The sequence below is a fragment of the Camelina sativa genome, chromosome 13 (genome assembly GCF_030686135.1).
Source record: "Camelina sativa cultivar CO46 ecotype springtype chromosome 13, ASM3068613v1".
NCBI classification, from domain to species: Eukaryota; Viridiplantae; Streptophyta; class Magnoliopsida; order Brassicales; family Brassicaceae; genus Camelina; species Camelina sativa.
Window position 1 is genome coordinate 15,993,705 of NC_141892.1, and position 72,089 is coordinate 16,065,793.

Sequence of the window (72,089 nt, forward strand, 5' to 3'; positions counted from 1 at the left end):
AATATTCGACTAATATCTTTATACATAAAATTTCAAGTAATACCAAACACTATCAATCCAGCTGCTGATTTGTACTTATCTATAACTATATTTTTCTTTTTATCCCAACTTCGTACAAATCTCTAAAAAACTTATAATTTCAATCATATAATTCATTATGATACAAATAAAATATTTTGTTTCCAACAAAGTTATGTACATTGTACTGTATCTTCTACGTTTTAATGTTACTAATATGTACAATGTATATGTCAATCCAATAAATATATTATTTGTAACCGATTTAGTAAAATCATCTATTTGAATGATCCAAATCTTGATACCTTGATTCACTTTTCATTTGCTTACACTAACGACGATATATACAATGTATATAGCTGTAGATCCTTTAAATATATTCACTATAATGTTACTTATTTACTTGACATAGAAACCATGCAGATTTGACAACTCAATGAATTTATAAATAAATTCAAAAAAATAAATAAATTAAGTTCTATCTATAAAAGCATAGCATATCGTATCAATTCTTCATTAACCAAAACCATTTCTTATTTTCTATCTTAACTGTTTTCTAAAAAATCTTCTCTTCCCAAATATGGCTAATTTTAGCATATATCCGTGCAATGATTTCAATTGGACCGTTTGTGTGAAGGTCCTAAGGATGTGGCGTAAAGTAGATGATGGAGATGACTCTCTCGAGTTGGTTGTATGTGATGTCTTTGTAAGTTTTTTTTTCCATTGATCACTCCTTTACACTTTATTAACTATATATATGAATTTCTTTTTCTTTTCTCTTTTTTTTCAGGGGACCAAAATGGTAGCAAATATACCAAATCATCTTCTTGAATCATTCAATTTTGACAACCAAGAAGATGCATGGAAAGTTTTTTCTACTTTCGACGTCATAAACTGCAACAGACCTATCCACATAACTGAAGGTTACTATCGAATCATTTTTAGGGAAGATACCAATGTTGAAGACACTGAACCACGGTCTAACAACCATTTTATTGAGTATGTGCCTTTTGATACACTATATGATAGTTATCATACTATAACTAATCGCAGCTTAGGTATGTCTTTCATTTCAATATATATATATATATATATATATTTATATTTTTAGTTAATATATATTTGTTCTATAATATATAATCTAAAGCACCATATATATTTTTTAGATATTATGGGATGGTAATGAACGTCTAACCAATGATCTATGTCGATGATCCAACAGCTGTTCAATATGAAGAGAGGGCCCGACTTTTGCGTTTCTCCCTTAAAAATCAAAAGTAATACGGGAGAAGAGTAATTATGTTATGTTTATAAAATAGCAACTATCATGACTAGCAGAAGACTCATGTACATTAATAATTGTATATAGTAGATACAACTTTTTCTAACCAGTTTTTTTGTAGTGGTGAAATGATCCACTGTACTGCTTATGATGAACGTGCCGACTATTTTCAGTGTTATTGGATTCCTTCTTATACTACTCCTATCATAGGCGTTCTACGTTTCTGGAGGGATAAGTTTACTGCTGCAGGTACCAGTTTGTTTTTTTTTTTAAATAACTAATTAGTTATAAATCATTCTTTATCAAACTAAACTTTGTTTTAACCAATAATTATTCTTAATACTTTGAGTGTTCCTGGAGTGTCTACTATATACTTTGATCCTCCATAAACTAAATTAATAGATTTCAGAAATAGGTAACTTTCGATAAACAATAATTTATGTTTATTTCGATAGATTTGTGTATAGGACGATTTTACTAATATATCAATATAATATATGATTACGAAAAAATTTCAGGATCTCTTTCAACAGAGATAGTGATGATGACTACTTTTAAGAACCATAACCGTCAATGGAGTAAATGATGAAGTCGTCGACTTCAAGTAGCTGCAGTTTGGCAGGCGTCTATCAAATAAGAGACATTTGTCTCATTGTCATTTTCCTTTTTTTGCATATTTCTTCTTCTATCTATGTCATGTTAAAATAAACTGATTTTTTTTTTTTAAAGTTTTTCTAATAATTATGGTTTGTTATTATATTCTTTGGATGACAACTATAATATTCTACACAACATCCATCATTAACTAGATTTTATTACGAGAGAGAAAGAGAGAGTCTTTGCTTCAGTTCTGGTCTTTCTCTACTTTTGCATTGATTGGAATGGTACTATTTTTGATTCTGCAATTGAGTCCTCTTAGCTTGATTTACGAGAATTTTACAGGAGAAAAACAAGAGCATTTGCTATAGGTAGAATTAACTACGTGCCTCCAACGATAGACGATACATATCATTTGAAGATCCTTCTCAACCCCGAAAGAGGTCCTACTAGTTTTGATCACATTAAAACTGTGAATGGTGTCATACGCAAAACGTACCGTGAAGCTATGTTACACTCTTGGGTTGTTAGATGATGACAAAGAATATATTGAAGGTATCAAAGAAGCACACTTCATGTGTTCTCCAAAGTTTGTTCGTAAAATGTTTGTCTTGATGCTTCTTCAGCCGTTTTAAGTACTTCTCATATTGTATGGGAGGAAACTTGGGATATGTTATCTGAGGACATATTAAGGCAGAAAAGAGAAGAATTAAAGCGACCAGGTTCATTATATTTACTTTCTTATCAAGATCCATTTCTTTTTTTTATGAGGTTAGATGTAGTATATAGCTTACCAAATTCTATTTTATAGAGCTTACATTGACTAATGAAGAAAGGAAATATTTTGTCTTCAAGAGATAAACAAACAGTTGAAAATAAATGGTTTTTCACTAAAGGCTTTTAAAACTCTGCCCCAGCTACAAAACGAGAATGTTCCTGTTTTAAAACAGTTAATAGCTGACGAACGGAGATTCATCAATCAAACTGATTTTAAAAAGAATCATGTCGAGTGGGTAAATATGCTTACGGAAGAGCAGAAGAAGATATATGATGAGATCATAGACGATGTTTTCAAAGATAAAGGTGGAGTATTTTTCTTATATGGTTTTGGTGGAACTAGTAAAACATCTCTCTGAAAAGTTTTATCTGCAGATGTAAGGTACAGGGGAGAAATAGTGTTAAATGTAGCATCTAGCACCATAGCCTCTCTTTTGTTAGAAGGTGGCAGAACAACTCATTCAAGGTTTGGCATTCCTCTTGATGTTCATGAAACATATATGTGCCATATGTCAAGGTCTTCTGATCTAGGTGAATTAGTCCAAGAAGCAAAGTTGATAATTTAGGACGAAGCACCAATGATTAGTAAATACTGCTTTGAGACTTTGGATAGAAGTTTAAAAGATATAATGCGTGATCTAGAAGATAAACCTTTTGGGGGTAAGGTCATTCTTTTTGGCGGTGATTTCCGTCAGATACTTCCTGTTATTGTTGGTGCTGGTCGAGAACAAATAGTTAACTCATCGTTAAACTCAAAATGACGTTTGGAATCATTGTAAAGTTTTAAGGCTAACAAGAAATATGAGGTTGCTGCAAAAAACATAAGTCCAAATGAAGCCAGGCAGATTGAAGAGTTCTCAAAATGGATTCTTGATGTTGAAGAAGGAAGACTTAACGAGTCAAATGATGGATTTTTTGATATTGGCATCCCAGAAGAATTGCTTATCACAGAAGTAAACTCTCCAATTGAATTGATCATTAATGCAGTCTATGCTAATTCGTTAGATACAGCAAGGATGCCAACTATTTTCAAAGTAGAGTTATTTTGTGTCCTACAAATGATGATGTCAACACTATAAACGACCACATGCTATACTATATGACGTTTCTCGATTTTTTGATTCCAAATATTCATATTTTTGTTTCAATCGTTTATTGTATAACAGGTGAGGAAAGGGTTTACTTTAGTTCATATAGTATTGATCCTGCAGATAAAAGGTCAAAAGACAATCCTGCATATAGCCCGGATTTTTTAAACTCAATTAGGATTTAAGGAGTACCAAACCATGCTCTTCATTTGAAAATTGGTTGTCCAGTAATGATGTTATGCAATATGATGCTCATGGAGGTCTAATGAATGGAACAAGACTATAGATCACACAAATGGCTGATCATGTTATGCAAGAAAGAATCATCACGGGTACGAGAGTTGGTAAAATTGTTCTTTTACCGAGGATGGTATTAATACCATCAGATACACGGATGCCTTTCAAAATGAGACGTAGACAATTTCCGATAATCGTTGCTTTTGCAATGACTATCAACAAAAGTCAAGGTCAGTCTCTCTCAAATGTTGGTTTATCTTTGCCTAGATCTGTTTTCTTTAATGGCCAGCTATATCTAGTGATGTCCCCTGTAAGCAGTAAATCAGGATTGAAAATTCTCATAACTGAACCAAAAGGAAAACCTCAAAAGAAAACAAGGAATGTCGTGTTCAAAGAGGTTTTCCAAAACATTTGATCCATCTTCATGCATACATTTGTAAGACTCTGTTTTTACTTTGATTCCATTCTTACAAAATTTATAGCTTTGTTCTTCGTTTAACATTATTTGATCTATGATTTTGTTTGTTTTTGCAGGTTTTTTTTTTATATTTTCACCCATCAAATAAATTTCTAAAATCTTATTATTCATGTACTTCACCAAATAAGTTTGATCACATATAGACATATTGAGTTTTGTTTCTTTAATTTATTTCTTATATTTCTTATATTTAATATTTTATTACTATATTATGTCCAATTATTTAACCATGTTTATATATATAATATTAAAGAAGTTTAATAACTTAATACATTCATTATATTCGTGATAAATCTTTAAAAATCTAATTGCATAATATTTATAGTTTGAGGAAATTAAAATAAAATATACACAATTATAGAAACAAAAGCATAACACAACAACTAATACAGGAGAATACAATACACAGATTATTAGATATGATGTGGAATACAAAATAGAGGCCAGAAGTAATTAGATATGAATGGAAGGAGTTCTTTGTCAAAGTTAATATCGTGCTCACTGAAATTAGAGGTCAAAAATAAATACATAATACAAATAATATGTTGAAAATATGTAATAATATAAATATAAAAAATACAGTATTATTAATTTAAAGTTATAATAAATATTTTGGCCTATATGTAGTACCGGTTACTACCTAATATTTGATATTTGATCCCAATGAAATAATATATTTGGATTCCGCCAATGAGAAGTAACATTGTAGTTTTCTCACGATTAAAGCGTATGTCTATATGCAAATCTCTCCCATAAAATTCAGGGGGTAGACACGTACACATGCGAACACATGTCTCTCACGCCACTTATAAACAACTCGAAGCCTCTCCCACAGAGTAAACATCTCAAAACTCCCTCTTAGAGTAAAACAAATCTCTTATATCCCTCTTTATTCTCTATACCCCTTTCTTATTTAATGAAATATGTTCTGACTAAAATACCCTTCCTTCTATTCTTTCATTTTTTAATTAAAAACAAAAAACAAGAAAAAAATATAGATCTCGATCCTCTCTTCCTCTCTCGCCGCCGTTCTTCGCCGGAACTCTCCACCGCTGCTGTTTCATCGCCAGATCTCTCCATCGCCGCTGTTTCTTCGCGACTATGGAGCTGCATCGAGCTCTTCTTCAAAATCCAGATACCTTCTTCAACAAAATAATCTAACAATAGTTGATTGAATTGGTTTTTCTCTTGGGTGTTTTATAGATTTGATTATGCAATTATGCAATTATGCAATTCACATTGGCTGTTTACCATAGCTTATGGGTCGATTGAGCCTTTAAATTGATAACAAATGAATTTCAGTGGTTGAGTTGTAGTAGATTGTAGAATAGAACCCGAAATCATCCAATTTGAGCTTTTGTAGTATTAATGGTAAATGTAGTAAAACTGGTACTAATGATAAATGTAGTATAACTAGTATTACAGACTGAGTTTTTTTTTTTTGGTATTGTATTTGTAGGATACAATGAGCAACAATGTCAAAATACATTTAGATTGTTAAGGTCACATGGATAGTTTAATGTTGAAGACATATGTGGGATATGATGAACAATTTAATATTTATGATAATAAGGAGCTATGTGTTTATCTAATCTAATATCCATTGATAATGAGAACCGTAGGTGTATTTTGTTTGTGGAGGTCATCACTATTTCGGAGCTGTTTAAGCAAGTGCGGAGAGCAGACACAAGAATTATGACAAGTTCCACTCAAAGGATGATAAAATCGGGCCTAATGCCATTTTTTGTTCAATAAAAAATCTGTAAATGTGGTTTACAAGTTCGAAGGATTGCAAAGACACATATTTCTCAATTACAAACTGATTTCAATAATGTAATATTTATATACTAGTTTTTTTTGGCAACATGGTAATACTGGTATAACTAAGGAAAAACATGTATAACAATTATGTTTTTTTTAACAAAACCTAAACGAAAAGTACTTAATATACTTACTGTCTTCGTAAACTTTAGAAAAAATGTTACAATGTGTAATAAGAAAGAAGTTGCAAAATTATGTTGTTATGAAAGACTCAACACAATATATTCCTTATACTTTTAAGGTCAGTTTGTAAATAATAACCAACTAAAGATGAAAAAGTTGCATAAATATTTGTTTTAAACATTTGAATGCATAAAACATTCATAATTATATGTTAATAGAATTTAATCAACTGTAAAACTAAAAAATGTAATTTTAAGAGTGTGTAAAACTAATTAAATGGAAAAAACCTAAAAGTAGAACTATTTACAAGTATGGTACAACTACTATACTGGGTAAAACTATGTGTGAACACTAGGTGTGAACACACATATTACACACGTGGAAATACATTTCGGATTTTTATTTTTATTTTTTTCCCCACAAATATCAAAAATGTTGAAAATCTCATATTTTCTAAAATCCCAAAATTCCAGATTAGTTTTACCTAATATTTCCAGTTGTACAGGACAAAATCCAAAACAAAAAAAAAACAGATTAGTTTTACATAGTAATTGCAGTTGCACACAACTAAATTCCAAAAAGTAATATGAATCCAACAAAGTTTTACAAGTAGTTCTACAAATAGAAATAAGAAGAACATCCAAACACCCACAAAATTAGTTCTACATGTCCATGACCTTGTAAAGACTCTTTTACTACGGTTATTGGTGTCTTCCTCCACGGCAGTCGGTTTAACACCCTTCTTTTTCTTCTTACCAATGTCTTGTACCAACATCATCTCATGGATATTACACCTCGTCGATACTTGATTTTCTTGTTGTACTCACTCGAGGGGAAGTAAATTCTAAGAGGCTATAGTGGTGTCGAGGAGGAGGATTCCTGCAACAAATAGTTATACCAAGTATTATCAAGTTATATTGTTTCAGAAATTCATATTAAGACTCTTCGTTCTACCTAGTTATTCTAGTTTTACACACTAGTTCTACCTAGTTATTCCAGTATAACAAAATACTAGTTCGTAGTTATACTTCTATATACCACAAAAATTTGATTCCGAGAGACATCAAGAGCAATTCCAACTAGTTTTATTTATTTTACATGTTCATACGAATCCAAACTTACCATTGAGTCGATGGTCTCGCTCTCACTTCGGCTTCTACTTCTTCTCGAGTTTGTTCCCAGCTCGAACTACTTGATTCCATAAAGAGGGATTCTTCGTTATCTCCTTAAACTTCATCTCGATTACTTGATTCTGGAAAGAGGGATTCTTCGTTAGCTCCTTCTTCTACGACCGCATTGGAATCCCTCTCTCCCTCTTCTTCAACCACCGGATTGAAAACCTCTTTCTACCACCGAATTATCTCCTCCTTGTACCAACGGTTCCGAACCCTTCTTTTACCACAGATTTTGAATCTTTCTCTCCTCCTTCTTTTACCACCGCTTGCGAATCTTCCTCTCCTTCTTCTACTTGTGTGATCTTAGTGTTTTTTTTCCCCACCTTGTTCTTATCATCCTCGTTATCAAGTATGAAGACAAACAATGAAGAAGAACGATGAAGAAAAAGAGCGGTTTGTATTTTCTCTTTTAATTTAGGGATTTAATCGAGTTATAAAGAGGAGAGAGAGAGGAGATTGGGTTAGATCCGATTTTGTTATGGGTGGGTGGATAAAACCCTAGTTTTCTTTGTAATTTTTCTTATTTTTGTAGGATAAAAGAGTAAAACACTAATTTTTCGGATTTTAAATAAATCAAAAATAAATTTTAATTAGATGGGAAAGTTTTGAGATTTTCGATTTAGTTTTAGGGACTTTAGAGACGATTACTCTCTCCCACACACGCACACCCACCCACCCAAGTTTCTCACAGGCTCCGACTAAATCTGACCCGACCCGGTAAAACCAATCCAAAATTTTACTCCGTCGTAAACGCATCAAAAAGCCAGAAATTGTCTTCCTCCAATCTCGCATTCTTTCGCTTTCCATAATCCCCAAATCTGTTTCGTTGATTTTGGGAAAACATCTCGAAAGATGAAGCTAATAGACGATAAGGAGATTGACGACGGAGAGGTTACGATGAACGAAGGTCGAGAAATGGAGACGGCGGAGCACGAGCGAGAGGAGATATCGTCGCCGCCGTGTTCGTTAGTGATCGAAGAGTTTCCGTTAAAGAGATCGATCGTTGTAGGTTATGCTCTTACATCAAAGAAGATTAAGAGCTTCTTGCAACCAAAACTCGAAGGTTTAGCTAGGTTTGTGATTTCTAACCCTAAGTTTTTGTTTTCATGCATAGGATTTTGAATTTGGTGGGTTTCGTGTTTCAGATTCTCAATTTTAAAATTAGTATTCATAAGAATATTCGTTTTTCTCACTATTAAATTGTTTTTTTTTTTTGTTTGGTTTGATTTTTCTGCAGTAGTTTGGGAATCTTTGACGTTATATTCTTTGATCAAATAGTTTCTGTGAAAATTATCTCGGAGATTTCGTCTTGGTTCACCGAAACTTACATGTTGTTCAGTGTCGATTTCACGATGTTCTTGTGGTACAATAGATTGAGATCCTCTCAGAAAAATTGCTTTTATTTCAATATGAGAGGCATATATTAGTGCTACTGGTGTCATTGTGTCACTAGCAAGTTGTAGTTACTATGTCACCTTAGCCCATTTGGATTCGAGGGATTCGTACAATTTTGATTGACAAGTTTTGTGGTTCTTTGTTTTTTTGCGTAGGAATAAGGGGATATTATTTGTGGCAATAGATCAGAAGAGGCCACTTTCAGAGCAGGGTCCGTTTGATATTGTGTTACATAAGGTTAGTTTTTTCGATCTTTGTTCACCCTCTTGGTTTTCTGATACCTCATCTTATCTTTGCCTATGCTTCCTATTTGGCCTTTTGTCAGAAGATATGTCTTGGGAACATCCCCTACTCAGGTTGTTAGAAACTAACCTTGTCCGCATCCTCTTGCTAAGCTTCTTTTCATCCACGCCTGATAATCCTCTTGTTTTACATGTACTGCAGCAAATTGGAAAAGAATGGCGCCTCATTCTTGAGGTTTGTCTTAATATTCCTTTCCTTATTTTATTTTCCGTGGCACTATCTAACCTGACTTGTAAGATGATTAGACCGTGTGTATTTTCTTTCTGTGGTGATGGATACCATATGTATTGTACTTATGTTGTAACCTTTTGCAAGATGAGATATGGTGGTAAATTGCATAACAACTAGTTCCTTACAATTTCCTAATCTTGTTTCTCAATGGATATTTTTCCAGAGCTCTTGCTCTTTCGCTGTCATGAATCATTTATTCATACTTGAGGTCAAGGCTTTAAAGATAGAATACTTAATACTTGAGGGCATTTAACTGTAACCTCTCAGGTTTTCTAGAAATATATACCAGTTATGACTTTTAAATGTCCTTGATGGGTTTATTTGTTCCTGATAATAGTTGAATGCAAAATCATACCATCTTTCATTAGAAAGTATGCTCTCTTGCTACACATATTAGAGCCATCATCTGACTTTTTGTTGTTATAATAAACAAGAAATTTCACCTCTCATAATTGGTAGAATAATTAATTGAAACTATGCTGTTTGATGCAAGAAATCATCAGCGTCTCTGTGTTTTTTGTATCTTACAGCTATACAGATCTCAGGAGATCTCAATATGATTCATTAGGAAAATGCCAACTTCTGATGATAGTGACTGCACCGATGATCTAGAATAGTGTAGTTGCAAGTTGCAACTATTATCAATAAATTAGCTTAATCCTTAATCTTAGTTGCAGGACAATGAAGAGTACATCTTGGGAGATACATTTTCCAGACTGACAGTGTCATTCTACTTTTAAAACTGTAATGAACCAATATTCCAAGAGATCTCGGTGATATAGGGGTAGAAGTTTCCATGTTTGTGACCGTAGGGATGCACTTTTGGGTGTTGAAAATTAGAGTAGGGGAGAGTCTTACGGTTTCTATCATTTCAGGAATATAGGCTAGGACATCCAGATGTCACAGTTCTTGATCCTCCAGATGCAATACTACATCTCCGTAATCGTCAGTCAATGCTTCAGTGTGTTGCGGACATGAATCTGTCTGATAGTTATGGTTAGTATTGCTGTATATTCACTTGCTCTTTGGATGAGGGATTTAGAGTTTCAATATATCTGACTAGTATAACTTGTTCCGGTTGTGCAGGACGAGTTGGTGTCCCCAAACAACTGGTAATTAAAAGGGATGCATCCTCGATCCCCGAGGCTGTCAATAAAGCTGGGCTGAGACTACCTCTTGGTATGATCCTTGTATCCTATTACTGACGTTTGTTTAGCTACATGCGGCATCGTGCTGTCATTCACAAAAGCATTCATGGGCTGTGTTTGCTCAGCTGAAGTTTAAGTTGTGTGCATTATCAATGGCTTTTTAGTTGAATTTATTTTATTTGGTGTTTACTAAAATCTCAGTTGCAAAGCCTTTGGTTGCTGATGGAAGTGCAAAGTCACATGAGCTTTCACTGGCTTATGATCAGCACTCCCTTCTGAAGCTCGAGCCTCCTCTTGTTCTTCAGGAGTTTGTTAACCATGGTATGGGCTTTTAAAAGTTAGTTAAATTGGCAGTCACCTGGTTCAGAACTCGAATATTTTGATTATCTAACAACTGCATGGCCTTTTGTAGGAGGTGTTCTTTTCAAGGTTTACATTGTTGGGGAAGCTATTAGAGTGGTCCGGCGTTTCTCCCTACCTGATGTCTCCAGACGAGAACTCTCCAAAGCAGCTGGTGTATTTCATTTCCCCCGGGTCTCTTGTGCTGCAGCTTCTGCTGATGATGCAGATTTGGACCCAAACATCGCTGGTACTATCCTCTTCGTCATCACAGATATTGTCTGCATCTATCTTTTCCTGAGGAACTAACAATGTCCTTACTCTCGTTGCAGAGCTTCCGCCACGTCCATTGTTGGAGAGACTGGCAAAGGAACTCCGTCGTGGATTAGTACGTTTCCGTCCTCTCTATTATATATCCAAGCAGGTGTTTTTTTCATCAAACTCTACTGATTTCTAATTTGTTGCAGGGTCTAAGGCTGTTCAATTTAGACATAATTAGAGAGCATGGGACAAGAGATCAGTTCTATGTTATCGATATTAACTATTTCCCAGGCAAGTTTCATTTCCACATCTGCTTTTGCAATAGTCTATCACAAACATGTGGTTTAAGAATCATAACAATTGTGCAGGATATGGTAAGATGCCAGAGTATGAGCATGTATTCACTGATTTCTTATTGAGTGTGGTGCAAAGCCAATTTAAGAAACGAGCCTTGGCAGATCAATACTAACTCGAGGGAGAGACCATTGTCCCTCCCCAAAGAAAACAAAAAAAAGCCAAAAAAAGAGAGAAGAAGATTGGTCTATGCAATTGTCTTGCAACCATTATTACTGTACAGGACAAAGCACTGATTTCCTCGATGCTTTTCTTTAGCTTCATTGTGCTGTACTAAGAACAATGGGAGATTGCACTGAAAGAAAAAAAAAATTGTCTGAATCTCAAGATAATGTCTCCCATGTGAGAAAGTGAAGAGATCCTCCTTATGTCACACAACTACTCTTTCACTTTGTGACTGCTCCTCTTATCATGATTTGCTTGGCTTTGTACTATGCTGACCTTTAATATCCTTTCTGTTGGTTTAATCGGTTACTTTGTTTGCAGCTCAGAACGCACAATCACAAATTGGTTTAATTTATTGGTCAGACTTAATAAAACTTGGATCAGTTTTGGATGCATTGTTTCTGAGAAATCCTAAAATTTTGACATTACGAAATGTTGATTATTGTAATGAGGATAAAAGTCCTTTTCGAAACCTTAAAAGATGGTTTACTTGCATTGTAAGGTTTAATAAACACACAAGTAGGAAAACGAAACCTGAGCCTCAGCGTTGAATTCTTTTCACATGCTTTTCTGTGACAACAATTGAAGCCTTCTATTTCAATTCAAGCAAACTATACTTTCCTGGGTTTAAGACAAAGCAATTGTACTGTAGAGTTTTATCTTTTTTCTTCAAATCACAAAAATCAATACTATTATTTTTCTCCTTTTTAATTATTGTCTCTATTTCTTGTCTTAGAGTTCACTTGAAACTCTCTATGTCCTGTCTTTGAAATTCGAAGCATATATAGCACAGCAGTTTCCACAAGGCTTACAACCCAACCAACTAACTTACCCCTGCAGTTCTGCAAAAGCTCTACAATTCTCTTCCCTGAAACCATTATCTCTATTTTTGTGTTCTTAATTTAATCACCTAGGAACTTGCTATGGAGAAGATTACAAAAATAAGCAATGCAAGTGACGATGATGTTGATGAGGTTCGTTTAAAATAGCTAGTCGGTTTTTAGCTACTTCTTTATCATAGCATGCTAATGTTTCTCCAAGCTGACTTGATTTTTTTTATTTTTAAATTACGTCTAGGGGCAGCATCACACTAACGAAGTGCAGGAGAAGATAATCCTAAACCCTAATTTTGAGGATGGCCTGAACAACTGGACTGGAAGAGCGTGCAAGATTGTCTTACACGAATATATGGACGGAGGGAGAATCTTGCCGCTCTCAGGAAAAGTTTTCGCATCAGCAACACAGCGTAAAGACACATGGAATGGTATTCAACAGGAGATTTCGGGAAGGTTCCAGAGGAAGCGTGTGTACGAAGTAACAGCAGTGGTTCGAATATTTGGCAACAATGTCACAAGTGCAACAGTACAGGCTACTCTCTGGGTCTTAAACGCAAACCAACGTGAACAATACATAGGCATTGCAAAGTCGGTTTCGCCACTTTTTCTTTTTCATCTTCTTCTTTGCTAAACATCAAAATTTTTGGTATAAATTAATTAAACTGATAAGATTTTTGGCATGCCAATGAATGATATTAGTGTGCAGGCAACTGATAAGAATTGGGTAGAGTTTAAGGGTAAATTCATAATCCATGGTTCACCATCGAGGGCAATACTATACCTTGAAGGTCCACCTCCAGGATCTGACATTCTTCTCAACAGTTTAGTTGTCAAACATGCTCGAAGGAATCGTCCATCGCCTCCACCATTCTACGAGGTTAGTCCCTTTACCATAAATTACATGATGCTTAGTCTGATGGTTTTCCTTTTATGGGTCATGTTCCAAATATTAGCCTGTGAAAACAGTACTCCTCTTCATATGTTGTTGCTTGGCAGAATCCTGGTTTCGGAGTCAATATAGTTGAAAACAGTGAAGTGGTAGATGGGACAACACAGCCATGGTTCACTTTAGGTAACTGCAAGTTGAGTGTGGGACAAGGCGCTCCTCGCACTCTGCCCCCAATGGCGAGAGACACGCTTGGTCCTCATAAACCTCTAGGAGGAAGCTACATCCTCGTAAGTAACAGAACGCAGACTTGGATGGGTCCGGCTCAGATGATAACCGATAAACTCAAACTCTTTTTGACATATCAAGTCTCCGCATGGGTCAAGATTGGTGTGGGAGTGAGTGGTAGTAGTATAAGTCCTCAAAATGTGAACATTGCACTTAGCGTTGATAACGAATGGGTCAACGGAGGACAACTCGAGGTCACTGTTGGTGATGCATGGCATGAAATTGGCGGATCCTTTAGGCTCGAGAAGCAGCCACAAAATGTCATGGTTTACGTTCAAGGTCCTGCAGCTGGCATTGATTTGATGATCGGGGCACTGCACATTTTCCCCGTGGATCGTCGAGAACGTATCAGATGTCTCAAGAGACAAGTTGACCAGGTACACATCCTCTTCAAATTTCCTTAGAATATTCAGTTTAATAATTTTATCAATTCAAGAATGATGTTTCTTGATAGGTACGCAAGCGCGACATCGTCTTGAAATTCTCAGGACTAGACGACGACTCCTTCGATTTGTTTCCTTACATAGTGAAGGTGAAACAAACATACAACAGTTTCCCACTAGGAACGTGCATTAACAGATCAAGCATAGACAATGAAGACTTCGTAGATTTCTTCACTAAGAACTTCAACTGGGCAGTGTTTGAAAACGAACTGAAGTGGAACTCGACAGAGGCCGAACGTGGGAAGCTCAATTACCAAGATGCAGACGACATGTTGGATCTGTGTATCGGCAACAACATCAACGTTAGAGGACACTGCATCTTCTGGGAAGTTGAGTTCAGAGTACAGCCGTGGCTTCGCCAGCTCAACAAAACCGAGCTTATGAACGCGGTCCAGAAGCGTGTCACGGACCTCCTGACACGATACAAAGGTAAGTTCAAGCACTATGATGTTAACAACGAGATGCTTCATGGCTCTTTCTATCAAGACAGACTCGGAAAAGGTGCACGAGCACTCATGTTCAACATTGCACACAAGCTTGATCCATCTGCTCTCCTCTTTGTGAACGATTACCATGTTGCGGACGGTGATGACACACGCTCGTCCCCGGAGAAGTATATAAAACAAGTTCTTGATTTGGAAGCTCAAGGTGCACCTATAGGAGGCATAGGGCTCCAAGGACATATGGTGAGTCCTGTTGGACCAATCGTGTGCTCTGCTCTTGATAAGCTCTCTGTTTTAGGTCATCCCATATGGTTCACGGAGATTGATATCTCCTCTAGCAATGAGCACGTTAGAGGAGAGGATCTTGAAGTCATGTTGTGGGAAGCTTTTGCCCACCCTGCTGTTGAAGGTATCATCATTTCACTTTCACAATTTATATATGTCTTTTCTTATATATTTTTTATATACTCTAACTAAAAGTACTTATATTAATTCATCTGTATTTATATTTGAAAGGATATGATTCATTAGTGGACAAATAAAATTTTATGTTTCAAGATATTTGCTTCTTTTTTTTTTAATAGTATCAACAGAAGTATATGGGAATCTTACTAATGTGTATACTAACACGTTGGGATGTATATTTGATGTTAACAGGAATAATGTTATGGGGTTTCTGGGAACTATCTATGAATAGGGAGAACGGACATCTGGTGGAGGCAGAAGGAGAAGTAAACGAAGCCGGAAAAAGATTTATGGATGTGAAACAAGAATGGTTATCTCATGCATATGGGATCATCAATGATGAATCAGAGTTCACATTCAGAGGCTACCATGGGACTTACGCTGTCGAAATTTGTACTCCGGCTGGGATTGTTCTCAAAACGTTCGTCGTCGAAAAAGGAGACAGTCCACTTCTTATCTCCATTGATCTCTCTTCTTTGTGATGTTTGTGTTTCTTCTTTTTTCTCTCTTTTTTTTTTCATTTGACCTGGTTTCTCTTATATATGTATGGGGACTTGTTTTGCGTGAAGCATGTAACATATGTTCACAAATTTATGTTATGTCTTGGTTTTTGATTGATTTATACAAGTGCAATAAAAGCATGTGAATATTTGATTGTTATGACAGATTTCTTGAATTTCATTTCACGAAGAATGGATTTGTATGACCAAAAAACTATTTTCTTCATTTTTTTCTTAAACCATGTGGTGTAGAGTTTAAAAAGAACACTCTCACACCATCTCCAATGTTAGGATCCAAATTATGGGATCCAACTATATTTGATTGAAAAAATGCAAATTTCAATGTTTATTAGTTTTGACAGTCCAATGCTAGAACACCTAATTAGGGTCTAAAAAGTATGTATAAGTAAAACTTTCATTTACTTGACACACACTCTAAATAAACTTATTTTGAACTGAGCTCGTTTTATGATTTACTGAACTAAACAAACAAACAAAACACACTCTGAACTGAGCTCGTCTTATAATCAGAGAGCTTGAAGCGATAGGAAACATGCAACATCGCATTGTAGAAGAACAAACCAGAGCAGTGTCAGTCTACAAATGCACCAATATACACAGTGATCAAAGTCATGTATGCACCAATATATGCAGCCTGAAATTGAAACAAGAACAACAATGATTTTCTATTTGATAACACACGGACCAATATACACAGTGATCACTGATCAAATAATAACATATCAAAGAGATCAAAGCATAACATAACCGATTGACAGAGCATAACATAACAAAGAGATCAAAGCATAACATAACCGGCTCACAGAGCATAAAATAACAAATATCAAAGCATAACATAACCGATTGACAAAGCATAACATACACAATGATATATCATGGTTTTTAGGTGTTTTTAGCCATGATATAAGTGTTATCTATAGAGTCTTTTTGGTGTTTTTAGAGTCTTTGAAAGTCTTTACAGGTTTTATAGGATTTAGCTGGATAGGACCGGGCAAAATAACCGGTAACCAAATAACCGACCAAACTGAACCGAAAAAAATCAAACCAAAACCAAACCGAAGTTCCTCTAATAACCGAATGGTCAGTAAAATCCTATGTTCAAATTAACCGAAACCGAACCGAACCGACAATTAAATGGTTAACCAAAATATCCAAAAATCTAGAATATACCCAAAATAATATACTAAATATTAGGCAAAACTATAAAATAAACTTAAAATATTAATTATTTCTACATTCAAAACAATTAAATACTTTAAATAATCAATATATTTAAAAGTTATTATTTTGAATTTAATAAGGTAAATACTATTTTGTAAAATCGGATCAATATTTTTCCCCCTTTTTATATTTTTATAATGTAGTTTTGGTTAATTTCTGTTATATTCAGTTATTTTTTGTTACTTTTAGTTATATTAGGTTTATTTGGTTAATTTCAATATAATTTATGTTAGTTATGGTTATCTCTTCAACTAACCGAACCGAAAGAAACCAAACCGAACCTAACCAAAATTTCTAAAATATCCAAATGGTTATTATATTCCTATATCCAAACTAACCGAAACCGAATACAATCGAACCGAAACCAAACAGTTAACCGAATGCCCAGGCCTATAGCTGGATAAGAGCATAATGGAGCTAAATAGGAGGATTTGGAGCACATTCAAGCATTGAAGCTGAGTTGTGAAGTTGGGAGACGAGTTCAGAGCTATGCATCGGTTGATGCAGATGATAGTGTCGATCGATGCAGTGTCCACAAGACGAATTGGAAGTTTTCCCACAAGTTTTGAAGATCAATGTTTTAGATATTTGCATCATTAGTCCCTAAAAGTGTTTTAGGAATATAAATAGGTTTTCTAGGTCATTTTTTAGACCTAGGCTTTATTGTTCCCTGCAACTTTTGAGAGAGAACCATGAAAGATTTTAGAGAGCTTTTGGAGAGAAGAATCAAGACTCCTTCAGAGAAAAATTAGAACTCTTTTACTTCTTCTATTAATCTATTAATGATATCTATTTTATTCATTATTTGTGTTTTTACAATTATGTCTGACTAGATTTGCTTGTTAAGTTTAGGGTTTCTCATTAGGGATTTCATGGATTGTTAGATTGATTAATTGTTTGGATTCATTATCTTTCTTGTTCTCCACCATAGGTTGTTCTTAATGCTAGATCTTTGATTAGTCATCTAGATTTAGATCTTAGGATTATGAGAATATAATTAATTTTTCTGATAAAAACATTTGGTGAGCGAAATTTCTTTTTGCAAAGAGATTTGAATTAGTGATTTTGTGAACTTATCTAAACTTGATTTTATTGCTGGTTTTTAACTTGAATTTTGCAAAGATATTTGGATTTTCGGGTTTTAAAACTTAGATAATATTTGTAGTAAAAACTGATTTATTTTACAATTGTGTTTAGAGTACAAGAACAATGCTTAATTGTTGAATCCTGCTTGCTTAATTAATTGATATTATTTACCATGATTTCCTAAGAATTTCCCTAGGCCTAACGTTTCATCCATCTGAATTTACAACTCTTTTATTTTCTGTTTTTTTTTGCAATTTAATTACAATATTTCTGTTTAACATAATTAAAAGATTATTAAATCTATTGTGTGAATCTAGAGTCCTTGTGGATTCGATCCCTAAATAGTACAGTGATCTCTTAATTTGAGAGAGTAGCTCTAGGGTAAATTTGAGCATATAAATTAACATAACCGATTGAAAAATTGATTCAAAATACACATAAAGCATAAACTTGATCAAACACAAACACAAACAAACTAGACACATTTATCAAAAACAAGACAATACAAGTCCAACATTAGACATGTAAACTAAATCTTTACCTAATCAAAAGCTAACAAACCATTGATGAGTATGGAAAAGCATATACCTGCCAGAATCATTAGTATCTCCAACATAGAAATGGAGAATTGCTCTCATGTACCAACTACACGTCCAGCATCATCATGCTCTCCTTCTAAACATAAAAAGAACAAAAATACAGAACATACAGAGAAACACAAGCAATATAAAAACCAACAAGACAATCTACAAGTTCCAACCACACCTGATTCAAGCACAGTATTTGGTAACAAGACAAAAAGCACCAACAGTTGTAACACTTCCATCACAAAGCAATATACATGTCAAGAAACTGAAGAAAATATAAGGAGAAGTGAGATAAGGACAACATGTAATCCAAGTATCATAGGTTGTTGATGAATATTAAGTACAAAAAAGAAGTAGCCATAAAAAAAGACATTGTGACAAAAGGGGAACTCAAAGCTTTGAGGAATCAGTTAATATAGGAACCTTGAGTCTGTGTTGTTATCATAAAACCCTAGTTTCTATAGCCTCAAATAAACAAGAATTGATAGAAATTGAATGATATTCATACCATGAGAAACGTCAATTTGCTAAAGAAAACTCTTCGATTTGTTGCTGATTTGGTGAAGCATATACTCTTCAATTGGTATCATTAAACGCCAATTTGCTTAATCAGAGTCACCGATTTGTTGAACCAGAATCACTAACTGTCACCCGCGTCGGTGGAGACGATGAACACGGCTGATCGAGGACTCAAAGGTTTCTTTTTCTTTCTTATCTTTGCCTCCGATCTCGCCGTTCATGAGAGACAATGAAACAAAAGAGAGATGATAGTTTGAATGTTTTTCATATACTTATTGTTGAGAATAGCAGACCCCAATTCACCTCTGTACTGAATCGCATACCGCGACTCCGCCCCTACTCCTCAACTACTTCACATATCAGTTTGCATAACAAAAACATAACACAGAGATTTAACGAGTTCCCCTCATGCAGAGAGTACATCTCTTGTGGGAACCTTCTCCCACAATCATCCACTATTAATCAACCAAGGTTTACATTGTGTTTCATATACAAAGCTTAGAGAACTACTAACTACAAAGAAACCTGAAGAAGAAAACACATAATAGGTCTGGCTTTTCTACTTCCCCTCTCTTTGTCTCTGGTTCAGCTCTCCCCTCCAGGTATAATCCTGAAACACATCTAGAACCCCAAAGAAGCAGCTCCACCTTCATCTCTCATCAGTGTGTCTTAAAGACACCTTAAACCTAGACTAAGTTACGTCCGGCTCTCAGCCTTTCGGCCCCAGCCAACCTTCTGCTCCTTTATCACGGTTCTGGGCACAGCTTCAAGCTCAATGTACGATGCCTGTGCATGCTCTCTGCACTGCGCTCTGCATCTCTGCATCTGCCCTGCACAGCGCACAGCGCTGTAACCTACAGCCGCCACCAAGGTACCACCAGCTTCTTCTGTGTCTGCGTTGGCACATGCAGCTTCTTACAGCTTGTATGTTTCTTCAACCCTAGCTTCATTTATATAGTGAAACCCTAGAGCTTATGTCGGTTTACCCTTGTAGACTACACAACCTGGATCCTGTATGGGCTACACACCAATATACGCCCAGTTCATGGTACATACCAAAAAAGCCCATATGAAGCAACCCAATGCATTACTTTTTCTCACTATCCATCAATACCACCTTGACATGTCTTCACCATTGATGAATCCTCACTTAACCTTCATGTAAGTGACTCTCCTGAGAAACTTAATGATGCTGCTAGACACACTAGTCTTTAGGTAGTCTTGTCTATCAAAACATGCATCTTTAACCACTAGAGATCTACTTGAATATTCCTCTTATACTCACATGCTTCCTTATTAAATGTCATTTTGTTACCAACAAAATATGTAAACTTCCTACAAGTGAAACCTTCAGAAGATTCATCCACCAGATCATCTCTGTAGATGCAAACAGGCAAACCAAAACTTTTCTAGTTTCTGATTCTCTTCTCAATGCAGAAATACAACCCCCAGTTGCCTTGCAAACTCTTGCACAGTCCTGCAACATCTACGAAAGTCTTCTAGAGATTTTAAGTCACCTTTTAGAGCAAACTCCACCTTGACAATGTAAATCTCACTGACTGCAACTTCTACTCTGGGTACTCTTCTGCATTCTCATTCACTGTAAACCTACTTAGATTGTAGTCTTTTTAAATCTCTGACAACCTGATCCATTCATGAGACTTAATCATTCACCCAACACCTCTCAATTCTAACCACTTCAATAGAAATTGCATGGTCCATCTATACTCATCTGAATCTTCGACACAACTTGTTGACCTAACAACCCTCTGACACAGAGATTCACCTCTAAAGACGTCCCTTAGTAAATCTGTGACTCCTTGTAGTTGTACCTTCACCCAATTCTTGAACACCACTACACAGACTTTCAACAACCAAAAATTGTCTTTTCAATAGTTGAAGATATCTACATCCTTGGGTTCTCTAAACTGAAACTGTTTTGAGTATTCAGAAGCTTCAAACCAGAACATCACATTTACCTTGTGATCGCAGCGGAAACTGAATTCCTGTTTTGAAAAGTTTGAGACTTTTGGATGATGCTTTGATTCCCACTTCACAGCCATGTGCAAATCACCTTCACACATCCATCCATGAAACTGAATCAAACACTACAGATAACTCCACCTTAAACCAACCCCATAATTGATTTAACCTTCGATTCTTCTACAACAGTCTCTGGATCCTACTTTTATGTTTACAACGCCATGCGTAAGTCTGTGAAATCTTGAGTCTGAGCTCCAATACCACTTGTTGCGAATCGGAGACCCCAATTCACCTCTGTAGTGGATCACATACCGCGACTCTGCCCCTACTCCTCGTCTACTTCACAGATCAGTATGCATAACATAAACATAACACAGAGATTTAACGAGTTCCCCTTATGCACTCGTGTGGGAACCTTCTCCCACAAGCATCCACTATCAATCAATCAAGGTTTACATTATACAAAGCTTAGAGAACTACTACCTACAAAGAAACCTGAAGAAGAAAACACATAATAGATATGGCTTTTCTTCTTCCCCTTTCTTTGTCTCTGGTTCAGCTCTCCCCTCCAGATATAATCCTGAAACACCTCCAGAACCCCAAAGAAGCAGCTCCATCTTCGTCTCTCATCAGAATGTCCTAAAGACACCTTAAACCTAGACTAAGTTATGTCCGGCTCTCAGCCCTTCGACCCTAGCCAAGCTTTTGCTCATTTATCACGGTTCTGAGCATAGCTTCAAGCTCCATGTATGATCCCCTGCGCATGCTCTCTACACTGCGCTCTACATCTCTGCATCTGCCCTGCACAGCGTCCAGCGCGGTGCCCTACAATCGCCACCAAGTTATCACCAGATTCTTTCGTGTCTACGTTAGCGCATGCGGCTTCTTACAGCTTGTCTGTTTCTTCGACCCTAGCTTCATATATATAGTGGAACCCTAGAGCTTATGTCGGGTTACCCTTGTAGACTACACAACCCGGATCCTGTATGAGGTACACACCAATATAGGCCCAGTTCATGGTTCAGACCAAATAAGTCCATATGAAGCAAACATTTACAACACTTACACATAAGGATCTAGTATTTTCAAATGTTTTTCTTGGCAGATAGTGGATGATAACATCACAACCCTACAACAAAAATGATGATTAATAACACAACAAAAACGTTATCTTAATATTACCATAGCGTTATTAAAAACGCTGTCTCATCACCCGCGATAATAGGTCGGCCACATTAGATAACGGCTTTTGCATGTGCTATCTTAACTTAGATATTAATAACATACTTTTTTGTGCTATTGTATACTTTGCAGTAGCATTGTCTTTTTATTATCAATAGTTATGAATTCTCCAATTTTTAATTTGAATTCTCAAATTTGAATTTTGAATTCTCCAATTTTAACTTGCAAAGACTTAAATTATAATTAAAATTATTAATAACAATATTTTACAAATAGTGAAAGAGATTTTACAAATATTGAGAGAATTGCAACATACTAAACTATATATATTAACACAAGTCTTAATCCAAGCTCGAAGATTCCACAATACTAGTTCTAAGAAATGAGCACTAAGCAGTTCGAAGGCTCCGAAGATGATACTCCTTCTCTGAGCAGACTCGGCCACTCTGTTTGTTTCTTTATACATATTGTAGTCTAACCAATAGAAAAAAAAACAAATTTATCAATTATACCCTTTTTGCCACTAATGAATTCAAGTACTAAGAGTAAAATAAGGAAACAAACAACACTTACCAAGTCAATTCTTATTTCTGTTGAAAATATTAGGATCCAGCAAAGGCTTATCTAACTCCTCGGACATACTTAAAAAGCTTCAAAAGTAATTGTCCAACTTCAAAACCTTGTGAACAAAGAAAAGAAACCATAAATTCTACGATGATAAGAAAATATATAAATCAATAAAACGAATTTTCAAACCATTAGCAAATCAGCAAATATGTAGGTGAGCAAGCGCTACACAGAACTCAACCACAAAGGTTGTGGCCAATGGTTTAGGATTATGATAAAAAAGGACTTAGGAGCCGCTACGATGATAAGCTCCATTACGTGTACACAAGGAGAAAGAAAGGAGAAGAATCAACACGTGCGACTTGAAGAAGCATGTGCAGAAGGATTTAGAACGAGTATATAAACTCAATACCATTTGTTTTAGATTTTTATGCATTGGTTGTTATTGATAGTGACGTATGTGATGCTCTGGAATCGAGTTGATGATTTTGTGATGTACTGGAGGCTCATTCCGTTATAAACATTGTATCGAGTTCGATAAAAATAAAGTGGGAGTACTTTTCTCTATCATACGAAGCCACTAATTTCGTCGTCCCAGAGGAGAAGAATATTCATGGAACAGAAGTGAAACAGAAATCCTTAAATAGATTCCAGGAACAGAAGTTGAAATGACCATTCCAATGTTGCAATAGATGATCTGCCAAAAGCGGTGAACACTTCAAAGTTTCTTTCTTGTTAGGAATTATAAAGACTTTGAGAATATGCAACATCAACACTAATGATGAGAACATAACCAAAGTAAACCGGTGTCGATTAGGATAAGGGTAGAAACTATGAGAATATCATATGTGATCTTATTATTGTTAGTGGTTTTTGGTATATTATGTTAAATCTTTGATTCATTTTTATCTTCTAATATATAGCCTTCACATGTATAAATACTTCTACAATATTATGAAAAAGGATATGAACAAAATTAGTTAAAGTTGTGTTCTCTGTTAAACTCTGATTAGAACCTTATCATTTGATATCAGAGCTATCTTGCTTTTGATCCGGACGACTTTGTGTTATCACAAGCAACCTTCGATCCACTATCTCTCTTGGTTTTTGATAATACGATTTTCACCCAGGGTATCAATTCCCTATGCAGTTGTAGTACAAAGGATTATCAATCCAAATGGTTGTTATGCTAGCAGATGAGATATGATCAGAACTATGCAAGTAAAGTCAAGAAATCAATGGGTTTGATCTAACAATCCTAAATGAACAAAAGAAAGCAAATAAACGAGAACCACACGACCTAAGCACTTGATGCAAGCATTTTAGTACAGGATCGGGTGGGGTGATCAAGTAAACAAGACGAGTATGAACAGCTCGAAGGTATACTCAAAGCAAGTGATCGTGTACTTGTTTGGGTAAGGGAAGAGTTATTAATAAAAATGTACGAGTACTCGACTCCTAAGCGCTCCTGACCAGAATGGATGTCCTACATGCCTCAAGAAAATATTTCCTAGACAATGAATCTCTAAAATCTTGTTAAAACACTCTCGTGATAGAAACAATCAACCTTAATAACTCCCCTACCCAACTCTCGTTGGAGAAACATGACAAAGCAGGCAATACAAACCGATTCATTATTGTCAAGAAACCCCTTACTCATCTAATATCTTCGGCTAAGTGAGTACATCTCTAGCATCGATTGATTAAAGCACTTCATCTACACCTCTCGATGGTTAAACACCCTAGATCTAATCTCAACCTCTCGGTCTGTTGATAGCATTAAGAACACCAATCTAGAAGGGAATTTATAAAACATAAATATCCAAGCTAAGACATCCTAACCGATCAAGAACAAAAAATTGTCTATCCCATCCCTAGAAACCTTATTTCACTACTCAAATCTCATTGCAGAAAACACAAAAGCATAGATAAATGAAAATTGCATTGTATTGAAAATAAAAGTAGAGTAGAAGAGTACATAACAAAAATCTAAAAGAATAGCAAAAGAAATGTAAAATAAATCCTAACAACGTAGAAAATGTGTTTGAGTCGCTCAAGATCTCTCCCAGAAGCTCTCGCTCTCTAGTTTGAGTGTATGCGGCGTGCTAGGGCGAGAGGAAGAAGAGGGGGGGTTATATATGGAAACCCTTTAACCCTAGCTGCCCAGTCCTGCCCGAGGGCCTGCTCGAGGCGGTGCTCGAGGATGTGGTCGGGTTACTCCTCGGATAGGTCCTTGGGTTGGTCTTTCCTGCCCTTGGATCCTCTTCGATCGGGTTGAGGTTCGGACTGTTCTTCCTGCTCCATAGCTCTTTCGGGTACATGCTCGGATTAACCTTTTTTATTCCCATTTTAGGCTCTAAAGCACTTGTTTTCATCCAAAAAGTGTAAATGCAAGAATGCAACACAATAAATGGACTAAATGTGGATTCCTACAGTAAATGATCTAAAAATGCTAAGGTTAGGGTAAATACAATGCAAAATATGGACAAAAAAGGATGCTTAAAACATGTAAATTAGAGAGTTATCAGTTTTGATCCGGACCACTTTGTGGTATCAAAACTTATTTTCTATCATATTTTCGGGTTTGATCCGGACCACTTTTTGTGGTATTAAAATCTCTATTTTGTTTTACAAAAATAAAATAATATATATATTAACACATGGAAACTTCGACGATGGTGGTTGTATATGCAGCCATGAAAGATGTTGTTACACTTCAACGCGACCTACATGATGAGGTGAAGAAGATGAAAATGGTGAAGAAAGCTAATAGTGTTTCATCCCATGTGAGGTATGGTCGTGTTAAGGAGTCTTCGTTTGGAAGATATGGGAAGCAACCCTTTGATCGTGGACAAGCTGTGATGAAGACGACACGGACGGAGGAGATGGGAAGAAGCTATCTACGAAGATGTAGGTTCTTTTCTCTAGAACTTTGAGGAAAAAGTTCTTTTGGAGAGTGGAGTATTGATGAGAACATAACCAAAGTAAACTACTGTCGATTAGGATAAGGGTAGAAACGATGAGAATATCATCTGTGATCTTATTATTGTTAGTGGTTTTGGGTAGACTATGTTAAAACTTTGATTCATGTTTATCTTCTAATCTATAGCCTTCACATGTATAAATACTTCTACAATATTATGATAAAGGATATGAAGAAAAATAGTTAAAGTTGTGTTCTTTTATAAACTCTGATCTGGACCTTATCAACCTTCATTGTGCTCTTCTTATGATTGAAACCGCCTCCAGCACAACCCTGATATGATCCTCCCAAGGATTCGGCACCTTCGAGTTGGTTGATTATTTTGGGCTTTCTTGGACTTGAATTAGGTTCAAAGTGGGCTGGACTTGATAGGTATCATCCCCAATAACTTTTCCAATGCTCTCTTTGACCATAAGCTCTTGAATAAGCCCATTTAGTGCATCCTTTAGCTTCTTAGCTTTTGCTCTAGTCGTTGGTCCTTCAGGTACAAGCAATGGTTCCTCAGCTACAAGCTCCTCTGGTTCAAGCTCAGCTACACTATCCTCATGTTCAAGCTCACCTTGTACTTACCTTGAAGATCAAGTTGGTAAGCATTATCATTAATCTTTCTTGTGATCTCAAAGGGTCCATCGATTCTAGGCATCAGTTTTGACTTTCTTTCAGCTGGAAACCGTTCTTTTCTCAAGTGAACCCACACTTGGTCTCCTGGTTTGAAAACCATCTTGCGTCTTCCTTTGTTTGCTTGTTTTGCATACTGCTTTGTCTTCTCCTCAATGTTTATTCTAGCTTTCTCATGGATCTGTTTGACAAGGTCAGCTTTCTTTTTCCCATACAAGCTAGCTCTTTCACTCAAAGGTAGAGGGGTTAGATCCAATGGAGATAAAGGATTAAAGTCATAAACAATTTGGAATGGAGAAAACTTAGTTGAAGAATGAACCGATTGATTGTATGTAAACTCAACATGTGGTAAACATTCTTCCCAAGTTTTAATGTTCTTTTTGATCAAAGCTCGCAAGAGAGTAGACAAAGTTCTATTAACTACTTCAGTTTGACCATCAGTTTGCGGATGACAAGTAGTGGAGAATAGTAACTTAGTCCCTAGTTTAGACCAAAGTGTTTTCCAGAAGTAACTCAAAAACTTTGTATCCCCATCAGAAACAATTGACTTAGGCACTCCATGCAAACGAACAATTTCTTTGAAGAACAACTCAGCAACATGCAAAGCATTATCAGTTTTGTGACAAGGTATGAAATGCATCATTTTTGAAAGTCGATCAATAACCACAAAAACTGAATCTTTCCCAGTCCTAGTTCTAGGCAAACCAAGCACAAAATCCATAGAAATATCATGCAAAGGCTGAGTAGAAATAGGATGTCGATACTTTATCATGATGTTGTTGATAGCTCTACAATCAACACACATGCGCCAACTTCCATCCTTTTTGGGCACAAGTAGGACTGGGACCGCACATGGGCTCATGCTCTCTCTAATATGTCCTTTCTCCATGAGCTCATTAACTTGTCTTTGCAGCTCCAATGTCTCCACGGGATTAGTCCTATAAGCTGGTCTGTTTGGAAGTGATGCACCAGGAACAAAGTCTATTTGGTGTTCAATACCACGGATAGGTGATAAACCTTTCGGATTGTCCTCCGGGAATACGTCCTCAAAATCTTCTCCTATTCTCACAAAGAAATTTGAATGCCTGACGGGTTTTCTCTAACAGGCCTTTGACTTGGTTTTTCTCAAACTCTCGCTCTCTTTTTGGTGAATTGTGTTTGTGGGGTCGCTCATGGTATTTGTTTCTTTCCTTTGCCTGAGAATCAACTGATCTTGGTAAACTTCATGAGGTGTCAACGGAACTAAGATGATATTCTTGCCTTTGAACTCAAAAGAATATCGATTGGTGAAACCATCATGGCTTGTTCTCCGGTCAGATTGCCATGGTCTTCCCAAAAGAATATGACTTGCCTCCATAGGTAGAACATCACACAAAACCTCATCCTCATATTTCCCAATGATAATAGGAACCTTTACTTGGATACTAACCTTCATCTCACCATCATCATTAAGCCATTGCAGCTTATATGGCTTAGGGTGTTTCTCCGTAGTTAGCCCAAGCTTCTTGACCATTGTTTCACTCGCCACATTAGTACAACTCCCGCCATCAATTATGAGACAACATACCTTATCTCAGACATGGCACCTTGTATGAAATAGATTCTCCCTTTGCTCATGTTCCACAATCACAGTTTGAACACTAAGTGATCTCCTTGCCACCAATATCTCACCCTTTGCTGGAATTTCTTCAAGTTCTTCTAGTGAATCAGAAACTACCTCTTCATTTTCTGATTCAAACTCTCCATTCTCCAAGAGAATCATGGTTCTTCTGTTGGAACATTCATGCGCTTAGTGTCCTCTCCCATGACACTTATAACACGTCACATCACGAGCTCGGGTTCTGGTAGCCTCAGCTTTGTCCTTGGTAACTTGATTGGCAACAATTGGCTTCGCTTCAGCCTTTGGAATAGCAACTGGCTTTTCTTCCTTCTGGTAACTTGTTTTTTGGTTAGATGAACCAGCACCATAAGTTATCCGCATAGAACTTCTTCTCTTGAGTTGCTTTTCCACCAAGATTGCTTTATGTAACATCTCTTCAAGCTCCACATAATGCTCCATCTCAAGCCTATCTTGGACATCTCGGTTCAACCCACTCATGAATCTAGCCATAGTAGCTTCTCGGTCCTCAACCACATCAGCTCTTATCAAAAGAATCTCCATCTCTTGATAGTAATCCTCCACACTTCGACTTCCCTGAGTCAGTCTCCTTAGCTTTTGATGCAGATCGCGGTGGTAATGGCCCGGAACAAACCTTCTCCTCATGATAGCCTTCATCTCAGCCCAAGTCTCAATCGGATATTCGCCATTACGTCTTCGTGAAGTCTCCAACTGATCCCACCAGCTAAGCGCATACTCACTAAACTCAACAGCCGCCATTCGCACCTTATTGATCTCAGAATAGTGTTGAAAATTGAAAACTTGTTCTACCTTTTTCTCCCACTCCAAGTAGACATTTGGATCATTCTTCCCAATAAATGGTGGAATTTTAAACTTCAGCCCTCCAATGTTATCATCATTTCTTTTTCTGCCTTCTCGCACACGTCTAGGTCTCCTTCGGCCTCCTTGAGATGAGTTTCCACTACGACTGTAGTAATCTTCAGCTGCTACATCTCTTGGCATTCTTAACTCCTCTCCTACTCTCCTCTGTTGATAGGCAAGTTTTGTGGTTGCCTTTGTTGTGCTTCTGCTTGAACTTCGTCCAACCTCTCATAGACTGCATTCATCTCAACCCTCATCATCCTCCGCATTTCTCCCAACAATGCTTCCATCTGGATATTTTGAAGTCTCCCGGGTTGTTCTACTTCATGGTTGTTATTTTCTCCGTCAGCCATATTTGAAGAAACCTGCAAGATGAACAAACTCACAAAAACAAAATCCTCACAAGTGTTTACTCTCAAGTGTTTCACTCACAAGTGTTTACTCTCAACTCTCAAAGTGTGTTCTAGTGACTCTCAAAGGTTCTAATAGAACAGAAACCAATCAAACCCAATGTTTTTCCAAAATAGGCGAAACAGAATCAAACTCAGCGAGATACCAAAAGATAAAATAGAACCGATTGATAGAAGTAGATTTTTTTTTTTTTTTGAAATACAACGAAGCGTTTTTTTTTTTTTTTTGAAAAGAACAGAACTGTTTTTTTTTTGAATAGAAAAGAACCTTTTTCTGTCTCTTTTTTTTTCTTTTTTTTTTTGTTTTTTTTTTGTTTTTTTTGTTTTAAGACTAGTTAATACTTGGTTTTGTTACCAAGTTTTCTTATCCTATATAAACTCATGTAAGATCATTGAAATAATCATCCAACTTTTTATCAAAACCTTTGCTTTTTGAGAGTGATTCTCTTCTGTTCTTTGTGAACAAAACCGATTGCTTGGTGTGATTCCAACAATCAAAACCGACTACTTGGTGTGATTCCGATAGTCAAAACCCCGATCTCCTTGGTGCGAGGCTGAGAGATCCGATAGAAATAGAAGATGAAAAGATGAGAAGATGAAAATAAAGAAGATGGAAAGATAGAAAGATGATAGATAGAAGACTGAAAGATAGAAAATGATAGGAAGAAGATGAACGGTTAGAAGATGATAGAATGATAGAATACCGAACTCAAGGGTGTGCTCTGATACCACTTGATATGATCCTCCCAAGGATTCGGCACCTTCGAGTTGGTTGATAGAGACACCTTGATTCTAAAGACGATGAAGCCTCAAGAATAAGGATGGTGGAATGAATGGTCGCACAAGAGTTGCGGAAAGACTCTTGATATACCGGTTTGATCTTTCAGCCTCGCACCAAAAAAGATCGGATCTCTCAGCCTCGCACCAAGGAGATCGGGGTTTTGACTATCGGAATCACACCAAGTAGTCGGTTTTGATTGTTGGAATCACACCAAGCAATCGGTTTTGTTCACAAAGAACAGAAGAGAATCACTCTCAAAAAGCAAAGGTTTTGATAAAAAGTTGGATGATTATTTCAATGATCTTACATGAGTTTATATAGGATAAGAAAACTTGGTAACAAAGCCAAGTATTAACTAGTCTTAAAACTAAAAAAAACAATTAAGATAGATGGTTGAATGAAGGCCCAATTCTTGTGCATGTATCCCTTCCTCCAAAGTGACTCTAGGTGCATGTATCTCAATTTTCGTCACTCTTCTTTGACCACAAAATAAAGTGATTATTTTGGGCTTTTTTGGACTTGAATTAGGTTCAAAGTGGGTTGGACTTGATAGGTATCATCCCCAATAACTTTTCCAATGCTCTCTTTGACCATAAGCTCTTGAATAAGCCCATTTATTGCATCCTTTAGCTTCTTAGCTTTTGCTCTAGTCGTTGGTCCTTCAGGTACAAGCAATGGTTCCTCAGCTACAAGCTCCTCTGGTTCAAGCTCAGCTACACTTTCCTCATGTTCAAGCTCAGCTACAAGCTCATCCTCCTTAGCTCCATCTATGATCACATCAAACCCTATAGACGACCGTAGACTCCTCCACAGCCCTCGAAGCTCGCCCTCTTTCAGCTCTGCTGTTTGCCTTTGAAGATCCACTATCTCTCTTTATACTCTTTCTAGCTCTTTCATACTTTCATTGCTTATTGGGAGACAAGATACTTTTGTGACATCTAGAAAAGTTTCCTTTGAACCCCTTTTGTTTATTGAATCGTCTTTGATGCTATACTTTATAATATCAATGTCATTTCTTTGCATCATGAGCGAGTAGTTTTCTTTGTTGGGTTTTATGGGCTGATTCAAGGGGAATTCATGGTCTTATTTCCGGTTTTATATTAGAGTTTTTTTGGGACATCTTTATCTTAATGCATGTGCTTGGATTGATAACCAAGTGTTGATCTAGGGAATGGGAGCGCTAACCGCGTTATCCTACTTCTCCGAACTAGTCTTATACCGAAACATCGTATCAGACTTGTTTATATCAGACTTGTTTTACTAGCGTTATATCATACTTGTTTTACTAGCTGGTTGATTCGTTAGCTACGTATGTTGAGTAACGGAGTATGAAGACTTTAGACTTTTATTCTATGATAATAGGTTGTTAGTTCATTAGTGTTTCGTAGTTGAGAACCTAGACCGAAATTAGTGATAACTTGTTAAATCTTGACACTTAATATTGTTTAGAACCATGAAAACCCTGAGATGACGCCCAAGGCCTTAGTCTTATAGTTTTAAACCGCTTTTATTTACGCTTTCTTTCTTTGCAATAGATATTACATTTAATTTTTAGTGTAATTATCTTTTCGGACAAGGATCCTGAGAGAACTCCAGAGTTAAGCATTCTTGAGCTTGAAACGACCTGTCCTGTTTTTTTTTTTTATATATAATAATAAACTAGTGATCCCATACTCACTAACAGCCTAACCACATTCAAACCAAACAGTGAAATAGCCAACATAAACCAATGAATTAAATACCCAAAATAAATGATTCAATAACCTCTAACTAACGATATCAATAACATAAACCAAGTCATAGAACAATAAAACAGAAACCAAAGCAACCATTCTAGACCACTACATTCCATTCTAGCAAGCTAACAACAGCATTAAACAAACAACCAAGCCTCTAGAACATCCTCCTCTTCATCGCCTTGATTCCACGAATATACTTTGCCTTTACCTGCACCACCAACACAAATTGAGATGCATGAGTATTGTCATAAACACTCAGTGAAGCTGTAACATCCGTGAACCAAAAAGTGGAGATTTAGTGGGTGTGTCGATTAACATTGACGTGGTGTCGATCAACACAGTGTGTAACCGGGTGTTTGGTTCGATTTTAGGATTTCTCGATTCAAATTGGTTCGGTTTGGGGGACGTATTTAAGGTGTGGCATCAACATTTTTGGGTTTAGAAAACCTATTTGTCGCCTCCTTTGTGTGAAAAGAGAGAAAGCGTTTCCCAAAAAGTTCCTGTGAGTTTTCTTGAAGGTTCACTAATGCTTTTGCCAAAGTTCTTGAGAGTTTTTGGCTTGGAGGTTAGAGATCAAAGGCTAAGAACATGGTTGGTGGTGTGTTTTTCGTCATTGTTGGTGAGATCTCATCATTTGGCAAAGGTGAGTGCATAACCATAGCTTATCTAAGCTAAGATCTCCGTTTTCTATAATTTGTGTGATGTGTTATTGTTTTCTTGTGAGTTCTATGCATTTTTGGTGACTCTTGAGGCTTAGATATGCTCCTAGGTTCGTGTTGGACGGATTGGATAAGTTTGGAGGCAAGATTCGGAGTTTCTGATCGTGAAGAGGCGATGCTCGATAGGAATGTGAATCGACAGAAGTTTTGTGTCGGTCGACAATGATGCAAGGACGGCGTGTTTGACCTAAGAGCATCGATCGATGCCATGTGAAGGAGTCGCTCGATGCAATTAGGGATTTCGTGAAATTTCGAGCATGCGTCGATCGATACAAGGAGTGTGTCGGTCGACGCAAGGTGGTCTGTGTCGGTCGATACATGTTGGGTGTCGGTCGACACACCCTTCACAGGTTTCAGTGTCGATCGACACCAGGCGGGTGTCGGTCGACACCAATCTTCAGCAGCGGCTGATGACATGTTTGCTTTGTGTAATGTCTGGTTTGTTTTATTGTTTGTTGATTGTGGCATGAGAGATCTTATTTCTTCTGTATAGCCCAGTAGATGGAAGGATTGCCTCATTAAGTATTTCTGGTAATACTTACGCCTCTCTTTTGTGTTGTGGTGAAGGTAATACTTACGCCTCATTAAGGATGTTCTAGAGGCTCGGTTGTTTGCTCTGTGTCTTTGATAAGATGCTAGAGTGGAACATAGTTGTCTAGAACGGTTGTTAGGATTGCTGGTTCTATGACTTTGTGTTATGCTTTGGATTGTTCCTGAATGGTTTAAGTTATTCTTTATTGGTTTATTGGATTTGTTTATGTGTTATCCGCTCATTGTTATTTATTGGGGTAGCTTGCTAGTGAATATGGGATCAATAGATATTAGGATATATATATATAATAAAAAAATGGGTCGGGTTGTTTCAGTTTGGTATGAGAGCCCATACGGTTCTAGGTACGGGTTTGCTGCTTTGTGATGTAGATGTTGGATTGAATGCTTGTGTGTGGCATGGGATTCTTGATATGATCATTAGACCATCCAAGACGACCCTTGAGTCTTGCTCAACCCAAACGAAGTCACATATTAATTCTTCCAGCCAAAACACTATTTAGGATACATTCTTACCTCATCTAGAGCATATATCGAGGTGGAATCAGTCCAATCAGAGTTCAGATGAAAGAGTTATTCATTTTACAACTCAGGTGAACTCATGGCTACGCAACTTCGACCTACGAGAATTGAAAGGACGATTACGACTAATCCAGAGGTATTCAAGCTATGAAACAAACTGTTCTGGAATCTTGATCCATCATGGAATCACTGAGAATTGGAATCACATTAATAGCAGTTCATATGTGAAAGATATGGATATTTTCAAGTCAGTGGATCTTTCCTAGTCCCAGTTTCTCATATGAGCCAAAGATCGTGTTACACAGATCAACTCAGCAACAATTTCGACACGAAACCACTTCGAGGATGTCAATGGATCTCTTCTGTTTCCAAAAAGCCCAAGAACACAATATTTGGCCTACAAACTGCAAGGTTAGGCCTCATTTGCCAAAGGAGGTCATAAGGTCTGATCTAGTTCTACACTTGAAGAGTTTTAGGTCCAATTGGTTTAAGAGCTTCCAGAATTATGTTTGGCAACCAGGAGTTGTTTTCTACTAAGTCCAAAATGAAGAAATGATAAAGTTCATGTTGTTTCTCATCAGCAAATTGAATCAAGGAGTCAAAGAGTTAAAAGATCAAGGAATGTACTTAATGGGCTTATTCAAGAGCTTATGGCCAAAAATGAATCCAACTTTTTATCAAAACCTTTTCTTTTTTTTGAGAGTGATTCAATTATGTTATTTGTGAACAAAACCGATTGCTTGGTGTGATTCGAACAATCAAAACCGACTACTTGGTGTGATTCCAATAGTCAAAATCCCGATCTCCTTGGTGCGTGGCTGAGAGATCCGATCTTTTTGGTGCAAGGCTGAAAGATTAAACCGGTATATCAAGAGTCTTTCTGCAACTCTTGTGCGACCATTTGTTCCACCATCATTATTCTGGAGACTCCATTGTCTTTAGAGTCAATGTGTCTCTATCAACCAACTCAAAGGTGCCGAATCCTTGGGAGGATCATATCAAGTGGTATCAGAGCCTCAAGAATCATATCAAGTGGTATCAGAGCCTCAAGATCATATCAAGTGGTATTAAAGCCTCAAGAATCATATCAAGTGGTATCAGAGCACACCCTTGAGTTTGGTAATCTATCATTCTATCTTCTAACCTTTCACCTTCTTTCCATCATTTTATGTCTTTTCATCTTCTTTCTATTTTTTCATCTTCTCATCTTTTCATCTTCTATTTCTATTTCTATTATTTTTTTTTTAAAAAGAAAAAAAAAGACAAAAAAGAAGGGAAAAAAAGAAACAAGAGAAAAAAAACAACAAAAAAAAGAGACTAAAAAAAGGAGAAAAAAAAGAAGGAAGAACCCGTTCTATAGAGAAAAAAAAGAAGAACTCGTTCTAATAAAAAAAAAGGTATATTGATCCACAAGTTCAAGCACTTATTGGAGAGATGCGACGGTTGATGAGGGTTGAGATGAACACAATCTACAAGAGGTTGGATAAAGTTCAAGCGGAGGCACAACAAAGACAACCACAAATGTTGCACCATAGAAGAGAAAGAGATCAACCTAGAGATAACAAGCCATAGGAGGCCACAACACAGAGATGGCATGTATCAAACTGATGACAACATTGGAGGTAATAAGTTGAATATTCCTACCTTTCAAGGCAGGAATGACCCAGATGCATACCTAGAGTGGGAGAAAAAGATTGAGTCGGTTTTTAGTTGTCAAAACTATCGCGAAATGGAGAAAGTACGAGTTGCAGCCACTGGATTTTGTGATTATGCTATTACTTGGTGGGATCAGTTGGTGATAAGCAGGAGGAGAAATGGACAACACCCTATTGAGACTTGGGCAGAATTGCAGTCTATTTTGAGGAAACGATATGTTCCCAACCATCACCATCGTGGTTCAAATCATATTCCAAGGAGGACTTCTAGACCAACTGATGGAACGTCTATTGTCACGCCAAGTTACCAACAAGAAAAGATGTTTCTTGTTTCTAAGGAAGAGAAAGTTGTATTTGATTTGTCACCATCACCAAAGCAGCATAAGGAGTTGCTAGTTCAGACTAATCTGTTGGAAATTACAAATTTACCAAGTGAGAAAACGGAAGCTGAGGTATCTAACTAAGATACTTCCATATTAAAATAAAGTTTACTCTATAAGCATTGGAGGTATCTAACTAAGATACTTCCATATTAAAATAATTTCAAAAATAAATAAAAAAAACATGAGAGAAAAGAGTAGAAAGAGTCTTAAACAAGAACCTTAAGTATCTAATGTAAAACCTTTAATTTCATTTTGAAATGATCCGACTCATTTTTTTTTGTTTTAAATATAATATTAAACTAGTGATCCCATATACAATAACAACCTAACCCAAATCAAACAATGGCGGATAACATTACGATACCAATAAGTCAATAACCAATAAACCAATAACCAATAATAATTTTAACCAACAGAGTCTTAAATCATTAAACCAGCAACCTAGCAACATTCTAATGACTCGACTCTAGCAACCTAACGGAAGCCAAACAACACATCTAAGAGCCACTAGAAAATCCTCCTCTTCATCGCCTTGATCCTACGATCACACTTAGCCTCTACCTGCACTACAACACATATGAGATACATGAGTATTATCATAAGTACTCTGTGAGACGATCCTCCCATCTACTAGGCTATACACACAAGCGGAAAGACAATCACAAACAACATAAAAACAATCAAACCAGACAATGAGTAACTCTGCGACCTTGCGTCGACCGATGCATCATCATTGCATCAACTGATGCACCGCTTGCATCGACCGATGCAACACCTCCTACGTTGATCGATGCACTCTTTGCATCGTCCATCGACCCATCAAATCCCTAGCTGCACCGACCGATGCACTTCTTGCATTGATCGATGCAGTCGCGCGACACAACGCCGAAAGTGAGCTCCTCCATCTCCTCGCGGCTCTAATACACCGAAATCGACCTCCAAAGGTCACAAAACTCACAAGGAACATTCACAAGCAATCAAGCAAGCAAATAACAACCAAAAATCATACAAAACAACTATCAATTCGCTTAGATCAGCCATGGTCACGCACTCACCTTTGAGAATGATGAAAACTGATTCTAAACTCACGAAAATAGCCTCCTTGCAAGCTCATAACACGTCTCCAGCCCAAATCTTCACTCCATAGGAACAGATCTTGCAAACAATGGCCAAAACTCTCAAGAACTCTTACAAAACTATTCTCTCTTTTTCTAACTTTCTGGAAAACGGTCAAAAGAGGCCAAACTCGTCGAGCTTCTCTTTAAATATCCGACTATAGGGTTTTCCCAAATCAAAACGCAACAAAAAAGGCGTTTAACTTAAATTATCGCAGAAACCGACCTTGCGTCGACCGATGCATGTTGATCCCAAACCGGAACTTCGATTTACGCACATTACACATTTGTCTTCTTTTAATTGGTTTTTTTATTTTAATTTTTTTAATTATAATTAAACACGACAAATTATTAGTAATTGAGTATCTAACTAATGAATGTGCTCTTGTGTTTATGTTGCTAAAACATAGAGCCATCTAAGATAAAAGACCATACTATCGTGTTTTTTTGTTAAAGACTATATCTACTTTAGTCCTTACAATTCATATGTCTTATTGGTGCATGATTTTCCATGATTGCCTAACGTAGACATATAATTTTATCAAAAAAGCTTGATTGTGTTATCTGTATCTTTTTGAAAGAAATGCCTAAATTCGTATTAGCGTTTTAAATATCAATAAATTCAATTATTTTAACACCAATTAATATATATTTTTAAAAACACATCCAATAAATATCATGCTAAAATCCATCTCAAATTAAATGTCTTTTGTTATTAGCTAATAATATAAACTTAAAGATTAGACATTTTATTAACTAAATGTTTTCTAGTTGCCAATTACCAAATTAACTCAATAGAAAAATAAAAATAGTTTTCAGTTTTTTTTTTAAAATAAATTAATGTAATAGGGAAGATTGTATGTGGGCCATTGAAAGTATAAAATATATAACAATATTAGAAAAAAAAAAAAAAAAAAAGTAAATGTAAGATAAATAAATAAGAGGAACAGTAAAGGACAGTCCTTGGGACTAGACTAAGTGGGAGTGATGAGGGGTCTGAGAAGAGGAGGCAGTCTCTAAAAGCTCTTTTCTTTTCCTTCGTCTGGTAACTTTCAGATCCCAGTTTGTTAGTATCTCTGTCGTCACTTAATAATTGACCCACTCTCATCTCATCTTTTTCGTCTCCTTAAATCTAACCCCATTCTATAATTTACTTCCATGTCTTGTGGTTGTGTCGTTGCTCTTGATTACTACTTATAGAAGTAATCAATCATACTCATACATGAGGTTTTTTTTCCTTTTATTTATACCATTTTCTTTCTTTTTATTTTCTGCATATTTATTCATCAAGTCCATCTTCACTATTCATAATCCACTCCAAATCCTAATTTCTTATAAAATACAACACTAATTTTGACCGTTGAATGCGTTTAATCTAATTATAATACGCTTACGTCCATGTCTTTATCTGTCGGCCAAAAGATATTTTAGATGCTTTAGCTTTTCACAAAATCTTAATTACTATGTTACTCGATAAGCCTAAAATATTCTCTGATAAGTATACAGGTTAGCTTTTCAAATCAATACATACAGTCATCTACAGTTTTCATACCCTAAAATGTTATATTTTTGGCAAATGCTTTCCTCTCTATGCCGGTGCTTTGGCAAATGTTAACATTCAAGAGATTAGAAACAATATTGTTTGTCAAAATGTTCATAACTAGAACCATGTAGTGAGTTTTCTTTTAATAATTGGATGGTTGTCTTTAACCTTATGTAACCCTATGTAATAATGCGAATAACTTTTGATAAGTGGATATTTTATCCACTTCGTTTTAGATTTTTACTATATATTGTTTAAATCTCTTAAATGTTACGTGTTTAAATCTTGCTTAGTACATGATGCAAAAAAAGAAAGATAAAAAGGTGGGAGTATCTATATTTAGGTAAAATGCAAAGTAAAAAAGGGTTTGTTTAGCTTCTCTTTCACATCAATAAATAAAATGCTTAGCAGCTGTATGGATCGAAATCATGAACTAATAAAAAGGAAAGATAACTATAATATGTGAATGATATGTTTCCACGAGATTCTATATTACATATATTTATAATATTAATTGCATCACAAGACAAACAGCATCATGCCTTTGTCTTCATGTCGGTTTATAGTTGCTCCATCATTTCTGCGTTATAAATTATAATCTCATTTCATTTACTATGATCTAAGTGGTAACAAACTAACAATCCATCGCCAGTTCATCTCCATTTTTTTTTTATTACATTGTTTCAGTTGTAATATAATCCGTCGCTAGTTTGTCGTCTGTCCTTTACATTTTATTACAATGTTTCAGTATCAGTACTTTTCTAAAACATTTATGTGCCTCCCTTCTAGTTCTACTGTAACGCTTCTAAAATAAGAAGTTGTTTGCTTGTTGGTTTGAATTTGAATTATTCATATATATATATATATATATATAGATATTAAGTATATCTTGCATATCTAAGGATAATACATAAGCGTCTTTTGTGAAACTTTATTTTATCAAGCTTAAACTTGGCTAGTTTGGTACCGTCTGTAACCAACATATGAATTATGAGCCTACAACGCTTGAAACTAGTTACATATGAATTATGAGCATACGATGCTTGAAACTAGTTACATATAAAGTTTGAAAATACAATGTTTGAAACAGTAGTATGGTATGGTATAAATACTTGAGATATGAGGCACGAAAGGGAATAGAACATCATGTTGGAGTAGTTGCAGGAAGAAACAAAAGGAGGAAGGCTGAAGGCAAAAGTAAAAAGAGGAAAGTATCGAGTGGAGAAAACCAAAAACCATCATTTCTTGGACTCCTATTGACATTCCACATGGATATATTCACATATATTATATACATTAAAAACATAGATATATGGATATTATATTCACATGGTGACATGGATATGCCAACTCCATTTATAACCAAAAGACAAGAGCAAGATGATCCATCGATCGAAGGGTAGCCCAAGGCACTGCCACTTCTTGAAATAGTGCAAGTTTAAAAGACCACCCACCATAAAGTCTTGGATTCCCAATTTTTTTTTAAGTTATTTGATTTTTGAATATAAAGAAAATTGTAATAAATGATGATGAATTGATGATGATGTGAATAGAGTTCTGACAGAAGATGGGGTCCGTCTATAAATGTCCCATCTCTCCTTTTGTAGCGCGCATCTCTCGGGGGACTTGTATTTTCTGTCTGGCCCAATGCTCTCTCTCTCTCCCTCTCTCTCACATGCAAATCAGCAATGACAACAGTCTAAAGTTATACCTTTATTTTTTCTGTTTTTGTCAACAAGTGAAACGCTAAACCAACGTCTTTTCTTCTTCTGTTCTCTAATAATAATAATATATTTTGTTTTTGGGTGTGTGATTAGTGATCTTTTCTGTTTGATCTAAATGATTAGTGATCTTTCCGACGGTAAGAAAAGTCGTTCTTTATGAATCGGGTAAGAGAGATAAAACGGGCCAAAAAAAAAAAAGAAAAAAAAAAAAAGACAATCAGAACAATCATGTGGCTATTTAAATTTAACTTAGTAATAATATGTTAGGTTTTTTACCAAAAGAAAAAGAGTCCGCCTGTAGTTAGAACCATTTCATACAAAACAGATCTGAAGTGAGTTGCATAAACTCATACTAAATATTCTGCTCACATCCATATTAGTTGGGTTTAACTCATTGATGTCATTTAGAAAAAGATAAACAAATAAGTAATGGTAAAAAACCGAAATAAGAAAAATAATACCAAAATTTTGAATGTCACTTATCTTAGTAAAAATCAAACATACGGCAATGCAAAAAAATAAGAAACAATATAAAAAGTATTAATTTCATCTTTTTTAAAATCACCCCTTTAATATAAATATCGCAACATATCTAGAAACTATTTTAAATTCTTAAGAAGGCTTCCAAAATCAGCTATACAAACTTTTCTAGATGTGTAAAAAAATATCTAAAATAAAATTTGGTAATTTATTACCGAGCTTTTTAGTGGTATTGTTGAGTATTCTACTAAAACCAATTAGTGTGGTTTCATATTATTTCTACCATGTTTTTATATATTGATGATATGTATTTTTAATATTGGGATTATTAATCACATTTACTATTAAAACTGTTAAGAAACCAACAATTAGAATTACTATTGAACTACTATTTTGTTACTGTACAGTCATTTGTTAGTGTTATATCTTGTTCTCCGACTTAATTGTCTTTTCTTTTACTACCTAAAACAATTATTGCCAATCCACTAAATTTTTTATCACCAATATAGTAAAGCTGTTTTCTTAGTTGTGTGTTATGCCTATTTTATCTTTACGAAATAGAGTGTACAAAAAGGTTAAAGAACTATTTAGGATAACTACGTATGCATTTATAGATTTCCCTTTAAAATATAAGTTTGGAAGATGTAGAATTTTTAAATAATGGTGTGATTGGTGATATGAAGCGGTCAGAGTTTCTTAATCGGTAAAGAACACAAAAATGGTACAAAATAATTGTAAAATAAAGCAGTATCCAAAAATTGAAAGTGCTGTGTTTGATAACGTTTTAAAATTAACTAGATTAAGATCCGCCCGATGTGCGGGTTTAGAGTTTTTAAAATAAATTAAATTTAATAAAAAATAGAAAATAAATATTTTTAATAAGTAAAAACTATCTATAAAAATAAATTGATACACGAAGTTATCCAATGTAATATTTGGTGTAAATAGTGCGACTCTGCGGTTGAGACTATTAATCATGTTTTCTTTGAATGCCCTCGTTCGTGTTAAGTTTGGGATTTATCGCCGACTCTTGTCTCGTCAGAGAGTTTTCCAAATGAGTCGATGTACTCGAATTTGGATTTTGTTTATTAGAGGGGTGTCTCTCAACAGGGTGATCCTGATCAACTTCTTCAATTACCATAGATTTTATGGGCAATCTGGAAGGCCATAAATAAAAACGTTTTTCAAGGTTTAGAGATCGAGGTGAATGATATAATTGCTCAGGCTTTGGACGATAAGTTAGCCTGGAAAGAGGCACTCTCTTTTACGGCGGATCATGCCAGCTCCATCTCCGTCTTCAGATATCTAGGTTTCTTCACCTGGTTGTCAGATTGATGGTTCTTGGAAAGCAACCAATATGCATTCAGGATTGGGCTGATGGTGTTGCGTTAGTGAGGAGCGAACCTTGTTGTTGGGGGACAAGTGTCTAAGATGGAGCCCCTCCCCCTACATTCGGAGTTAGAAGCGTTGTTCTCGGTCATGGAACGGATACATGCTGCAGGGATCGCTTGTCAACATTTCGAGACTGATTTTGCTGAGTTACTCACTATTGTGCAGTCTATAAAGATTGGTCATCCTTCTCTAACCTGCTTGATGAGTTTAACTCGCTGGAGTCCTTCCCACTATTCTATATCTCTTTGATCCCGCGTGGGTCAAATATAAATACAGATTGTCTTGCCCGTGTTTCGTGTTCTCTAAAATTTTTTTTATAAACCCCTTCCCTCCAGCTTGGACAACTAACCGAGGAATTTCCTTTTAATTTATTGTTTGGTTGAGAAAAAAAAAGGTAAATAGATACACTTTTAGTTAAAGAAAATAGTTGTACCTGAATTCAAAGTTATTAAAATAAAATTAAATTTAACAAAAAATATATATATTTAATTATTTTCATAAGTAAAAACAATGTGTGAAAGTAAAGAGATAAAATTTTAGTTATAGAAAATAGTTATTTTTTTTGCTATTATACAGTAATGTATATCCATTTACAAAACTACTATATACATTACCACTAAAAGTATATTTGTACACATAAATATATTTTACTGTTAAAATATACACTTTAGTCTTTACTACTACCAAAAAATATCTTTATGAACACATTAAATAACTTATTATATGCTTCTTCACTTTAACATTTTTCTAGTTACAAAAACGCATACGTTAATATTACATACTTCTATCTTATATATTTCAATAGCAATATTTTTGAATAAATTATTTGATTGATGAAAAAAATATGAGACGATATTTTTTTTTTTAATTTTTTTACTTCAACCATCTTTTTCTTTATGTAAAGGTGAGTATTTACATTTTTTTAGAAACAGTAATTAAATGTATATTTTCACAATCATTTTTTATCTTATAAAAAAAATAATCATTTTTCTTGTAAAATTAGCAACTTAAAATTAAAATAAATAAACTATATTAGAATTTCGAATTTTATGATATATATATAATTTCCTTATAATGATCTTTTTAAAATTTAAAGTTGTTTAAATTTTATAATTTTCTTATAATTGCTTTTTTATATTTTTAAAATATTTTCACAATAATTTTATCTTATATAAAAAGTAATCATTTTTTTTTGTAAAATTAGCAACTTAAAATTAAAATAAATAAACTATATTATAATTTCGAATTTTATGATATATATATAGTTTCCTTATAGTGATCTTTTTAAAATTTAAATCTGTTAAAATTTATATATATATATATATATAATTTTCTTATAATGATCTTTTTAAAATTTAAAGTTTTTTAAATTTAAAATTTTTATAATTGATTTTAATATTTTTAAAACTGTTAATAGTTTTGTTTTACATTTGGAAGTTTACAAAGATGTTTTTTTATTTAAAAAATTTTAAGTAAAATTAAGTTTTTTTCTCTATTTTACTTTTATATAAAACCTTTTTCTGGTAGGTTTTGAAATTTTACTTTTTTATTTTTAAATTTTTTAACAAATTTAGAATTGACATGTGTCAACATCTGAATGATACAATTGACACATGTCACGATCTTGTTAATTAGTAATTTTGACATCAAGCTTTATATAATAAGATAGTTACAGTTAAACATATACTATACTAGAAAGTAGCCCACGCGATGCGTGGTTTATGTATGCATTATTAACTTGAAATATAAAATAAAATTTCTATTCAATTATATATGAAATGTACAAATGTCATTGTTAATATATGTCTTAAAAAATAATATTCATAATACTATGGTTCAACTACAATTTATAATATATATATATATATATATATATATATATATTATATAGTGTTTCATAGAAGGGTCATGAAAAAGAGTAAAATTTTACATATTACTAAATATTTTTGATTACAATATATTGTTGCAATTATTTAAACAGTATGTTACTATAGTAATAAGACCATTACTTATAGCAAAGTCAACTATATATGGTATTTTCGTTAAATAGTTAAGATAAATTATATTTTTTTTCTTTTTTTTGGAAAATAAAAAACTGATAAGTAGTTTAAAAAGAAAAATGTAAGATTATACTTAATTATTTTGATAGATAATTTATGTTGTCCTATATATTAATTTTATTGCCATCTAAAAGTAATAGTTAACAAAAAATAGTTTTATCTATGATAAGTCAATTTTAAAATAATATATTACAACGATATTACAGAACAAATATCTTTTTAACCAGTTTTATAAAAAAATCATGAAAAGAAAAGTGTGGGAAATTTAATATTTTGTTTTTATTTTCTATATATTGTCTCTATTTTTAATCATTTTAATATAAATAGTATAATTAACAATAAATTAATTTTTGAAATTATTGTTTTCTGTTATATCATAGGGTGATAAAGCAATTATGTTATGATACATTATGTTTATTTTAGTACATATGTTTTAAAGACAATCAAACTGTAACTTATAAATTACTATTGAATACTATATATATATATATTAGAAAATCTTCTATATTTTTAAATTAGTGTATCATAAATTAATTTGGTTTCAATTTTTACTGTAAAAGTATGAAACCATTTTCTATTTTTATTTGGTTTCAATTTATTTATATTTTTTAGTTGGATTGATCAATATTTTTTTTTTAGGTTCTATGGTTTATGATTTCATTATGAAATATAGTAGATGCTAAAACTAAAAAATGGAAGGAATATATTTTTGTAACAATTTTGAAAAAAATTTAAAAAGCAAACTATACAACGATTATCTTTTTTTAACAAAGTATATACCACGTAAGATACAAATAAAATAAAGTCAAATAAAAAATAAAATGTTAAATTTAAAATTAACGAGAATGACATATGTCACAAACGTAGAGTGCCAAATATCACGTTGTAGGTTGTTATGACAAAGTTAGAAAAGATATCCAGCAGTACGAGATTATTAATCAAAGCTAATGAATTAGTGAGAAGTTTGATTTTTATGCATGTATTCGAATAAAGATCAAGTTTTAGAATAGTGATTAATTGATAGGATAAAACTAAGCTTTTATACCAGAAGAGGCAAGATAAATCAACATAGGTAATATCGGAAAATTCCATAACATTTACATGTGGGTAACAATAATATTTGAAATTAAATTACTAAAATTAATACATAATTTTTACTTTGTATATTTTTCTATATTAACATTTTGTTATTATTTGTATTGCACCACATTTCTTGCACAGTTATTTCGTATGTTACGATTTTGAGCCTAATTTATATAACGATTTGGTTGGTGGTCTTTAAAATTAGAATAATCAGAGTTTCTAGCAGTTACTAAGAATACAATAAAGTTTTACACTCGTGTCTTCTTCCTAATAACCGAAGCTCTTTAATTAATAGAGCTATAACGGCCATCTAAACTCCAAAACAACATAAATTTAAGTGTGGCATGGTTTTAGACCGTAAAAAAAAACCCCCCGGAACATAAAACCTACACGAACACTGGAACACAGATGATGATTATATAGAGACACATGCACGCACGTGGGCTGAAGCAGGATGAACAGTAATGAGTGTAGTCAGTCGTGTTTTTTCACTGCCAAATTGTTTTCACTGTTAATCGTTGAATAAAAACATCCAACGCATAAGTCACACCCTACTCTTACTTCCACTGCCTCTCCTTCTTTTTTGTTTTTGTTTTCTTTTTCTTTCCCACTCATTAACCATTACTACTTACTTGACTCTTGGTTTTATATATAAACATTTATTACAGTCAGTTCTTTTAATCTCGCCAATTGATAAATGTGTCCTTCGATTTCTTGATTTGACTAGCTTATCCATCTCTTCCGTTTATTTCCTCAACTTTTGACCAATGATAGAGAATATGTTTAAAGTTCTTATGTTTGCATTTAGAGATTGACTCTATCTCGTTGTTGAGGTTGTTTATGTATCTCTTTAGTGTTTCATTGCAGGTTAAGATAACCTCATGCAAGTCGGTATATATAGTTATGAGAAAATGTTGATTTATAAATTTAGAGAACAATAAAATGAATGTTTACTTTATTGTTATATATAATTGACTTTCAAATCTAAAAGACTGAATTCTATGAAATTGTATATACTTTTGGAAACAAAATTTTATTTTCTAATAAATAATACTATGGTTATGGGTGTTATCGTCCTTTTGCATCACCATGCCTCTGGATGATGTTGGGATCACTTCTTATAGTTTGTTTTTAGACTATTCCACTTATGTTTTGAAATATTAATGTAGTGAATTCAAATATCTAACCTTAACAAAGATCTTTTATGATGTGAATGTTTCAGCATCTCATACTGAAACTTAAAATAAGGTGTTAAAAGGAAATTAAAAAGGAACATATTTCTAATGCAAGTTCAACAACCTTAAGTACTTCGACTAATTTTTAATTGATTTCGACTAATTTTTAGTTGAACTCTTAGACATACTGATTCAGGTATAACTACATATCTTTTTATTATTTTTACTACTGTTCAGGTATAACTAGCCATAATTTTAAGATAAACTTTCATTTTTTCTTGTTTGCTCACAATATAAGTTCGGGATTGATAACATAGTCAAAATTATAAGATGAAACTTTAAACTGTTACGATATATTACAAAACTGTAAAAAATTAGTAAAAATTTAAAACTGTACTATTTGTACCGCTTTGTATACCTGACCAATCAAACCCTTGAGCAATGTTTTTTTTATCTATAGCCCTAGGACTTGACGTTTTCTTTTTCAAAAAAAAAAAGCACTAGGAGTTTTCGTTTCCTTTTGTATAAAATAGAATTCATAGGTACTCTATACCCTTCATATATGAACCATGAAATATAAATTTGAGATGAATAAAAAATAAAACTGAATGTTGACCATGGAACAGAACAAGTGTTGAAAGAAGTGTGTGAGCAGCATGGTCTTATCATAGAGCCAATAGTTGGAATTAGCAGAATATCGTATAATATCCACTATCCCAGTAAAGCATACTCTCTCATCCATTTGAACAATTCCATAAACATCTATAATAGTTTACCAATATCTTACACATGAAAAAATATCTTAAAGAAAATTGATATATTTCGATCAGATTAGAAGTTAGGAAACTAGGAATGATCCATATTTTCTTCTTTTTGAACTATTCTTTCAACCCCCAAACAAAAAAAAACATTTAATTACCAGAAAAGAGCACAAAATATGTCATTCAACCTAGCAAAGAAGCGATAGCTGAAGTAGTCGCGATGACCTAGTTGCTTAAACACTGGCTGAGTGAGTGGTAGATCTTAATTCTAAAATTCAAACCACATTTTTAAGTTTAATAAAAATATTTAAGTTTTTATTTAATATATAAGATAGCCTATGAGAGGAAAACAGAAGAAGGAAGCCTTTGCCTTATCTCTTGTCCCTTCTCTCCTTACCTTTATTTTTAATTTTCAAATATTTCTTTTTTTCTCAAAGCAAACGACGTCTTGTCAATCCACTCAAGCCACCCAACTTCTTCATTATTGTTAATCTCTCTCTCTCTATCTTCTTCTCTCTCACCTTTTTTTAATTTTCTTCTCTTCCATGTCACTTCCTTGACGAATTCTATATACCTAAGTTCGTTTTTTCTTCCTCAAAAATATCAATTTATTTGGTTTTGTTGGGTGCAACTTCACCTCACAATATTTTTCTCTCTTTCTTTTTCCATTTTTTTTTTCATTTTGAATTAGGCCTTTTTTGATTCATAGATGAGTCGTCTAGTCATCTGGATTTGATGTGATTATAGTCTTACAGAGACCTTTGATTGAAATAAGAACAAAAGCAAGAATACATACATCCCCTTCATCTTGCACCCATCCTTTATCTTATATTTCTAGGGTTTTATTTTTATTTTTTTCTTTTTTCTTTGATTTTTATATCCTCTCTCTCCCAAATTTTTTACTCATCTGGTATGGAAGAATACGAGCATGACAGCAGCTCCACGCCTCATAGAGTAAGTTTCTTGTACTCTCCAATCTCCCCTTCCAACAAAAACGTTAACACAAGTGATAACAACAACAATAACAATAATAATAATAGCAATTATGGTCCTGGTTACAACAATACTAACAATCATCAGCAACATCACCAACACATGTTGTTCCCACATATGAGTTCTCTTCTCCCTCAAACAACCGAGAATTGCTTCCGATCCGATCATGATCAACCCAACAACAACAACAACCCATCTGTTAAATCCGAAGCAAGCTCCTCAAGGATCAATCACTACTCCATGTTGATGAGAGCCATCCACAATACCCAAGAAGCTAATAACGATAACGTCACCGATGTGGAAGCCATGAAGGCTAAGATCATTGCTCATCCTCACTACTCTACCCTCCTACAAGCTTACTTGGACTGCCAAAAGGTTTTTTTTTCCTTTTTATTTTTTTTATTCTTATTATTATGATATAATATATATACTTCTCTATGATGTATTTTTGTATGTTCATGGGTCATGGCCTATACAGATTGGAGCCCCACCTGAGGTGGTTGATAGAATTACGACGGCACGGCAAGACTTTGAAGCTAGGCAGCAGCGGTCAACACCGTCTTTGTCTGCCTCGTCCAAAGACCCAGAACTGGATCAATTCATGGTTGATTACTACTAACCAAAGTGAATTTTAAGAGGGTCGGTTCTTATTGTGTATATATGTTAATGTTCTTTTTTCTTTTTGTATGAATAGGAAGCATACTGTGACATGTTGGTTAAATATCGTGAGGAGCTAACACGGCCCATTCAAGAAGCAATGGAGTTTATACGTCGTATTGAATCTCAGCTTAGCATGTTGTGTCAGGGTCCCATTCACATCCTCAACAATCCTGGTACATGTCATCAATTACCCATATTTATATATATATATATACATACATACACGCGTATAAATGTAGGCACATGTACCAATTGATTGTAGAAAACAAAGTGTAGTGGCAAGGTAGGGCTTATAATGGATTGCATAAAATTGGCCTGTTTCTTTGGTTCATGGTAAACTGTTGTAACATTGAGTTTTTTTTTTAATCTTAATAGATAAACTCTCTAGTGATAATTAAGATTATAAAATAATAAAATAATTGAGATGCATTATTGTTGGAAGTATGCAAGATACAAATAGGTCTCCATATTTGTTCTTGTTTTCCCCATTGTGGAATCCATCCAAAGAAGGGTGGGGCTTATTTTTGGTTTATTTCCTTAAACTCGGCCCAAAGTACTATCACAAGAACTCTTAGTGCTGCTCGTGAAGCTTTGTTTAGGCACAGTACATCCTTGTTCAATTTCATCATGCAAAATCATAAATTTTCATAAATTTCATAATTTAAGCAGTCCAATGATAAAGATCGATGACTAAATTGTTTCTAAATGACTAAAACATCGAATTCATGAAAATATGATATGTTGAAGCAGATGGGAAAAGTGAGGGAATGGGATCATCAGACGAGGAGCAAGAGAATAACAGCGGAGGGGAAACAGAATTACCGGAAATAGACCCAAGGGCGGAAGATCGGGAACTCAAGAACCATTTGCTGAAGAAGTACAGTGGATACTTGAGTAGTTTGAAACAAGAACTGTCCAAGAAGAAAAAGAAAGGTAAACTTCCTAAAGAAGCAAGGCAGAAGCTTCTCACGTGGTGGGAGTTGCATTACAAGTGGCCGTACCCTTCTGTACGTATAAATTTTCTCTTATCTCTCTATGCCCTTTTTTAATTATTTAATACAATTAAGAATTTAAAAAACCAGTCTTTAAGTTAGGAGTTCCCTCTTAACCGGCTAGGTTAGGCGGCCTAATAGGCACATTACATGACCGATATGGTATTTATATCCTTGTAGTTCCGAAAAAGATACTTGCATGGTTTAAATCCGAATGATGACGACGCTATTACTAGTGATCCCTATGCTATATATTTTAGTCTTGATGTTCTAACCCTTGTGCATTTCTAACACATCACTTTTTCACTCTAAAATTAATAAAAAAAAACTAATTTAAATTAAGTTGTGATGAAAAATTTATCTACCTATTTTGAAACGATAATAATATTAACCAGTTTTAAATAAATTCACTAATTTAACCGACTATAGTGATAGATAAAATAACATGTTTAATATTGATAAATACAAATGACGTCATGTTATTAAAAAATATAACAAGACAACATTAGTTAGTCGTTACTTATTAAATCGTTCAAAACAACAAACTTTAGGTCATCGTCCAGTTATCTAATTTTTTAATGGTTATCGATTATCTCTAGCCTTGCTTTTTTATACATTGGTTACTACAAAAGTGATGAACGGTGGTTTGAGTTCTCTTGGCAGGAATCAGAGAAGGTGGCGTTAGCGGAATCAACAGGGTTAGATCAGAAACAAATCAACAATTGGTTCATAAACCAAAGAAAGCGTCACTGGAAACCATCTGAAGACATGCAGTTCATGGTGATGGATGGTCTGCAGCACCCCCATCACGCAGCTCTATACATGGATGGTCATTACATGGGTGATGGACCTTATCGTCTCGGCCCATAAAACATCCAAAAGCGTTAGCCACATAATAACAACCTCTTGTTGCTTTCTTGTTACAATTCATGTTTTGAACACCCCATATATCAGTTTCCTACCTATAGGTTTCTTTGTTTTACCTGTTTTGTAGTGTCTTATGTCGTTCGGGGAGTTTGAGACTTCTTTAGTCAAAGAGATCCCTTCATTTTATATTTTCATTTTTATTTTGTGCATTTTTTATTACTAATGTTTTATTTAATAATGTGTGAAAAGAAAATGGTATTTTAATTTGAAAAGGTCTTTCATTTTGTTGTTCTTTTAGTCATCAAAAGATAAAAAGAAGGTGGCTACACAAATTGATTTAGTATAATGGAATTGTTGCCTCTACATGTCCTTGCAAAGTTACAAAAGCCAAAAACAGATCAGAGAAACATAAAAATAATCGATAGATTGTATAACTTAAGAATAGTATCGTCGTTGATCAGTAGTCTTCAAAAAAACCAAATTTTCTTCGGACACGGTTTCAATTTTGCAAGACATTAATTTATGAATTGTGCAATCCTGCGAGTACACATGCCTTAAGAAAAATAATATGCACCAGTTAGAGAGAGGTGTATAACTTGAAACAACTCTAACAAAGATGTTCTCATTTTAGTCAAGATTTAATTGAGGAAGCTGTGGAGACATCGTTGAGATAGCGGATAAAGATGGAACTTCAATAGAGGTGTAGGAGTGGTGAAGAACAGATGAGCCTAAAATTGAGATGCTTGAGCGGCTGATGATGATGGAGACTCACGAGGCGGTTTGATCGACCACTAGTTTGTAATCATCAGATAAAATCAAAAATTATCTCAACTTCATGATCAATGCTCTTGCCAAGGAGAGAAAGTAGATAAACTTGAATAATAATCCCTGAAAATACTCATCAACTGTGTTTGTACCTTTTCCCATTACTTTACTTGATTCTTTGGTTGCTTGATTTGACCTCTGTTTGGCTTGGAATCTAGGTAGAGATGAGATATTTCCCAAGAAGGGCAGTGTAAATGGTGTGTAACATTAACGATGATGGTGGGAAATTGTCGTAGTTCCATCTATGACACTGACCAAGTCGTAACCATCAATCAACACATGAACTTGCCTGTTCCACATTCCGTACTACATAGAGGTTACATATGGAGTATATGTGCATCTAAAGGGAGAGTAGGAGAAAAAGAGAGAGAAAAAAAGGGTTCAATGATCATGGGCCATTAAGCCCAATTGCTTATATGGGTGTCAGTAGTATAGTTGTAGAACACTGCAACTTGGTTATGTTTGGCACAAAGAGTAGAAAATGACATATTGCCTAGGAGAGCAATTTTCTTAGATCTACTGGCGGACATTCCAAACTACGCCCGATATAACAATTGATAGGTTAGTTTTACTTTTAATTTTAGTTATGTATACAATGTATCATCATATTTGATGATAAATAATTTAAAAAATTTCTTCAAATGTTATATCTATTCATATAAATGTAACTATTTTGATAAATATTTTGGTAGAAGGCGGAAGTCTTTTAATGTTGGTAAAAATTGTTAGATAAAACTTTTGACCAACTTTAGTTTTACTTGTTTTAAAAATGTCGATCAAAATTTGCTATTATTAAACTTTGCATAAGAAATTTTTATGTTTTAAAAATTAAAAATCTTCTATTAAAGTTTTCTACCGTAAATAATTATCAGGTAGAAGAATTTGTAAAACATGTTTATGTATGGTATTATAAGATATTAGATTTAAAGCTTAGATTCTCTTGAAACATGAATTGTTTATGTAAATGAATATGATAAGTTACAGTTCTATCTTCTATTAACTTTACTGTCTTTGTTTAGATCCAACAAATATTCTGTTTATTTTATACCACCTTATAAACCATTATCCTTTGGTACACTACAAGAAAACAGGCAAATAGCAACTACACTTAGCGACTATATATGTAGTCGCCAAATTTGCCGACTGAATTACGACTACATAATGACTCTGTTGCGACTGATAGAGATTAGTCGCTATGTCGTCGTTAAATTACGACCAAGGTCGTAGTCGTAATTGTGGTCATAAATTGACGACTATTTTATGGCTAAGTTGTTGCTTGAAAGTTACAATCGTAATTAAGTCACTCATTTAGCGACTACGCCAGCAACGGGAGAAATAGTCGCTAAATTAGCGACTAATAGGTGACTTTAAAAACTCAAACAGCAAATTTTTCTACCTCTTGATCAACTAAGTGATAATCTATTAGTGAAAACCAAAGGAAAATTAAATGACATGCATGTTACCTTGCTTAAAATCTTAACATATTGTGTTAAAATTTAATATTGTGTGAAAATATTAAAATCTTAAACCAAAGGAAAGCTTGCTTAAAATCTTAAAATATTGTGTGAAAATATTAAAATTTAATATTGTGTGAAAATAATTATTTGGGCAGTTGCTAAATAAAGTTTTTAAAATTGTGAGTTTGCCAGAAATTCTTTTGCTAAACGTTTTTAATCATTGTTTTTTCTCTTTTAAATTTTTTTCTTTTTATGTAAAATAAAATGTGAAGAATGAATTATGTTTTTATGTTTCTATGTTTATATGGAGAGATATATGTTTTTATGTAAAAAAATGTTTTTTTTTGTTTTGAATTAACAACAACATTTTATAAAATTAACAACATAAAAAAAAATTGGCTACACCCAAATCCAGTTAAAATCCCATCTTCTTCCTACTACTCAAACTGAGACAACCCTAAAGCCCTGTACGACATCTCAATCGATCTCGGTTCTTCTAATCTCTTCGACGAAACCCTAAAGTCGCCTTCATCTCCTCTCATTCTCTCTTCTCAGTCTCTCTTCTCAATCTCTTCTCAATCTGTTCGTAGTCTCTCTTCTCAGTCTCTCCTCAGTCACACGATGCCTAATCGAGGAAGAAAGTGAAAACTTGTTCGTAATGTTTCTCAGATTCCCGGAGGGTCAATGTAGTGACCCTCACTACAGGGTAAAATTCAAAATAAAAACTCATGACCAAAGGACCTGGAAAAGACTTGGAAAGAAGGCAAGGAAGGAAGGTAGAAGAATCGCCGAAGAAATGTCCGAGAAAATATGGATGGTTCGACAAATGGCCAATGGCCATTGCCGGGCGCGTCTATCATCGAGCCTAAGGACGAATGATCGACGGACAAGAGTTTCCTCTCGATGGACCACCTTAAAAAGACAAGGGAAGAAAAATGGTCGAGGCAGAAGGAAAAAGGCCATGTACGGTACCATGTACAGTGCCACATACCGTGGACGTACCGCGTACCGCAGAGATGTCCGAGACGTACCACAAGAGTTGTCCGAGACGTACCGCAGAGTCGTCCGTGACCATGCCGTAGAATCCAATCGAGTCTGTACCGCGTCGCGTACCTTCGACTGCATCGTGGTGTCGCTAACCCGAACAGACGAGAATCCGGAAATTAAGGGTGATTTGTCTCCTTAATTGACCAATAGTATTTCATGCAAAAAGTGGGGAGACATAATTATTACTTTTGTTAAAAAGTAACCAATGGCGTTTCATGCAAAAAGGAATGAGAGATATCATCATTTTGTCTTCTCAAAAGCTGGTCAATGGAGTTTCATGCAAAGGAGGAATGAGAGACAAAGGAGAGGAGAGGAGATTATCTTGCCAAGTCTTTGCATATTCACCAAGTATTTTTTTGTGGCTTGCTCACCAAGTTTTCGCCCAAAGGAGTGGAGGAGAAGCTAGACAAGTGCTTGCCATGCATTGGCTCACCAAACCGCCCAAACTCACACCATCCGCTATATATAGACCCCTTAGGAAGCCATTTCGTTTCCATCCCACCCTTAGACGAAAATTAGAGAGAGTTAGAGAGTTAGAGAAAAGTTAGAGAGTTAGAGTGTGCGAGTTCTCTCTTTAGAAGCTTTTCTCTTCCGCGAGTAGTTAGCCGCGTCTGTTTAGGCTGTTCCACGTCGCTAGCTAGGACTAGAAGTCTGTAGAGTCGATTCTTTCAGCCAAGTACAGGTGAGTCTCGAAGCATGTAATATGGTACATGAATAGGTTGGATTTTTGTTGATTTTTGCTTAGGATTTTTCTTTCAAGTTAAATCTAGGCATTTTTGGGTAGATTCGTTTCTTTTATTCTAGATCAATTTCTAGGTAGTTAAGTCTCGTCTTTTGCTTCCTTGCATGTAAGAGTGAGGTTGCGTCTAACTCTTAGTATCTAGATTTATTTCTAGTTTCTTAAGTTGCTTGTTTGTTGTTGCATGTTTGCTTGAGTGAATTGCATGTTAGTATTTAGCGCTTAGTCTCTAGATTTATTTCTAGTTTCTTAAGTTTCTTGTTTGTGTTGCATGTTTGCTTGAGTGCATTGCATGTTAGTATTTAGCGCTTAGTCTCTAGATTACCTCTAGTTTCTTAAGTTGCATGTTAATACTAGTGGTTTGCATGCTTAGCGTTTAGTCTCTAGATATTCTTCTAGTTTCTTAGGCTTGCATGTTAGTGTTACTTGTTTGCATGTTTAGCGCTTAGTCTCTAGATATTTCTTTAGTTACTTAGGCTTGCATGTAGTGTTAGTATAGTTGCTTTTTACTTGATTTTCTTGCTTGAATTTCTTGTTTAATTGCACTTGCTAAGAGGTTAGTCTCGGTACTAGACCGTGCGCGAGGTGAAATGCCCGTACAGAGGTTCTAGTGTTGGAGAGGTTAAAAATTGGTAAGATACTTGTAAATTTATGAGCTTAAAACCCATAAAAACTAAAGGTATCAATTGTTATAGGTCTTAATGCGTGTAGTCGCGAGAAATTTCGGCTAGCGTAGTAAGACTTGGTATGGCTGTCTTCATGTTTTCCGTACAGCATACAGCCGCGTACATATAACCCATGTCGTGAGTTGTAGGGTCTGGGGACAAAGAGCTCGGAGGTAACTGGGCTCGCTACCCTGGCCGCAGTTGTATACACGACGGTGTAGCTCGAGAGATGTTCCGGTTGCGTGACTTTGTGGCTGCAGCACGGGTGTTCACAAAGTCGTTGAAAGGAAGGAGGAAGCATACCAACCCCATAACTAAAACTTGTTTAAAAGATTATTTTAATTTTCTTTTATTCAAGTTTATTGTAGCTGTTGTTATTGCTTGGTTGCTTGTTTAATTGCTTTATTGATTTTATTACTTGCTTGCTTGATTGCTTTGATTGCTTGCTAGATTTGTTTGCTTACTTAGCCCACTATATTCCGCATTGCTATCTCTGATTGTTGCTTGCATGTTGATAGCTTAGTCTTGCATGTTGATAGCTCAGTCTTGCATGTTTGTATAGCTTAGGCTTGCTTGTTTGTTTGCTTGCTTGCTGAGGTTGGGGTTGGGTTTTGGTTCTTTTTAGGTTCCCGAACTCACTGAGTGATTAGTACTCAAGACTCCGTAATTTGTTTTGCAGGTAACCTTAGTGGGAAAAGCCTTAGGGGGAGCTCAGGACGTTAGGCAAGCCGGTGTAGAGTTGTATTGCCTTTGCAAGTTGTTTTTGTAATAACTTAAGTTAATCGTATTATGGCCTTAGGCCTGGCGCCATTTTCGTATTAATGTTTTCTGAACTTATTTTATGAATGAATAAAGTATGAAAGTTATTTTCTTTAAGTTGTGTGATTTTCAAATGATACTAGCCTTGTCCGGGCCAACACAACGCACCAGGCCGCGAGGGCTGCAAAGCCTAAGTAGCCTCAGTTGCGGGTGAAATTGTGCTAGGGAGGACCGGTCGGAAAGTCTGCAGCTTCCGTCCCTCGACTGGACCACCCCGGTGCAGTTCCCATAGTAGCGTTCCGTGACTGTCTGTTGGCATGTCCGACCATCAGACGGTTTGGGGGCGTTACAGTCAAGACTACGGCCTACCAATCTATCCAGTCAGTACGACTTCACGCCAGCAGTCCAAGCTCCTCATCCGCAGCAGACACCTGAAGAAGAAGTCCCCATTTTGCCACGACATTCAACGCAATCCCAAAACCGGGACTATCCTCCGCCTCAACAACTATTTTAGGGCTCCTTTACTCGCCAACCTCAACCTCAAGTACGCTGGTCTCTGTCAGAAGAAGTTAACTACAATCCATCGACTCATGCAACTCTTCAAGATGACCCTCCGCCTTCTCCAGCTCAACGCTCTCAGACTCGTAGTCATCCATCGCATCCATCGTCTCAAGGCAACAACTTCGAAGAAGAAACTGTTGCAGTGTTGCCGGAACTCCAGAATGATGTGGTTCAGGCTCTAAATGCCCTGCTTTTGGTGCCAAACAGGGATAAGTTCACCACGGTCCTCTCTCCCACACCCATACCGAACAAAAAATGGTGTTTTGTGAATGTTAGAAGAGAAATCTGTAGGTCAATGCTCGACACCGAGAGTAATTTTATTATGATTTTGTTTGGTTTATTGTGTCTTTAGGAGTGTGTTTTATGATCCAAGTATAGTTAGTATAGGTTTTGCTCTGTTTTTGGAAAGATCTATTGCTTGTGTATTGAGATTCATGTTTATTTTTACTGATTCAGGTATAGATTGTGTTCATGTATCAAACCGTAGAAACTTATGTATTGAGATTCATGTTTAGGTTTTTTTTATCCAAGTATAGGTTTTGTCTATAGACCCATATTTGCAAAATGATCTTTTTTTTTTTGTCTTGGATTCTCATGATCATGTGGTTCTATGTTCCATGAGTCAAGATAGTTTTTTTTGTCTTGGTGAGTTAATGTTTTGTGAATGTGCATATGCGTATTGTTTCTTTTGACTCATTAACTGATGCTTCTTGTATTGTTTCTTTTGGTTCATGTGTATGGAGCTTTTAATTAACCTACGTACGAAGGCTTATTTGTTCATGTGTATGGAGGTTTACTCGTGACAAAGGATCAGAACTTGTTATGAAGATTACTAAAATTCTTCTAAACAAATTCGAAGGTCCCTTCTACAGCTGGACATGTGTGCCGCGGGAAAAACAAGAGAGATACTTCCTTGAGTTTGCGGTAAGGATTTATGTCACATAGCTTTACATGTCTTCTTTTCACTCACAATAAGCCTTATGTCACATAGCTTTACATGTCTTCTTTTCACTAACAATAGCTCCTTTTTTTTTCTAGAAAACCCACACCTGGGATCCTTTGATAACCAGAACTGTTCAAGCATATTTTGAGGAAATATGTCAAAAGCGGATAAAAGACATGGTTAGCACTGTGAGGACTAGTCGAATTCAACCAAATTGGATTGGAAACACTCTCTGGAGAACGATGGAGTATTACTGGGACACTAAAGAAGCACAACAAAAGAGTAAAACCTACTCTGATGCCCGTATATCTGACATAGTGTTATAACATGAAATATATTTATATAATATTTTGTAAATACATAATCGTAAATTAGTCGTCAATTAGTAACTAAATTTGGTGACTACACGAAGACTATTTTGTGTAGTCGTAAATTTAGTCGTAAAGTAGTCAGTAAATTTAGTGACTAATTGACGACTAAATTTACGACTATACAAAATAGTCTTAATGTAGTCGTAGCGTAGTCATTAAATTTAGTGACTACTTTACGAATATACAAAATAGTCATAATGTAGTCGCCATTTGGCGACTAATTTTACGACTCTCGATTAACGACTACTGGTTGTAGTCGCTGTTTAGTCCTAACACACCTTTTAGAAACTAAATAGTGACTAATAGTGTAGTCGCTATTTGCCTGTTTTCTTGTAGTGGTAGATACACTATTGCAAATATTAAATTGTGACAATAATTTTAATCTTCAACATGATGAGTAGTGTAATTAACTTGAATAATATATGTTGTTTTTAAAAGTAAATAAAATAAACAATGACCAAAACAAAAGACAATGGATAGGTCAGAATTTCGAGATAAGTGAAATGTTAATTTTTTTCGTTCACCAGAGAGAAGGAAATTTTCATATTCTGTAATTTCATCCAATTTACATCTCCTGTTTCCTTCTATATCTATTGCCATAGGCTGATTAAACATGAGAATTTCCATAAACTTCTTGAGTTGTTGACTGAAACGAAGAGCAATAGGAATCAGTTTGGGGAACAAAGATAACCTTTCATATCTTCCAATCAGAATGGAAATCTGTTTTGTCATAGAGGTAAGCTAAAATCTATGTTCATCCTCTTAAATTGTTCGGCTTAAAAACAACAATTTCATAAATTGATTGGGGTTATTAGTTTTGACATTTCGATTACAATGTCGATACCTTTTCTTTTGGTTACTGAATGAGTGATTTGTTGTCTGATTATACATGGTGAATCAACAACTAAGGCAGAGAGGTTGTTATTTATATATTCATCAAAGATAACGGGAGATCTATGAGCAAAGATAGCTTGTATGACAAATTCTATACTTGATTATGTCTCAGAACTGTAGTTTTAAATTGGAAATCACATAGGTACGTAAGATAATAGGAACATGATGTAATAGATTTTAGATTATATCTATGAGAGTGTCTATCCTACATATTGGGCAATTTTGTTTTGCATACAACCATGGAATTATACAGTCATGGTGATAGATGTGGTTGACATCATTGTGTCCTTTGAATGTTTGTAGACAGATGGTGCACTCTTCATTTTCTTCTTCTACGGTTGGTAGTCTTTTGGAAGTCTCTAGATCGGCAATGAGGACGTCGATGTCTAATCTGGCATTGGCATGGAGAGTGAAATCTGTGATTGTGAAACTTAGAAGAATAAACGTACCAGTTGGAGGTTCTGTCATATGAACTGCATTGAAGAATTGGATGAACCTTGTTGTCATTCTTGTTGCATCGGTGTCTTTGATTTCATGATATGATAGAATATAGTGTAGGTTGCTGCACAAGGTTTGGAAGGTAGGTCCTCCACCGTTTGAGGTGTAAGGGATGCGTATGTGGTTTGGATTGGTGTTTGGTCTTCTGATAATTACGACGATTTCATTGGATCTTTGAATGGCAGTGCTGATAGTTTGAAATGAAAAAGTAAATACGATATTTGGGCCATGGCTTTTTTTGTAGATGTTTGGTATTCTTTTTTTGTAGCTCTGTGCATAAGAGTGGCTGTTTATTTATATTTGAACGGAGTCGTTTAGAGTTCCATGGTTGGGTTGGTAACTTTTTTTTTTTGTTTCGAATTCCTTCTCCACTTCATTGCCGTTACTTTCTTATTTAATCAAATTTTCAATGAGTGTTGGTGAGGTGAGTGTTTGATGTTTAATACTCCATAGTTACATATTTTTAAAGCTTATACAGGGAAGCCGATCCGTAGGGATCCATATATTTGTGGTCATGTGGATACCAATAGAATTTTTGGGTTTGTAGAGATTTATGGTTTAGGATACAACGACAATATCAAATCCACATATTTGTGGTCATAATGATACCCATAGAATTTGTGGATTCTAGAGATTTAGGGTTTATGATACAACGACAACATCATATCCATATATTCATGGTCATGTGGATACATAAATGTGAGTTTTAGTAACACATCAAAGTTTGTTATCAAATCCGTAACATATAACCGTAAATATGGTACTAGCAACACATCAAATCCATATATTCGTAGTCATGTGGATACCAACCAAATTTGCGGGTTCTAGAGATTTAGGGTTTATGATACAACGACAACATCAAATCCATATATTCATGGTCATGTGGATACCCAATAAAATTTGTGGGTACTGGTAACAAATCAAAGTTCTTTAAAACTTATCCAAATAGATAAGTATTTTATGAATGCTATATTTTATTAATCCATTATGCACTAATTTAAGCTTAAAGTATGTTTACAAACTGTCTATTTCATATTAAAAATTTAGTTAAATAAATTCATTAATTTCTAATTTATTTAATTAATTTAGTTTGGACTTAGAAGTTGTTGATTTGATTATGAAAACCAATTCAATTGTATTTGATTTAGATTAATTTATAAATTATTTTTATTTTTTTTTGTGGAAAGAAAAAATATTGAATTTTTTGGTTTGTCAACAACAAAAGTTACTAAATTAAAATATAGTAATAAAAGGTTGAAGAAAAAAAATATTAAAAGAGAAAGAGAAAATAAAGAGAGAAATGAGAAGGAAAAAAAAAACATAAAAATAGAAAGTTAGTTTAGTTGTAGGGTGTAAGTTGTAATTTGACATAAGAAAAGTATAGGGATAGTAGAAAGTAGGTGTAAGGGTGGATACTTTTAGAAAAAAGTGGGTGTAAGTGCAAAATTCCCAATTGTAAACTAGCTGCATCCCCATCCCTTCGTATGTTTCCAATCTTTTAACTGATTTTTTTCTTTCTCTTTTCTAATTTTTATTTATTGCATTTTTTTGTGACGATGACTGTTCATTACAAATTTTCTGTTCCTTTTTGTTTTGACAGTTCATGGATTATATAACCAAGAAAGGTAATTTTGACTTTATGTTTTATTATGTATTTTAGTTTTATTTGTAAATAAATCAGATCCTATCATTACTTAAGGTTTCTTGAAGAAATTAGTCTTAGGGTATCTGACAGTTTTATATTGTTGTTTGGCCCTTTTAGGTCATCCAACAACTTTTGTGTTGGTGTTTGGATTTGTTTTGTTTAAATGGGGCTTCATCATAAACTTTAGGGTGTGGGTTTTTTTTTCTTTTTCTAAAAGATGGTTTGTGGATTATTTCTCTCATTGAGAAAATAGTGGAAGCCCTTTTAAATTGTAAAAGCCCATAGGTTTTATTTTTTTAAGTTGTATGTTGGTTGATGTTTTTTAAAAATTTGTTTTCAGTTGGTCGGTCGGACCAGAACTTAGTTGAGTGTTGGGTTTTTGTTTTGTTGATGCTGTTTTTATTGTTCATATTTCGCGTAAAGACAATTGAATGGAGATATAACTGGATTTCCTTTTTTTTTTAAAACATAATTTCTTTTAAAAGTTTGTTTCCGTTATTATGACATTGTAAGTTTGGTTTTCTTCAATCATGTTCCTATGGGTGTTTTTTTTAATTAAATTCTATGTGTATCGGTTGTGTAAATCGAAGTAAGCTTTCTTTCTACTATTCATTTTTTTTTTTTGTAAATTATAGTTGTAGGTTGCATTGGGAGTTTGTGTTTTAAAATTTTCTTTCTTATGTGTTGTTATGGGTTGTTTTGTTATCAGCAAATGATTGTTTTCTTGTTTTTGTGTTTGGATTTTTCTTTGCGTTTTGTTTAGTGTTTTGTCGTTGTTGTTTATATATTTTGGGTTTTCTGAAATTGGAGTTGTGGGAGGCCAAATTCTGAATATTTTCTAATTTGTTAAAATTGAGTTTAAGTTTAAAAAAAAAAAAAAAACTATAGGAAACACCAAATCGAGAATAAAGAAGAAGCTGTAATGTTTGTTTACAGAAATTGGGTTAATGGACGGTTGCATAAGATCCTTGTGATGTAAGATCTGTTTCTCTCCTTCTCGTAGTTAATCTATACTTGAGGATCTTTTTCATCCATCCATTTTCCCCGACTCTGCTTTCTTCCTTTTGATAAACCTGCATATGTTTGTGATTGTAGACTGTGGTCAGTAGGTTTTTTGGTTTGCATTAAAATCTATGAATGTTGGTTTCAATCATTGGATAAAAAAGCTTGAGTATTTCTTACAGTTGGGGTCTTGGAAGGTGGGTCTATGGTTTGAACTTCGATGGAATTAGATCCTGCACCATTAGAGAAGAGTATCAGTATATTATATTTGTTTGGTAGTAAGTGTAGGGGTTTACCATTGTCTTTGGGTAGGTCATTGTAGATTTCTTTATAGACAATATTTGTTACGCCACATTTTTTTAAGTCTTCTCCTTGTAGAATAGTGTGGCCATTTGGTGATGCAACTCTAGAAAGAGCAACATAGAGTTGTCCATGGGTAAAAACTGGATTTGGCAGATAGAGGACAACGTTCTTTAAGCTTTGGTCTTGACTTTTATTAATTGTCATGGCATAGCAAACTCTAACTGAAATTGTCGTCTTCGAAGTGTGAAGGGATGATCTAATTCTGGGGGTGACATGATAATCCTTGGTATGAATACCTTCTTCCCAACATGCGTTCTTGTAACTATTTTTAGCTTCTATCACTCTTTCTCCTAAATTAGTGACTATCATTCTTGTACCGTTGCACATTCCTTCTTTTTGATTTATGTTCGTAGAAGAATCATTGGGACTCCTTTTTTGAGGCTTATCTTGTGCTTGGGCAAACCAGGAAACTCTAAAGAGTTTAAATACTTTACAGGGTATAGTGCTTCATAATGTGCTCCGATTGTTTCCGCTTTTCCTATGCTATCTGAGCTTAAATATTCTTTCGCTTCTCCCCCAACCTGAGATAACATGTAGGCATTGATCTCGTCGACATACTCATTCCTTGGAGTTAGGATTGCTCGTTTTGTCAAATATTCAAAGGTGGTGTCGATGCTTTGTTGTAGCGGATATGATGCTTTAGTGATTTGTTGGAGTTGATTTCCTTTTGGTTTTAGAAATCTTCTTTATCCTTCGCATCATATGTTTCACATGTTGGTGCAGTTCCATTTCCAATAGTTAGTAGCCAAGCTGCGAACCTTGTTTTGGTGTAGTCTCATGCTTCTTTCCAACATAAATACTTTGCAGGAATTCCATAAATATAAGTGGCTTATAGATGCAAGTACTGTATCTGCTCTTGTTTCCTGTGGTATCACCGGTAGGATCTGCCTAAAGTCTCCACCAAGTAGGACCGTTTTTCCGCCGAAAGGTTTTTCACTTGCTGAACAATTGATGTCCATATATTTTACCCTGTTTTCCTTTAATATATTCACATCTTTTGCATCTTTTGCTATCAATTTTGACCATTATTGCATAGCTTTAGGAATGTTCTTGCATTAGAGTTTAGTTGCATTGCATTTGCATCTTTTCATGCATAAACAGGTGATTTTGGAGCTTAAGGAGCATGGAAGCAATGCTGAGGAGAAGTGAAGCAATCATGAGGAGAAAGCAAGAGAGCTAAGGCTGAAGAACCAAGGTCCGAAGTCCAACTCAACTGCCCACTCTACCAGACACTCGACCGTGTGCTGAGAGGGACTCGACCGAGTGGGAGGAGCACAAGAGGAGCCAACTCGACCGAGCACCAGGTCGAGTTGGTCAAGCCGCCTGGCTATTTTGTCTTTTAGCGTTTTTAGGGCTTCCACTACTTTTTCTATATAAGGGCTTGTACCTGCAGCCACCAAAAGGGTCCAGCTTTTTAGAGAGTCAAAAACCTAGTCTTTACCTTTTAGGGATTATTCCTTTTGCACTTTTATTTTCTTAGATCTTGTACTTCTTTTAAAGGAGAAAAAGACTAAATTCTTCAATATTGTTGGTTTCATAACTTTCTTAATATTGAGAATTTGAGTTTGGTTCTTTCTTCAATATTGTAGATCTTTGATTTATCTTTCTAATGATGCAAGTTTCAGTATTTTCTGGGTTTATGACTTTATTGTTCATCATGTATGCTTGTGAGTAGTTGCTTAGGATCTTGAGGATGGGTTAGGCTGGGTTGTGTGTGAGGTTTGTTTGATTTGGTCAAGCTTTATTAGTGTAGATCTCTTCTAGGCTAGATGTTCTTAATGCTGATCCTATATCTGAGAGGGTAGGATCTGATTTCAAGCCTCTTAGCATCACACCAATGTCTAGGAGCATAGATAAGGCTAGATCTAGAGACTATCATTAGGCTTGCTAAGAGATTAGAAGTCTTGTTTGATTTTTGACATATTACTTAATGCCTGCTTGTGTAGATTCTTTACTTTGTGAGAACAATTCTAGAGATGCATGAGATTGATTGTTTCTTGCCATGAGAGTGGATTAAACATGTCTTAGAAATATATGTCTAGAGATTAGCTCAAGTTGTTTGAGATTTGTTGACCAAGTTAGATGACCTCAATCATAGTCCAGCCCATGAATCCCTTCTCAAGACCTTTCTTGTTTATTGATTTCTTAGCTTAAATCATGTTGTTTGATCGTTGTTTGATTCATTTTGGTATTGCTCTGTTTTTCTTGTGTTGCTCTGTTTTGCGTATTTGTCCAGCTCGACCCTGCACTCGATCTACACTCGATCGAGTGCTTGCTTGAGTTCCAACCCAGAACTTGTGTTTATGATTAGTGTTTGTCTTGTTTCACTCTAGTTGCATTTCTGTTGCATTCATTTAGTATCCTGTTCATTACTTACCTTGCATTAGTTCAATACTTGCATTATCATAGTTTCTATTTCTGTTTTAGCTTCATAATTATCATAGTCATTCTGTTCTATTTGCATTTAGCTCCTAGTTCTTGTAGTTTTACTTTCTGCATTTTACATTTCATCATAGGATTGTTAGTGACAAACAACCTTTACATCTGGCTTGACTTATACATATATGCACATCCTGATTGCTTGCAAACACTCAGATTGGATTGACACCTCTTATACTACAACTGCATAAGGGGAATTGAAACACCTTGCTTTCATCAACACTTGCTCGAGTTCCAACCCATAACTTGTGTTAATGATTTATGTTTGTCCTGTTTCATTCTAGATGCATTTCTGTTACATTCATTTAGTATCATGTTCATTACTTACCTTGCATTAGTTCAATACTTGCATTTCCACAGTTTCTATTTCTGTTTGTCATAATCATTCTGTTCCATTTGCATTTAGCTCCTAGTTCTTGTAGTTTTACTTTCTGCACTTTCCATTTCATCATAGGATTGTTAGTGACAAACAATCTTTACATCTGGCTTGACTTAGACATATATGCACATCCTGATTGCTTGCAAACACTCAGATTGGATAGACACCTCTTATACTACAACTGCATAAGGGGAATTGAAACACCTTGATCCTGAGAGAACCGAAAGTGAAGAAGAAAGGGAACCAACTCTTAGTGAGTTCATGAGGAGAAACAAGGCCGAGGGGAAGAGGGCAGCAGTTGAGATTGAACAAGAGGAGATTGAAAGTGAAAGTGAGGAAGAAAGTGAAGAAGAAGAGTTAGAGGATGATGGAGAAGCAGAATCTTGTGGATTGACAAAGAGGCAACTTTATGAAGCCTTCATGAGAATGGAGTTCCTGGGAACTAGGTATCCAAACAAGGAAACCATGGAGAAGCTAGCCATTGATGAAGATGTGGAGTATCATTTTGAGAAATGCAACCTAACCAAGTTCATGGGGCTTTGCATGGAGGGGTATAAAGAAGAAAGTTGTGAGTTTCTAGCCACAGTCAAGCTGCACACATATGCAAGGAAGGACGATGAGTTTGGAGCTGGTCATATTGCTTTCACAATCAAGGGGAAGAACTATGAGCTTTCATTGAAGAAGATAGCAAATGTGTTTGGTTTTGAAGTTGGTAGTAATAGGAGCTTGATGATACCAAGAGAGGAGCTCTATGCCATTTGGGAAACCATTGGAGACAACATCACCTATTCATCCTCAAAGACCAAGAGTTCAAAGATAAGAAGCTGAAACACATATTTTTGTATGGTGGTTGAATGATGTATGGAATGATGACTTATGAATGAATGGATGGCAGGGTGTTTCAATCCAAAAATATGTGTTTCAGCTTCTTATCTTTGAACTCTTGGTCTTGGAGGATGAATAGGTGATGTTGTCTCCAATGGTTTCCCAAATGGCATAGAGCTCCTCTCTTGGTATCATCAAGCTCCTATTACTACCAACTTCAAAACCAAACACATTTGCTATCTTCTTCAATGAAAGCTCATAGTTCTTCCCCTTGATTGTGAAAGCAATATGACCAGCTCCAAGCTCATCATCCTTCCTTGCATATGTGTGCTTGACTGTGGCTAGAAACTCACAACTTTCTTCTTTATACCCCTCCATGCAAAGCCCCATGAACTTGGTTAGGTTGCTTTTCTCAAAAAGATACTCCACATCTTCATCAATGGCTAGTTTCTCCATGGTTTTCTTGTGTGGATACCTAGTTCCCAGGAACTCCATTCTCATGAAGGCTTCATAAAGTTGCCTCTTTGTCAATCCACAAGATTCTGCCTCTCCATCATCCTCTAACTCTTCTTCTTCACTTTCTTCCTCACTTTCACTTTCAATCTCCTCTTGTTCAATCTCAACTGCTGGCCTCTTCCCCTTGGCCTTGTTTCTCCCCATGAACTCACTAAGAGTTGGCTCCCTTTCTTCTTCACTTTCAGTTCTCTCAGGATCTTCCTCAACTGACTGATTTCTTGAACACGGCATCTGACTCGATCGACCACTCGGACAACCACTCCGTCGAGTGCATGCTCGAGTGGGGCATCGAGTGGTTCTTCCAGCTTCTCTCCTTGATTGTAGGCGATCATCACAACGTTCCATGGAGCTTGCAGCCGCTTGTTGAGACTTCCTAGTAATCCTTGAAGACATTTTCGAATAGAACTGAAGGGAATAGACTCAAAGCTTAAGGTTAATAGGTTAGTGACCAAAAAACTTAAAAGAGCTAAGCTTGAGCAAATGATGAACTTTGAGAGAGATTTTAAAACTTGATTTTAGTTGTTTTGAGCAAATGAGAGAGAGTGAGAGATATAGGATCGTGTGAGGCTCTATTTAAAGAAGCTAAGGGGACAAGGAGACAAGGGTGGAGCGTCCATACCATTCAAGTTTGAAATGGGAATCTTTGACCTGCTTTTTTCTGCCACTCGAACCCACACTCGACCAGCACGTGGTCGAGCTCCTTGACCAAAGTTTGAAATTTCAAATTTTTTCTTCTTTTTCTTCCCTCCACTCGATCATTCTAGAGAAATGAGAATCGAGTGGGCCTTACTTCTTTGCCAACTCGGTCGAGTACCTCTCGTGGGCTGGTCGAGTGGGCTTGCAAATCTCCTTCCCCAAGTCCAAATCTCTCCATACCCATCTACACTTTCATTGAAAAGCTTGTCCAACACAAACATAAAAGAAAACACATCAAAACTACTAAGAAAATAAAACATATTTACAAAGGATACCTTAGGGACTTCCTCCCCAGTGAGCTTGTTTAGAGTCACTAAGCTTGACTTTGGTTGCCTTCTTAGGCTTTGTTTAGATACCAAGGAGGTGATGAAATCCTCCCTGGTACTTCTTGATCACTATGAGTCTGATCTTTGATCACCTCACCCTTAACACACAAACCATATTTTTTCTTGATTTTGAGCCTTGGTCTTGCTTTCCTCAAAGACCTCTTGTTTAGCTTGACTTGGAGATCTTTAACCATACCAGTCAACTCTTGAACTGACCTCTTAAGTTTTTCCATAGAATCTTCTTGAAGAGAGAGATTGTCCTTTGGAGTTGCCTCTTCACTTAAACCTTCATGACCACCTTTGTCCTTGATAGTAAAAGGTTGATCATCAGTGGTAGGAAGGTTGGTTGGGTTATAGATGTTAAACTTCATAGCTATACCCTCAGAAATGTTCAAGGTCACAAGACCTTCCTTAACATCAATAACAGCTCCAACTGTGGCTAAGAATGGCCTCCCAAGGATGATAGGATCTTCAGGTTCCTTGTCCATCTCCAATACCACAAAATCTGTATGAACCCTTGCTCTTCCTATCTTGACTGGAATATTCTCCAACTTGCCAACCACATCTCTGTTTGAACCATCAGCTAGGCATATATGAAGGTTGGTGGACTTGAAGTCAGTGTGCCCAAGCTTTTGTGCTATAGAATAGGGCATCACACTGATAGATGCTCCCAAGTCACATAAGCACTGGTTGTAGTGAAGATAGCTAAGTGTGCAAGGCAGATAGAATGGACCTGGATCCTTAAGCTTAATTGGGATGATTACTCCTCCAAGGTCTTCAAGATCCTTCTCATCTTGAGCTTGAGCCTTCTTCTTTGATAAATCAAACAAAAAATCCTTATAGAGAGGATATGGATCATACTGTTCCAAGGCAGGTCCTCTTTCTTCTTCTTGGTAAGCAATGATGATCTCTTGTATGGCCATCACTTCTTCTTGTTTCTCAATCACAACCTCTTCTTTCAAAGCTTTCTCTTCGTCTTGTTGCAAAGCCAACACTTCTTTTTTCTCAATGATTTCCCTTAGTTCCTTATGCTTCTGTGCCTTGAAACGCCCTGGAAATGGTAGTGGAGGCTTGCAAGCAGGAGGAATGTACTTAGCAGGCTTGACAGCTTCTGACTCTTCAGCTCGATCGACCACTCGAACACTCACTCGGTCGAGTGCTTGCTCGAGCACCTGGTCGAGTCCAATACCAGATTCAGACTGCGTTGCACAGACTTCACTATGAGCTTCAAGAAATGACCAATTCTCCCCAACTTGAACTTCACTGTCCCCAGTGACTTTTTCTTCAAAGATATGAATGGCTTTGGCAGTAAACTCCCTTGGGTTTTGAACTGCTTTTCCAGGGAGTTGGGTGGGTTTTGGAGCTGAAGTAGATGCTATATTGCTCTCCATATACTTCACTCTTGAGTTCAGACCTTCAAACTTCATATGGAGATCATTATACTGTGATGTTAACCTTTGATTCAACTCAGCAAACTGTTTTGCTTCCTCAATCTTTCCATTGGTTTGCCCAATCAACAGTTGTTGTATCATTGCTATTAGGTCTTGTTCCTGGTCTTGGTTAGTCTGAAACCCTGGTGGGGGACACAATTGGGGCTGGAACACTTGTTGGTGCTGCTTGGGTGCATAGTTGTTCTGTTTTTGAGGCTGAGGAGGTGGATAGACTTGGTCTTGAGGGTTGGCTACATTAGTGCTCCTATAAGAGAGGTTGTTCTGCTTGAATCCTCCACCTTGGTTGTAGCCTTTGTATCCTCCTCCTTGGTTCTGCATATAACACAACTCAGCAAACTCCCTATCTCCTTCTTGGACTGGAGCTTCTTCTTCACCAATGAAGTGAATGGTTTTTGACTGGCTTAGGAGAATCTTGTCAAGCTTCTCATTGACCATCTTTAAATCCTGCTTGTATTTGTCCTCTTGATCATTGGAGGGGATCCTTATGGTTCTATCATAATCTTCATTATAATTACCATCTGACTGAGCAAGGTTCTCAACCAATTCCCATCCTTCTTCTACATTCTTGTTGAGGAAGTTGCCATTTGAAGCTGTATCAAGAAGCATTCTTATTTTAGGAAGCATTCTTATTTTAGGAAGCACTCCTCTATACAAAGTGCTTAGAAGGGACTCATTGCTGAAGCCATGGTGAGGACACTGAGTCTGGAATCCTTTAAACCTTTCCCAAGCTTCACAAAAGCTCTCATTAATCCTTTGAGCAAACCCAGAAATTTCATTCCTCAACCTAGCAGTCCTTGCATTGGAGAAGAACTTGGCCAGAAAAGCTTTCTTGCATGCATCCCATGTGGTTATTGCTCCAGTAGGAAGAGTCTTCTCCCATAGATGAGCTTTGTCTCCAAGGGAAAATGGGAATAGCCTTAACTTGAAGCCATCTTCACTTACTCCATTGATTTTTGTGAGTCCACATATTATGTCAAACTCATCAAGGTGATCTAGAGGATCCTCCATTGGCAATCCATGAAATTTGTTGGCTTGTATCATGGAGATCAATCCACTCTTGATTTCATAATTATTATTGGCCACATCAGGAGGCACAATACCAGCTCTTTGGTTGTGCGTGTTAGGTGCATCCCCAACACCAATGTGTCTAGGTCTATGATCATGGTTATCTTGCTGCTCCATGACTATTTCTTTGCTTATGTCTCAAACCCTTTTGTAGCCTGTGGATGTTGTCAATAGGCCTTTGAAGACTGTCTTTGCCTTTTGACCTTGTGTGCATCAACAAACTCGAGTACAGACTCGAACACGTACACGGTCGAGCGTAGGCTCGTGTGGGTGGTCGAGTCGACTGGGAAGTGATGGCTATTTGGATCCGGCTTCTGACTCGATCAAGTGCTCGATCACTACTCGGTCGAGTGGTGGTCGAGTGGGTGGTCGAGTGGGTACCTGAAACTCAAGACAGCCAAGCAAAAGAAGATTCGAGTTCAGTAACTTCACAAGTGTATGAACGAACTTAATGTTAGACTAATAATGATCCTAAATGTCACAAAACAAACTCAAATGGGCAACGGCGCCAAATTGAAACACATATTTTTGTATGGTGGTTGAATGATGTATGAAATGATGACTTATGAATGAATGGATGGCAGGGTGTTTCAATTCCCCTTATGCAGTTGTAGTATAAGAGGTGTCAATCTAATTTGAGTGTTTGTGAACAATGAAGATGTGCATATGAGTCTAAATCAAGCCAGATGTAAAGGTTGTTTGTCACTAACAATCCTATGAAGAAATGGAAAGTGCAGAAAGTAAAATTACAAGAACTAGGAGCTAAATGCAAATGGAACCGAATGATTATGACAAATAGAAATAGAAACTATGGAAATGCAAGTATTGAACTAATGCAAGGTAATTAATGAACATGATAAATGAATGCAACATAAATGCAACTAGAATGAAACAGGACAAACATAAATCATTAAGACAAGTTCTGGGTTGGAACTCGAGCAAGCACTCGATCGAGTGTAGATCGAGTGCAGGGTCGAGCTGGACAAATACGCAAAACAGAGCAACACAAGAAAAACAGAGCAATACCAAAACGAATCAAACAATGATCAAACAACAGGATTTAAGCTAAGAAATCAATAAACAAGAAAGGTCTTGAGGAGGGATTCATGGGCTGGACTATGATTGAGGTCATCTAACTTGGTCAACAAATCTCAAACAACTTGAGCTAATCTCTAGACATATATTTCTAAGACATGTTTAATCCACTCTCATGGCAAGAAACAATCTCATGCATCTCTAGACTTATTCTCACAAAGTAAAGAATCTACACAAGCAGGCATTAAGCAATATGTCAATAATCAAACAAGACTTCTAATCTCTTAGCAAGCCTAATGGTAGCCTTATCTATGCTCCTTAGACAATGGTGTGATGCTAAGAGGCTTGAAATCAGATCCTACCCTCTCAGATATAGGATCAGCATTAAGAACATCTAGCCCAGAAGAGATCTACAACAATCAAGCTTGACCAAATCAAACAAACCTCAAACACAACCCAGCCTAACCCATCCTCAAGATCCAAAGCAACTACTCACAAGAACACATGATGAACAACAAAGTCATAAACCTAGAAAATACTGAAACTTGCATCATTAGAAAGATAAATCAAAGGCTACCATTAGGCTTGCTAAGAGATTAGAAGTCTTGTTTGATTATTGACATATTGCTTAATGCCTGCTTGTGTAGATTCTTTACTTTGTGAGAATAAGTCTAGAGATGCATGAGATTGTTTCTTGCCATGAGAGTGGATTAAACATGTCTTAGAAATATATGTCTAGAGATTAGCTCAAGTTGTTTGAGATTTGTTGACCAAGTTAGATAACCTCAATCATAGTCCAACCAATGAATCACTCCTCAAGACCTTCCTTGTTTATTGATTTCTTAGCTTAAATCATGTTGTTTGATCGTTGTTTGATTCGTTTTGGTATTGCTCTGTTTTTCTTGTGTTGCTCTGTTTTGCGTATTTGTCCAGCTCGACCCTGCACTCGATCTACACTCGATCGAGTGCTTGCTCGAGTTCCAACCCAGAACTTGTGTTTATGATTAGTGTTTGTCCTGTTTCACTCTAGTTGCATTTCTGTTGTATTCATTTAGTATCCTGTTCATTACTTACCTTGCATTAGTT

General features: G+C 35.5%; 3 protein-coding genes, 1 non-coding gene and 1 pseudogene across 9 annotated transcripts; 4 read left to right on the plus strand and 1 right to left on the minus strand.

The window, feature by feature from the left end:
• The first annotated feature begins 8,188 nt into the window (after positions 1–8,188).
• LOC104736861 (inositol-tetrakisphosphate 1-kinase 3) lies at positions 8,189–12,094 on the plus strand. Of its 3 annotated transcripts, none has more exons than XM_010456936.2 (11): positions 8,355–8,669; positions 9,147–9,228; positions 9,317–9,347; positions 9,436–9,468; positions 10,401–10,521; positions 10,612–10,704; positions 10,875–10,994; positions 11,086–11,262; positions 11,345–11,400; positions 11,480–11,564; positions 11,642–12,094. In XM_010456936.2, exons 5-11 carry the CDS (start codon positions 10,479–10,481, stop codon positions 11,740–11,742), a joined length of 675 nt encoding a protein of 224 aa, XP_010455238.1. In that variant the 5' UTR covers positions 8,355–8,669; positions 9,147–9,228; positions 9,317–9,347; positions 9,436–9,468; positions 10,401–10,478; the 3' UTR covers positions 11,743–12,094. The 3 variants fall into 3 exon arrangements, with proteins under 3 accessions (XP_010455236.2, XP_010455238.1, XP_010455239.1); XM_010456937.3 differs by having other exon boundaries at positions 8,358–8,669; positions 9,320–9,347; XM_010456934.2 differs by lacking the exon at positions 9,317–9,347 and having other exon boundaries at positions 8,189–8,669.
• A 311-nt stretch (positions 12,095–12,405) lies between these two features.
• On the plus strand, positions 12,406–15,813 carry LOC104736860 (endo-1,4-beta-xylanase 3). Its single transcript, XM_010456930.3, has 6 exons — positions 12,406–12,766; positions 12,870–13,216; positions 13,328–13,505; positions 13,625–14,179; positions 14,257–15,097; positions 15,346–15,813. Exons 1-6 carry the CDS (start codon positions 12,716–12,718, stop codon positions 15,633–15,635), a joined length of 2,262 nt encoding a protein of 753 aa, XP_010455232.1. The 5' UTR covers positions 12,406–12,715; the 3' UTR covers positions 15,636–15,813.
• A 12,180-nt stretch (positions 15,814–27,993) lies between these two features.
• Positions 27,994–28,801, minus strand: LOC147929633 (uncharacterized; annotated as a pseudogene).
• An 18,540-nt stretch (positions 28,802–47,341) lies between these two features.
• On the plus strand, positions 47,342–50,774 carry LOC104736858 (homeobox protein knotted-1-like 1). Of its 4 annotated transcripts, none has more exons than XM_087481903.1 (6): positions 47,346–47,944; positions 48,071–48,358; positions 48,462–48,587; positions 48,678–48,816; positions 49,394–49,650; positions 50,299–50,774. In XM_087481903.1, exons 1-6 carry the CDS (start codon positions 47,903–47,905, stop codon positions 50,503–50,505), a joined length of 1,059 nt encoding a protein of 352 aa, XP_087338029.1. In that variant the 5' UTR covers positions 47,346–47,902; the 3' UTR covers positions 50,506–50,774. The 4 variants fall into 4 exon arrangements, with proteins under 4 accessions (XP_087338027.1, XP_087338029.1, XP_087338026.1 ...); XM_087481902.1 differs by having other exon boundaries at positions 47,349–47,944; positions 49,391–49,650; XM_087481901.1 differs by having other exon boundaries at positions 47,342–48,358.
• An 18,808-nt stretch (positions 50,775–69,582) lies between these two features.
• On the plus strand, positions 69,583–69,689 carry LOC147929634 (small nucleolar RNA R71). The gene has a single exon (XR_015579035.1). It is a non-coding gene; the product is annotated as a small nucleolar RNA R71 (small nucleolar RNA).
• The last annotated feature ends 2,400 nt before the right edge of the window (positions 69,690–72,089 follow it).

Bases quoted from the DNA above. Each gene is read 5' to 3' on its own strand.
- LOC104736861 (XM_010456934.2), top strand. From the start codon at position 8,449: ATGAAGCTAATAGACGATAAGGAGATTGACGACGGAGAGGTTACGATG. The intron at 11,263-11,344 runs GTACTATCCTCT...CTCTCGTTGCAG, and splicing joins TTTGGACCCAAACATCGCTG to AGCTTCCGCCACGTCCATTG. The intron at 11,401-11,479 runs GTACGTTTCCGT...AATTTGTTGCAG, and splicing joins AGGAACTCCGTCGTGGATTA to GGTCTAAGGCTGTTCAATTT.
- LOC104736860 (XM_010456930.3), top strand. From the start codon at position 12,716: ATGGAGAAGATTACAAAAATAAGCAATGCAAGTGACGATGATGTTGAT. The intron at 12,767-12,869 runs GTTCGTTTAAAA...AATTACGTCTAG, and splicing joins GTGACGATGATGTTGATGAG to GGGCAGCATCACACTAACGA. The intron at 15,098-15,345 runs GTATCATCATTT...TGATGTTAACAG, and splicing joins TGCCCACCCTGCTGTTGAAG to GAATAATGTTATGGGGTTTC.
- LOC104736858 (XM_087481900.1), top strand. From the start codon at position 47,903: ATGGAAGAATACGAGCATGACAGCAGCTCCACGCCTCATAGAGTAAGT. The intron at 48,817-49,390 runs GTACATGTCATC...GATATGTTGAAG, and splicing joins TCACATCCTCAACAATCCTG to CAGATGGGAAAAGTGAGGGA. The intron at 49,651-50,298 runs GTACGTATAAAT...TTCTCTTGGCAG, and splicing joins ACAAGTGGCCGTACCCTTCT to GAATCAGAGAAGGTGGCGTT.